This window comes from Solanum lycopersicum, chromosome 7 (genome assembly GCF_036512215.1).
Source record: "Solanum lycopersicum chromosome 7, SLM_r2.1".
NCBI lineage: Eukaryota > Viridiplantae > Streptophyta > Magnoliopsida > Solanales > Solanaceae > Solanum > Solanum lycopersicum.
The window spans coordinates 12,800,260-12,872,348 of record NC_090806.1 but is presented as its reverse complement, the minus strand read 5'-3'; the positions used below and the strand labels follow the sequence as shown (position 1 = coordinate 12,872,348).

General features: G+C 36.4%; 2 protein-coding genes across 50 annotated transcripts; both read left to right on the top strand.

Annotated features, from left to right (window-relative positions):
- Positions 1–2,883: 2,883 nt before the first annotated feature.
- LOC101264137 (uncharacterized) lies at positions 2,884–3,749 on the top strand. Its single transcript, XM_004243042.1, has 2 exons — positions 2,884–3,037; positions 3,547–3,749. The coding sequence occupies exons 1-2, from the start codon at positions 2,884–2,886 to the stop codon at positions 3,747–3,749; spliced, it is 357 nt and encodes a 118-aa protein (XP_004243090.1).
- Positions 3,750–42,241: 38,492 nt separating this feature from the next.
- On the top strand, positions 42,242–68,808 carry LOC101246153 (uncharacterized). 49 transcript variants are annotated; one of them, XR_011210605.1, is made up of 8 exons: positions 44,144–44,273; positions 47,469–47,584; positions 47,676–47,743; positions 48,407–48,490; positions 48,812–48,891; positions 49,829–49,914; positions 50,978–51,097; positions 51,214–68,808. XR_011210605.1 is itself a non-coding variant. In XM_069286746.1 (6 exons), exons 1-5 carry the CDS (start codon positions 44,175–44,177, stop codon positions 49,891–49,893), a joined length of 432 nt encoding a protein of 143 aa, XP_069142847.1. In that variant the 5' UTR covers positions 44,144–44,174; the 3' UTR covers positions 49,894–49,909; positions 50,978–68,808. The 49 variants fall into 49 exon arrangements, 3 of the variants coding, with proteins under 3 accessions (XP_069142847.1, XP_069142846.1, XP_069142845.1); XR_011210619.1 differs by lacking the exon at positions 48,812–48,891 and adding an exon at positions 45,260–46,640 and having other exon boundaries at positions 42,242–44,273; positions 46,728–47,742; positions 49,829–51,118; positions 53,085–53,333; positions 53,467–68,808; XR_011210603.1 differs by lacking the exon at positions 48,812–48,891 and having other exon boundaries at positions 50,978–51,118.
- The last annotated feature ends 3,281 nt before the right edge of the window (positions 68,809–72,089 follow it).

Genomic DNA, 72,089 nt, shown 5'->3' with positions numbered 1-72,089 from the left:
TATAGATCATAGCATCTCAAAGTGTCTTGGTTTTTGTTACGACCTCTAATCCCTCGTTAATATGGGTTAGATTCGATTCGAGTTTACTCCTCGTGACTGATACTGCAATGAGAAGAAGAATGACTGAGATGTAGTCATTATTTTTTTAAAGCTTTGTTGTCTTACGATTTCCTTGTAATCGCAATGAATGAATGAAAATATTTGCTTTATTACTTGAACTACGTTGGGCGTGATTTCTCCTTGTGAGATACGTAGGCAGCCTTCCAATGCTCGGCTTCTATCTTCTAAAAATTTCATTCTCCCCCTTCATATAACAAGAAGATACGAAGACCTGATCAACAGACGTCAAAAGAGAAGCTGAAAAAAGACTTTGCTCAACATGATTTAGCCATTCTTAGATAGTGTCAAACTAAAACAAGCAAACTCCTGCTTGTTAAAAATTTCTTTCCGGCCTTACTCTTGGGTTGAAGATATCCTTAAACAAAGCAACTTGTGTGTTTTTCTGCTCTCTGTGATATTATGCATTTTGTATTCTGAATCCAAACTGACAAATCTACCTTTGAGTTATTTTCCTCCTCAGGTACTTTGAGACTGATCTGTGTCGATTAAGCTAGAAGATCATCCCTATTTCACCATATCCAAAGGTCCGACAGATGCCTTTCCTAGACAAGATTCAGATAAAAGAAAAACAACAACGGGAGATAACAATGAAAAAGTAAGTCTCACTGACATTGTGGTGGCTCAAGCCACCATAGCGGACCTGAACGAATTGATTTTGCAACTGATGCAACAGATTGAGGAGAGAAGGGTGGAGATGCAAAGGATACAGGATCTACCTCCACCAAGTTTTGCTGCTAACGCTGCTGATGGGAGACCCCCTCTCTACTTCCCTGCTGCAAACATGGATCCAACTAAGAATCTGCCATCTACACCTGCCCAAAATTTTTTTATTACAGACTTGACTAGACAAAATCCCCAATGTGCTTCCACATCCTATCAAACTCCACATCCTCCTCAAAACAACCACTCCCAAATATCACCCCATACTCAAAATACCCAACATCAAACCGCTTTACCACCGCAAAACTAAAGCCAAAATCAAAACCAAAATATTTTTAATCCCCAAACACCCCACCACCACTTAAATCAAAATACCGATCCTCAAACTTATCCACAGAATTATCAAACCGCTCAAAATTCCCGGAGTCCCTCTGTAGCTCCACCCTTACCTAAAAGGACCACTTTCCAAATTCATGTCCCTACCGAGCATGATGTGCACAGTTCTGAGATGGACCATTATGAGGAATATGAAAGGGATTGGAGAGAAAAGGAAGAGTCAAAGGTGGACAAAAAAGAGATCAAGAAGGCTATGAAAGAGCTCTAATGCGTCCCTGATACCGCCAGTCTCAACTATGAGGATTTATGCATTCATCAAAATCTGAAACTTCTAGAAAGGTTCAAGATCCCGAAGTTTGATACTTTCAGATAAGTGGCAAACACTGTGGCTCATCTGAGAGCCTACTGTGATCAACTTGTTGGAGTTGGTAGAGATGAAGATTTGTTGATGCGGCTCTTCAGCTGAAGTTTGTGCGGGGAGGCTCTGGAATGGTTCACCTCCCACGAAACCATGCAATGGACAAGCTGGAATGCCTTGGCCAATGATTTTATTGATCAGTTTGCTTACAACGTGAAAATTATTCCCGATCAGTACTCTTTGGAAAAGATGAAGCATAAATCCACTAAGAGCTATAGAGAGTTTGCCTACACGTGGAGAAAGGAAGCAGCCAGGGTAAGGCCGCCTATGTCTGAGAAAGAAATAGTGGAAGCGTTTGTGCTGGTGTAAGAGCCCAAATATTATGATAGGATATGTTGCTCATTGGAGAAAAATTTGCTGAGGTAGTCAAGATTTGTGAGACTATCGAAGATGGTTTGAAAACAGGTAAAATAGCCTGTGTTGCCGCATCGCTTGGATTTGAAGAAAAAGAGAGAAGAAATTGATGTTGTCTCTTGTGAGGGGAAAAAGACTCCAAAAGATCATTGTCTTCCTAAGGTCATCCTTGAACTTCCCATAACTCCTATCAAGCTTGCTAAAGTCATCCAAATAGTCCCCCTGCAGTCTACCAAAATACTACCTTCACTTACGAATATGCCCCTTCTCCAAATTACCAATGTCCATCCCCGATTTATCAAAATCCTCCTCCATTTTACCAAATTTCATCCCCCCATTACAAAAATGTTGCTCCCAACTGTGACAATGTGCAGTCGAGCTACAGAGCACCCCCTCCTGTCCATCAATTCCAAGATCCAATATACCAAAATACCCTCAAGAACTTCCAAGCTCCATCACCAAATTACCAAACAAATCCATATCCCAAAATCCAAGATCCCCATCCAAATACCAGAAGTTATCAACAGGTATCCCCTCCACAACAAGGCATTATGATCCACCTCGACCCGGTTTCTAGAGAAGCCTCCCAGGAACTTTACTGCGCTCACTGAAATTTGAACAAAGTTGTACGAGCGGATGGTTGCAGTTGGATATATCCACCGGTGGGGCCGAATTCGGTTGATACTAGTTCAAAATTTTATAGGACCTATGAAAGGTGTGTGTATCACTCCAACTGTGTTGGACATGATACCGAAGACTGCTTCAACGTCAAGCACAAGATTCAAGATCTGATTGAATAAGAGGTGGTCTCTCATCAAGCAGCTACGCCTAATGTCAACACTAACCCTTTGCATAATCATGGACACGTCAATATCAACATGATAGAGACGGACGATGATTGGTGTGTTACTAAGGTGATAACTCTAATTGTGCATGACGAGTTAGAAAAGGTTGTTGACTCATTGAGCGTCAGAGAGAAAAAATAGTTCGTGATCATGACACCCGCAAAGGATGTTGCCTTGGTGCCATCAGAGACTCTTGTCAGACCAAAATTTGTGATTGAAATTACTGCCGCACAGGGTATGACACGATATGGGAGGTGTTATACTCCCGAAAATCTAGCTCTTGTAGAACAGAAGAAGGACCAGGGTAAAAGGCCAATAAGCGAGGGCGAAGCGTAGGAATTCTGGAGAAAGATGCAGCTAAAAGATTATTCTATTGTTAAATATTTGGAGAAGACTCTAGCCCAGATTTCCGTATGGACCCTGCTAATGAGATCTCAATTGCATAGGCAGGCCTTGATTAAGGATCTTGATGATACTTATGTGCCCGTCGTCAAAAGCAGAGATAATGTGTCTGCTATGATTAATCAAGTTATCCGAGGGCATCAGATTAGCTTCTGCGATGATGAGTTTCCTTCTTGAGGGAGGTCACACAACAAGGCATTGCACATCACTGTTGTATGTCACGAGAAGGTCATAAATTGCATCTTGGTGGATAACGCAACTGGTCTGAACATTTGCCCATTATTGACACTAAGGCAGTTAAGGTTTGACTTGGGGAAGCTGGAACAAAACCAAGTCAATGTAAGAGCTTTGACAAAGTGCAGAGTTATACGTTGGGAGTGGAGAATCTGATCATTAAAATTGGTCCTGCAGAATTCAGTGCACAGTTCCAAGTCTTGGACATTGACACAAGCTTTAACCTTCTTCTGGGAAGGCCTTTCATCCATATGGCTGGAGCTGCGCCTTCTACTCTTCACCAAATGTTGATGCTTGCTTGGAAGGACGAAGAATTAGTTATTCACGGCGATAGAAGTCATTCCGGCAGACAGACGCCTATTATTGATGAAGTTTTGTGAGGTATTGATTTCTACACGGTTGAACTGGTATGCCACTGGTGAGGATTTGTCCCCACATACTCTCATGCCTACCATGTACAAGATAATAGCCATTGTGATGCTGCAGAATGGTTTGAAGCCAAGTTTTGGATTGGGAAGAAATTCCCATGGGATTGTTGAGCCTATTCCAGTCCCCGTCAAAGGAGCTAGATATGGTTTGGGGTGCATCCGCACAGATAATGATATGAATATGAAGAAGAACAGTAATCAAGCATCGGTTAAGTCAATCCCTTATCTATATCAATCATTTCTAGTCTGGGAGTATGCCGAGCATGACGACCTTGGGAAAGGAATTTGTGGCCTTTTGAAGGAGATTGATGTTGTTATTGAGGAAGAGGTCGAGATAGCTGGTATCCATGATGTTGCGCCTGGAGACATGTTGTAGAACTGGACCTCCATGTCGATTATGATTCCCCAAACTCCTTGGTAGAAGGGCATCATTTATGCATATTTAAATTTGTGGTAGACCGGAAAAGGCACGAGACCCATCATTTTTCATTTTCCTTAATTGCTTGAATTTTAAAATTCCCCCATGATGTTTGGAAAAGGCAACATGGATTTTTTTCCATAGCCAAACTTTGCATTATTTCCCAATTTGAATGAAATCCTCTTTATTGAAAATTTGTTTATTTACTCATCTGCTATACTTTGCTTTTATAACTTTGTCTATTTAAATTTTTAGTAATATAAGTTTTAAACTTGCCAATGTCATGTCATGTCACGAGCTAAACGAACAAAATGAAGCAGGTGATGAGCAGGTCGATGAATACGAAGAGGAAAATAAGGCACCGAAATATGTTGCTGAAGAGTTTCTGCAGTTTGAAAATCAGAATAAGTCAAATTTAGAGGAAACTTAAATTGTAAATTTGGGAGACCAAGAGTGTGTTAAGGAGGTCAAAATCAGCGTTCACTTAAATGAAGATCAAAGAAAGGGCCTGATTCATTTAATCACCGAGTACATTGATGTGTTCGTCTAGGAGGTCAGCAACATGCTAGGGCTGAGTACCTATGTTGTGTCTCACAAATTACCGATTAATCCAGGGTTCAATCCGATGAAATAGAAGGCTCAGAAGTTCAAGCCTGATTTGAGTTTAGAGATTAAAGAAGAGATTACCAAGAATATTGAGTCCAGATTGGTGGAAGTGACGCAATACCCGACTTGGTTGGTCAATGTTGTTCCGGTTGCCAAAAAAGATGGGAAGATCAGAATTTGTGTCGACTACTGAGATCTCAACAAAGCCATCCCAAAGGATAATTTTGTATTTCCAAACATTCATATTCTGATTGATAATTATGCTAAGCATGAAATGCAATCATTTGTGGATTGTTACGCAGGTTATCATTCTAATGGACGAGGAAGATGCAGAAAATACAGCTTTTATTACACCTTGGGGTGTATATCATTACAGGGTGATGTCATTTGGTCTCAAGAATGTTGGTGCTACCTATATGAGGGCTATGATGACTATATTTCACGATATGATTCATAAGGAGATTGAGGTGTATGTGGATGGCATCATAATCAAGTCCCACAAGAGTTCAGACCACGTGACACACTTGAAGACATTTTTAACCATTTTCGGCGTTAAAAATTGAAGTTGATTCCCGTTAAATGTGATTTTGGAGTGCCGACCAGCAAGTTACTGGGATTTATAGTCTGCAGAAGAGGTATTGAGCTTGATCCTTCCAAGATTAAGTCAATTCAAGAGTTACCTCCGTGAAAGGCTAAGAAGGAGGTGATGAGTTTCTTAGGGAGGTTGAACTACATCTGTCAATTCATAGATCAATCAAGTGTGGTGTGCGATCCTATATTCAAGGTGTTGAAGAACTCGACAAAGTGGACTTAAGAGTGCCAGACTGCTTTTGATGCAATCAAGAACTATTTTTCCAATCCACCGGTATTTGTTCCTTTGCGAGAAGGGAGTCCATTGTTGCTGTATTTATCATTCTCAGATAGTGCATTCGGATGTGTTCTTAGTCAGCATGAAGAGACAGGAAATAAAGAAATGGTTAACTATTACATAAGCAAGAACTTTACTCCATACGAGTTTGGTTGCACTTTGTTGGAGAGAACATGTTGTGCTTTGACTTGGCTTGCCAGAAGTTGAGACAATATTTGTCTTCTTAATACTACGTACATCATTTCTAGGATGGACCCGCTAAAGTATATCTTCCAGAGAGTGATGCAGACCGGAAAGTTAGGTAAATGGCAAATGTTGTTGAGTGAATCTGATATTGTGTATGTGACTCAAAAGGCGATAAAGGCACAGGCCTTGGCTGATCATCGTGCAAAAAATCCTATTGACGAAGAGTATGAACCGCTCAAAACTTATTTTCACAATGAGGAAGTATCGTTTGTGGGAGAAGATATTTCTAAGATATATTCTGGCTGGAGATTATTCTTTGATGGAGCAACAAATCACCAAGGAAATGGCGTCGGAGTGGTTTTAGTTTTAGAATCCGATCAACACTATCTTATGGCAGCTAAACTCTAATTTAATTACACGAACAACATGGACGAATATGAAGCTTATATCCTCGATTTGAAAATGGCCATTTACATGAATGTCCATGAGCTGTTGGTTATTGGAGACTCAGATTTTTTGATTCATCAGATTCAAGGAGAGTGGGTAGTAGGAGTAATAATAATAATAATAATAATAATAATAATAACAATAAGAAGAAGAAGAAGAAGAACAACAACAACGATGATAATAATAATAATAATAATAATAATAATAACAACAACAACAACAACAACAACAATAATAGTAGTAGTAGTAGTACGAGTAGTAGTAGCAGTAATAATAATAATAATAATAATAATAATAATAATAGTTACAACAATAAGAATGATGACGATGACGATAATGATGATGCTGATGATGATGATGATAATGATGATGATGATGACGATGATGACGATGATGACGATGATGACGATGATGACGATGACGATGATGATGACGACGACGACGATGATGTTGATGATGACGACGATGATGATGACGATGATGATGATGATGACGATGATGATGATGATGATGACGACGATGATGACGATAATGACGATGACGATGATGACGATGACGATGATGACGATAATGACGATGATGACGATGACGACGATGACGATGATGACGACGACGACGACGATGATAATGATGATGATGATGATGATGATAATGATGATGATGACGATGATGATGACGATGATGATGATGATGATGATGATGATGACGACGATGATGAATACGATGATGATGATGATGATGATGATGATGATAAAATAATATTTATAATAATATACCTCTTAATCTTGATTTGTTAAATAAATGGACTATCTCTAAAGTGGATAGAACACTTATTTATGGTTTTGGTTGGTTTGATAAACTTTCTTCAAAACAATTGATGAAAACTATTGAGTAGTCTTTGACTCTTAACTCTGATGAACAAGTTTTCGTTTATTAAATAAAGAAGATGTTGATTTATTTAAAACTAAATATAATTGGATGCATATAGTAATGGTTCAAATTGCTTTTAAACCTTTGACTCTTAAAGGATTACCTGAAACATTTTTAGCTGCTTTAAGAAATGCTAGAAATTTAAATTTTAGACAATCTTTGATGGGTTCAATTGAATCTACTGTAGCATATGGCCCAGTATATTTTAATACTCGGCCTAATCTACAATTGTCTTTAGCTTATGCTAATATATTTGATGCTTTAACATTAAATGTTAAGACTAATGGCTAATAATTATTCTCCTGGATCTGAACTTATATGTTTATCTTACAGAATATATTATAAGTTATTGTCTATGTTAAATCCTAAATGTAAATTATTTGATAAATCTAATGAAACTATCTTGGTTGAAACTAATTTTATAAAATCTAAAATCACCACTAGAAGGTCCATTAAATGGGAAGAAATTAATTTTCCAGATAAATGGATTTTAAATTCGGCTTTTTCTCAAAGGCAGGTAGCTGATGAAGCTACTTATAGTGAATATTCTCATATTACTCAAAATCCTGACGGAAAAATTTGTATTGAGTTTAATGAGAAACTTCCTGTTTATAATAGGAGATCATTTTCTGGTTATAGAGCTTTGCCGGATATACAACATATTTCCCCTATTAATCCTGATATTTCTACTTATGGATCAACTAGAAGTAAACCTTTATCTTTGCACACTTTAAGTGATACTATGAGTGATAGAATAGTGGAAAGGGTAAGAATTGACCCTAACACTAATATTGTGCAGGCAGCATAAAGGTTGTCTGAATTAGAACTAACTCCATCTGAGATGGACTTTAACGTTAATAAGATGACGGATCTAAACAGTATTTGAATTATGATGAGTCACCAAATTGATTTTAGTCCAGGATCCCTGGCAAGAAGACATATTCAAGATGAATTTCAAAATAAAAAATGGAACAAGTTTAGAACTTGTTTTTTTAGACTTATAGCCAAGATGATTTAAATAATATAACGCAAGATTTTTATGAAACTTGTGCTTTACATAATAAATTATTTATTTTGTCCCCTGGTTTATAACAACTTATTTACCATTGTACATCAAAGTTATTGAAAGAACTTTCAAAGAAAGTGATGGTTCTATTACTAAGGCCATCTATCCCCCCACAATATCTCTTTATATTGCCTAATAATACCGGGTTAACTTTTTCAGCTTTTCAAAAATTTATCCAAACGGATGTTGCCTATATCACTATTAATGAAATTAATAATTTAATTGCTCAAAATAATTATTTGAGTCTATATGTTAAAGTCATAGGAGAACATATTAGTTCTCTAGACAAAAAATTAGATGAATTAATTATTTTGGTAAGAGAATTTCAAAGGAGTCCTCAAGAAAATATTGCTTCTACTTCTAAAACTCCTTTAAATGTTGTACCAACGCATATTCAGCGTCCCATTGATTCTACTGATTTTAAAGTAAAAACTTTCAGTGATTTAGAAAGTCTTATTGATAAGAAACTTTCCTGTTTAAGTACTAAACCCATTGATTTTACAAATGATATTTTAGACATTAATAAAATTGAAGGACAATTTCCTGAAAATAATAATTTACAAACCTCTGAGATTAATTCGAGAAGGTTTAAATTTGGTTATCACAATCAACAAAAGATTGTTAGTAAAGGTGGCTATGCTACTATCCCTTCTACGATGACTTATTACTACCCTCGTCCAACTCCTCAAGATGTCTTAATAGAGGAAGGAGATAGGAATCAAACTAACAAGCCATACAGTGGAAATGAGGTTTATGAATGGAATCTGGATGCTTTGACAGATCGACAAGTTTCCATTATGATACATTAGATGTTGATGTATTTGTCTATTTGCAGGCATACTAATAATAATTCTGACCATGCTACCTGTAAGATGATTATTGCAGGATTTACAGGTCAACTTCGAGGATGGTGGGATAATTTTCTATTTCCCGAAGAAAGGTATGTCACTACAAATGCATATAAAGAAGAGATAAAAAGAGAAATAGTCACTGGTGAAGATGGAAAACCAGCAGAATATATAACTAGTCAAAAGACTGAGGATGCAGTTTATACCCTAGTCCCCACAATTTTGGAACATTTTAATGGAAGATTTTCCAACCAGAATGAAACTATTAGAACTCTGCTAAATGGTCTTAAGTGTATATACTTAGGAGAATTCATATGGTATAAAGATACCTTCCTAAGCAGGGTCATGGATTTATCTGAAAGTAAAATAAGTTATTGGAAAGCCAGATTCATAGATGGCCTTCCTCCCTTATTCGTGGAAAGAGTCGAGAAAAATCTAAGAGGGGATCATACAGAGATTTCTTATGGTACTTTAACTTATGGAAAATTAATAGGGACTTGTACTCAGGAAGGATTAAATCTGTGTAATGAGCTTAAGCTAACTCAACAAATTAAGAGAAATCAAATGTCAGAAAGATCTCAATTGGGAGACTTTTGTGCACAATTTGGGATTGAAGGACCTTCTAATCCCAATCAAAAGATTTTTTCCGAAGCAGATTAAAAGAGAAGATATAAAAAGTGTCATCGTTCAAAACGATAAAAGGAAAAGAAGAAAGCTAAGAAAGCTTCTAGGAAGGCAACAAGATTTTCCAGAAATTTCTCTCAAAGAGATTTAAAGAATATCAAATGTTACAAATGTGGAAAATTTGGTCATCTTGCTTCAAACTGCAAGGCAGAAAAGCTTAAAGCTTTGGAATTGGATGATTCAACAGAAGAAAAAATTTATGAGCTATTATACGAATCAGATTCGGGTTCTTCTCGTTATAGTTCAGATTCTTCTAATAGTGATAATGATAAATCTGATGCTACTAATATGTGTGTCAATTGTACAGGTGATACTTGTGTCTGCGGAAAAGATGAATTTTACAAAATACAGTGTTAAATAGAAGAATCAAATTTAGATAAATTACAGTCTCAATTTAAAGACTTCAATCTTCATATGATACCTTCTGATAATGTCATTGAAATTTTAAAAGATGTTTCTAATGAAAATCTTAGAATTTTTTTTTGAAAATGGCTTCTTCTCAAACCTCTTCTTCAAAATCTTTTGAAAAACTAAAGAAGAGTGAAACTTTAAATCATAACCCTAGCCCTTATTCTTTGCAGGAAGTCTTTTCTCGTCTTGAAATGAAAGGGCAAGATATTGTTAAAACCAGAGATACTTCTCTTGATAATTTGAAACATGAAGTTGAAAATTTTAAAAAAGAGATTAAATCTTTAAAACAAAAACAAATGATTAATAATCATAGAATTTCTCAGTTAGAAAATGAAAAAGATATTTCTTCGACTCATCTTAGTGACAAAGGTAAGGCAGTTGTAGACGAAGAGATAGATGACTCTCTTAGTTCTAAACCTAATAGTTTTCTTGGAATGATGCAGATTGTTACTGCGCATCGTTGGTATATTAATAGTACCATCCTAGTTAATAATGATTTTAAAGTAACTAGTATTGCTATGGTTGATAGTGGTGCGGATGTTAGTTGCATTCAGGAAGGATTAATTCCTTCAAGGTTTTTTGAAAAAACAACTCATATTGTTAAATCTTTATCTAATCATGCTTTAGACATAAAGTATAAGTTGTCTAATACTTGTATTTGAATATCTTTTTCTAAAGGGAGTACCTTTAGAATGGTAATTAGAGATTTATCATCAAAGATAATTTCTAGCGGAAAATTTGAACTTTTTGTTACTTAACATTCATATAAGATATTCTACTTAAACTCATAAAAACGTTCACAATCAACCATCTAATATTAAGATCATCAAATGAAAGAAACAGTTCATAACTACATTAAACATATTTTTGCCAAAACACACCAATACAAAGACTGAAATGAAAGTGGAAATGAAACACTAGGGGAATATGCTTCACTAGTTGAAGCCTACATCTAATATAGAAAATAACAGTAGACATCCTCGAAATCATGAGGTCCTACCAAATCCGGATAAAAGCTTCACATCGGGATTGCTGCAACGTTGTACTATAAGCTTTAATGTCCACATGTGTCTGCACCTAAAAGTAGATATTATATGGGGTTAGTACACACTTGTACTAAGTATGGGTATATTCAAGCACACACCATGAACATGCATGAGTAAGAATAGATCTTTCCTAACAACATGATTTATGGAAAGTTAGGTCAGTGGACTTGCCAGATTTGGATTAGGGAAGTCAGTGGACTTACCAGTTTCGAATTAGGAAAGTCAGTGGACTTGCCAAATTTGGATCTTAGGGAAGTCATGACATGAGAGTAACATGCATCATCATATGTATCATATTGCATACAACACATAACACATTACATATAGCACATAACATATTGCATATAACACTTAACATATTTTATATCATTCGATCATATGCTACGAGACCTTGGAATCATGGACTTGGCATTAAGACTTCCCAAAATGAGGGCTCAACATAAGGGACCTCGACTAGGGAGCCTTCTTTAGCAAACACATAGTCTGCTTCATTCACTGATACGTACTTCATTTCATTATTTCATAAGCTAGTATAAACACTAGCCATACCTATGATGTAGTTTAATACTTTCATCGGGTTTGCTGTGCAACGATCAAGAATAACCTAGTGTCATTACTTGAGTCTAGCTCACCTCTTGATTATCCTATCCTGATACCTTTGGTGTTCATATCATTATGTGCATCATTTGAGGCTGTCCTCATTCATTCATTTGGGAACTTTAATTTTAACCGACATAGAGTATCTGAGCATCATGAAATCTAGTGTCTGCCCCACACCCAAAAAAGGTTGAATCACTGGACAATGTGACCCAAAACATGCTAGCATACATAGGGAAATCGAACCCTGCTAGATCCTTATATTGGAAGTATATGTTCAAAGACTATCGGTGCTCAGTATAAAGTTCCATTACATTCAACTCATACGTCATGGAAGCTGGATTCTAGTATGAGGACATCATAGCTCAATAGATGATTTCTCATCTCATCATTAGTATTAAGTATACATTATTCTCAATACTTTCGTAGAGTGTTCATAGAGACTAGTCTCTTGTTTAGCTTTACACTCTAATAGGTGAGTACGTTTTGGTAACATTTACTTAGGCTCATTTGAGATGGATCTCGTCTTTCACATTAGCCTCTTATCATGTTGTCACCACATTCATTAGCTTTAGCATACTTTCTCTTCATAATTACTCGCCCCCTTTTTTTACGTGAATGTTCATTTCATCATATGTCAATGCACTTGGCTATTTAGTGTGTTTCACACTCTTACTTGACCCTTCTAGGGTTTCATCATTTCGTTACATACATCTTAGGTTTACTTACTTTACACGTATGCTAGACTTATGAGTCTATACATACAAGCCATGAGGCTTCAATCATAGTTTGTTTAAGTGATCATATCTTCCTAAGATTATGTGGTACAAGACTTACGCATCTTGTAAGTATGCCAAGATCTCGATTTTGATCATTACTTCACGTATGACTTATGTATCAATACGGAATTTGGGTAAGGGAACCCGATTTCGAGTCCCTTGGACAATACTTACGTTTTTATTTATTTTGGTTTGATCCACACGGCTTGGGGACCCAAGATCGAGCCCCAACGCCTTCATTTCATTTTACCCTTGATTTCACTCTTTATTTTTCATTCATTGGGACTAAGAGGATGTGGGATCGAACCCCCACAACCTCATTTCCTTTTATTTTCTTTTATTTTAATTCTCTCCTTCTTGGCCGAGAGGGTGTGGGATCGAACCCCCACAACCCCACTTTAATTTTCTCCTTAAATTCATTTTATTCTCCCTAGAGATCATGGGTTTGATTCTCACACGCCTCAACCCTTTTATTTTTCTTTTTGCAGCCTATTTTCTCACCTCTTTTACGTTAAATGTGTATACGTTTGGAGTAGTTTTTGGTGAGTTCTTTAGGTTAATTTTCAAGATTACTTTCGATAAAAAGTTTTCATTCAAATCAGCATTTTTACATCACTTATTAACATCACGATTTAAACAAGTTTGTGCACATAAAATATAACCATAAACATGTCATTTTCATGCTTCAATCCTTTTCCAAAAGTCACGGCTACACATTGCACACACGTAAACACATATTTTCGTAAAATATAGGTTATCGGTCATACGATTCCAAACACACATTCATGAACATATTCATCACGAAAACACATTACATGTCTAATATCTACAAGCAAAAATACCAACCTACAACCATCGATAGGAGCTAGTGACAGGGACATGCAACGGGGAAACAATCCTAGTTTTCGAATTAGAATTGAATGATTCCTAGGGGTCTCTTGGGAAAGGGATCAAGAGTAAGAAAACCCATACCTTTTATGTCGCTCATACTTTGAACTTTCTGACAAAAACCTTCTCCAAAAATCACGTCCAATTCCCTGCAACTTCAACACCAATTCGACGGAGAAACTTCCCCTTTTTCCTAACGCTTTTGCTTATGTTTTGATTATATTTTTTTGTGTGAGTTCTTCAAGTATGAAGAACTTTAGTAATTTTTTTGCTTTATTACTCTTGTTTGGCAGAGAAAGCGTGAAACAAAAGTCGAGACACGTGAGAGAGATGAGCATGAGAGAGTAGTTTTAGTTTTGGAATTAGTCAAACTAGAAATCCTTATTAATTTAATAAAAATCTGATTTAATTATCTTAGTGAAATGACCATAAAGCCCTTAAAGAAATCAGATTACGAACCTCAAATTAAATATATTTAATGAAAGCTTCCATTGGGGTTCGAACCCGAGTGGAGTGACCACCGCGAACGGGTCATTTCGGGTTGACCCCACTCAAACCGTCCACTTAGTTAAATTAATTAATAAATTAATAAATTCCTTAGGTTAATTACGATATTACCCTTGTCCTGCAAAAGACCATATTACCCCTAGACCTTCAAAACCTAGGATTTTCCCTTTTTAAATCCGATAAAGACTCATCCGAGTAAATCTTCGAATTTGAGAGCCCTACACGGCTGGACCCAACATTTTCTAGCTCAACTAACTCCCAAGTTAGATGGATTGGTTGTAGCAAGGGTTCAGAGGTCTGGTTTTACGCGCATCAATTCGTGTCAACCCGTTCTAATCGTAGGCATTCTAGACACATTAAGCATTACTTAACATATCCATTTTTAGGGTTGATACAGTCTATTCTTGGTAATGTTGCTCAATTGAAGTATGAATGATGAATTTACGAATGCATGATTATGCTATGAACTTGGTGGATGTGAGATGATGATAGGTGTATTGGTATGAGGGATTGGAGGTTATTCTTGCGTACATCTCTTACTATGTTATGATGTAATGTTTTCACACAATGATTGGGTTGTGATGAATGAACTTTATCATCTTAGAACCTAGGAGCTATGAATATGTTATATGAGGGGCTAAACTCCTAAGACCTATATTATGAATTAATGTTAAGGAAGAGTTAAAGATACTTTAAAAAGAAAATTTAGCTTAGCAGTGAGTGAATTTGAAAATGAGAGGTGTCTCTTCCCAAAAAGAAGATAGGTTCACCAAATGTTCTCATGAGGGTGGAAACTACAATGCAAATTAGCATAAAGAGGGTTTCAATCAATTACCTCCTAGTTCATTAAGTATGTGCCCTATAGGAACCTTAGCTAGTAGATCCACGTAGATGATATTATCATGTATATGTCCTACCTAGGCAAGTAGGATGACCTTATTTTGGTGTGAGGGGTTGACATTGGATTCCATGTTTATATCACATGGTCTTATGTCAGTTGTGGCGAAGCTTCCCGAAAGTAAAATGTATGAATGAATGTAAGAAGATGAACACTAACTAAGATTACTTAAGAGGTAATATTTTGTGTAGGTGAAGGTATGGGACTATACCTATACATTGCACAAGTGGACCTTGAGGGGAGCCCTAGGGTGGGTTTTTTATGTATATATGTTATGAATGAAATGAATAATGTTGATTTTATAAAATGTTGGTCTTATATGATTATTGTTTAAATATATATTATGTTGGTCTAATTTTCTATATATGATGTTCACCACACTTGTTATGATGTTATATGATATAAAGTCAATTCTTATGGTCTCTCTACTAGTTGATTTGGTTTATGTAGGGTTATGGGCCATCACATACACATTGCACTAGTTGTCTTCAATGGGGATTGTGAGTAGGGTCTCACGATGCATTGATGAAATGGATTCAAAAGTATTAAATGTTGAATATTGCTTTTTATGATGTTACTCTTGAACCTCAATATGACTATGGCTTATTGTTGTTATGTTATGGACTTGTATATTTTCTTAGGATGAGAGTGAAATCTATTAAAGTTAACTTGACATACTTATAAAAAAAATGTCCCTTTATGCATATTTTCAAATGATTTACTTGCATATGTTCCATACTTAGTACATGTGGTTTGTACTAACCCATATCTCTTCTATTTTCTACACAAAGTGTAGGTTTGGGTATTCCACTACTTTCTTGAAGAACTTGGATTGATAACCCCAAGTTTGTGAGTCCTTAAGCCCAAGGATGATGATGAATAACTCTAGTTTCATTTCAAAGACTTTATTGCAATTTCTATTATGGGAGATATTGTAATGATGTAAGGTCTATGTCCCAAATCTTGTACTTTTATGTTTAAATTGTTGTGTGAGACACTTATAGACTCTATTTTAATATATGTGAAGTGAAGTTGAACTTGAAATAAATGTTTTAATTTTCTGTATGATGCAATGATGTATGTTAAGGGCTTGTCGAAGACCTCTTTGATGACGAAGATGTCGGTTACGTCTAGGGGGTACTCCCCGGTCGTCACACAGCCTTCTAAGATAGGATATGAGTCCGACCAGCAGAAAAGCAATGTAAGCTGTTAGTCCTTTCAATAAAAGCAAAGGGACCTGATCGATCATCTTCTAGTGCACCTGCACCCTAAACAATGGTGAGTATAATGGCCAGAATTCGCAAAACTTTAGAGTTAGACCTTCCCAATCTTAGGGTAGTGTGTCACAAGAAGCTTATTTGTCTCCTTCATATTCTACGTGTGGTAGGACATCTGGGTAAGTGTCATGATGGCTATTGAGGTTGTTTTAGTGTGGATCTAGGAATTAAGTATATTCCCTATAGGAACCTTAGCTAGTGGATCCACTTAGATACTATTATCATATATATGTCCTATCTAGGAAAGTAGGATGACCTCCTTTCGGTGTAAGGTTTTCACATTGGATTCCATGTTTATATCACATGGTCTTATGTGGTTTGTGGCAAAGTTTCCCGAAAGTAAAATGAATTAATGAATGTAAGAAGATGAACACTAACTAAGATTACTTAAGAGGTACTACTTTGTGTAGGTAAAGGTATGGGACTTTACCTATACATTGCACAAGTGGACCTTGAGGGGAGCCCTAGGGTGGGTTCTTTATGTACATATGTTATGAATAAAATGAATAATGTTGATTCTATAAAATGTTGGTCTTATATGATTACAGTTTAATTTTATATCTATGATGTTGGTCTAATTTTCTATATATGATGTTCACCACACTTGTTATGATGTTATATTATATAAAGTCAATTCTGATGGTCTGTCTACTAGTTGACTTGGTTTATGTAGGGTTATGGACCATCACATTCACATTGCACTAGTTGGCTTGCATGGGGATTGTGAGTAGGGTCTCATGATGTATTGATGAAATGGATTCTAAAGTATGAAATGTTGAATATTGCTTTATTGTGATGTTACTCTTGAACGTGAATATGACTATGGACTATTGTTGTTATGTTATGGACTTGTATATGTTCTTATGATACGAGTTAAAGCTATTGAAGTTAACTTGACATACTTATAAACAAAATGTCCCTTTGTGCATATTTTCAAATGATTTACTTGCATATGTTTTCATACTTAGTACATGTGGTTTGTACTTACCCATATCTCTTCTATTTTCTTCACAAAGTGTAGGTTCGAATATTCCACTACTTTTTTGAAGAACTTGGATTGATAACCCCAAGTTTGTGAGTCCTTAAGCCCAAGGATGATGATGAATAACTCTAGTTTCATTTCAAAGACTTTATTGCAATTTCTATTATGGGAGATATTGTAATTATGTAAGGGCTATGTCCCAAGTCTTGTGCTCTTATGTTTAAATTGTTGTGTGAGATACTTATAGACTCTATTTTAATATATGTGAAGTGAAGTTGAACTTGAAATAAAAGTTTTAATTTTCTGTATGATGCAATGATGTATGTTAAGGGCTTGTCTAAGACCTCTTCGAGGACGAAGACGTCAGTTACGTGTAGGAGGTACTCCCCGGTCGTGACATGATATACCGTGGTTTCACAGTATTATTAATACTTTTTCCTTAAGTTTTTTGTGTCCAAAATCCTTTTTGTGCTAATTTTTATATAAGTTTCTCTTTATTTGCAGGAAATCTGTCTAAAAGATGAATGCAGAGGTTTTTGAGCATGAAATACAGAAAAGTAACACCTACGGAGCTTGTGACGGTTCGTCGTTCCCATGACGGTCCGTAGGTGGCATTATATCGCAGCTGTTGAAGGAAGATGGGGAAGTCTGACCAAGTTTGGGGTTACGGAGTGCGTGACGGACTGTCGTAGCCATGACGGTCTGTCCTGCTGGTTCATCATGAAGTTTAGAGAAGTAGTCCTAGTACCCAAATTCCAAGAGTTCAAGCATTTTGGAGCGGAGACCCCAGATGTACCGTTGTGCCTATGACGATCCGTCATACCTGCCGTCGAGGGTAATGAAGAGAGCAGCAGAAGAAATTGCACAAGTATGGGACGAGGAGTCCATGACTGTTCGTCGTGACCACTTCGAACCGTCGCGAGGTCCGTCGACAGATATCCAGCAAATAGAATCCTTATTTAATTAGGTTTTTATTTTTTATAAATAGTTCGAAAAATATCATTTTTGAGGTTAGACTCGGGATTATTTGGTTAGACTCTTGATTATTTTTAAACTCTTTATTAGACTTCTGGTGATTACTATTCAACTTTTGAAGAATCTTTAATCTTCAATTTATTTTAGCAATTGATTGTTGGTGATTTTGGTTGATTAATCAAGTGAACTTCTGGATTTTACTCTTTCTCATTGAAGTAAGTGCATGAATTCTTATATCATATATTTGAATATTGTGATTATGAATATGGGTAACTAAACTCCATAACTACGGTTGTGGGAACCATGGGCGAATAATGAGGTAAAACCTAACTAAAATAACAATTCTAGAATAGTGTCTTGCATGTGTTGATAATTCTTTCGCTTAGAAGTCTTTTTATTGGATGACCAACGTTAGAACTCGCCTTAATGCTACTTGTCGGACCAAGGATGTAGATAATAGGAAAAGAATTATCAACATAGATTTAGTGTATACTATCTAATAGGCTAGTATTGATTTGTACGAGGTAATAACTTAGTCGAATATCGAATATGATGTTTAATATGAGGTAAAGGTAAGGGTTAGAATAGCAACACATGTAGCCAGAGAAAGGTGCGGAGTTAAATTTTCTAGATGCCGGACCAAGGATTTAGAAATCATAACTTATCACTTTGCATGAAAGATACTAGGAAAGAATTGTTATAGTTAGAATTATGAAGTTATGAACCTGTGAGGAATATGTAAACCCTAGTTACCTTTATTAATTAATTAAACTCCAACATTTGAAGCCGTTAGTTGTCTCTTTTAATTTCGCTAGTTATTTTCATTCATTTAGAAATAAAAAAAAACCCTTTTATTATTTTTGCTTTCCAAAGAAGTAATTGACTGAACAATAGTAATAATAGATTGAAGTTAAGTCCAAACTAGTTTCCTCGTGGGAACGATCTCAACCTCACTAGTTGGGTTATTTACTTGACACGGCCGCTTTACTTCTTATTTGAGAAGTAAGTTTGAGCGTATCAAATTTTGGCGCCTTTGCCGGGGAAAGTAGTTTTTAGATTAACTTAAACTTATTACTATAGTTGAGTTGATATTTTCTTGATTTTACTTTGTTTTATTGTTTTTGATTCTTGCAGATGCATCTTCCTTGTATGCCAAATACGTAGAGAGGAAGAGAACCCTTGTTTCCCTACGATCACGAATTAGAGCGTACACTACGCAACATGAATCGAAACTTGGGAATCAATGATGATGATCCAAACTAGAACATCCCAGCTCCGGTTGATGTTCATGGTCAATTGTTACCCGATGCTATGGGTGAACTCCAACATAGGGGACAAAATCCCGCTTCACGGCCCCAAGAATACTACAGAGGCTGTGACAATATAGCAGACTCCGATGGGGCCACTTGTCTTTCCCCCTCTACCACCAGGACACACCTTTGTGGTAACTAGTAGCCTGATGCAAATGCAGTGTGTAAAAGTTGTGCAGGGAGGCCTGACTTGAACTTGGATGTAATAGGGCTAAGAGTGTTTCCTCTCTCACTGACGGGAGAGGCTGCTATATGGTTTACTGAGCTCCCTTACAACTCAATTTTCACTTGGAACCAACTAAGGGACGTTTTCTTAGTACGCTACTACCCGGTCTCCAAGAAACTAAACCACAAAGACAGAGTGAACAACTTTGTGGAACTACCAAGAGAGTCAGTTAGTAGTTCTTGGGATAGATTCACCTCGTTTTTTAGAAGCGTACCAATCACCGCATAGATGATGAGTCATTGAAGGAATACTTCTATCGGGGACAGGATGATAATTATAAAGCGGTGTTGGACACTATAGCAGGTGGATCTTATGGGGAGTGTCCTTATGCTGAGATTGCTGAAAAATTAGAGAAAATCTCCCAAAATAATAAAGCTTGGAGTACAAGGAAGTAAGATACCGGGAGAAATACATTCGCAGTGTAGTCCACTCACTACCCAATCACAGATGTGATTCGTAAAGAAATGGCTCATATGAGAACTGAGCTTGGGCTGGTAAATATCACTGGGGTGCAGAAAAGATAAATGCAGTTAACTAATTGTCTAAACCACCACCACCTAATGATTAATGCTATTATGCGGAGGATTCCTATGCAGTAAATGAGCAGACGGGGGGTTTCCGACCAAGTGCTCAAGGCTCTAATTAGAAGAATTGGCACCAAGGTCAAGTGAACCAAGGTCAGAACTATGGTAACTATAACCGTGAGGGTCATTATGTCCGAGATGGAAACTACACCCACGATAACAACTTCAACAGGGGTAACTACGGTAGCAGAAATTATAGGATTGGGCCTTATGTCCCTCCTCAAAATTGTGATGTTACTCCGAGGGATAGTGGAGATAGTATGGTGCGAGTTGAGGATATGTTGCACAAAATGATGAGGAGGTTCGATGCTAGTGATGAGCACATTAAAGAGTTAAGGAGTGATTTAGCGGGTATTGGGCAAAAAGTCGATACACAGGCAATATCGATTAAGCAGATCTAGTTGCAAATGGCCCAATTATTTGCGACTGTGAACACACGGCAACTGGGCACTCTTCCTAGCAATCACTAGTCGGGGTGGTAAGCAAACCATTGACCCACCTATGCCGTATAATGAGAAAAAAGGTGAGAAAGGATAATGATAAGGTGGTAGAGGGTAGTGGTAAAGCAGAAGATAACACTGGAAAAGATGCAGAAGTCCCTATAAAGGTAATTCCCATGCCTAGACCACCACCCCCTTTCCTTAGAGATTAGTGAAAAAGACCGATAGTATATATCGGTGTTTTATAACAATGCTGAAGCATCTTTCTATCAATTTCCCTTTGGTAGAAGCTCTAGAACAAATGCCCAGTTATGCCAAGTTTATGAAAGATCTGGTTACAAAGAAAAGATTGGTCACTTTCGAGGATGATGATCGAATGTAGCATTGTAGTGCTATTGCTACAAGATCTCTCATACAAAAGAAAGAAGATCCAGGTGCGTTCACTATTCCTTTTACAGTCGGGTCATTACAGTTTGCGAAAGCATTATGTGATCTGGGGGCAAGCATAAATATCATGCCCCTCTCGATTTACAAGAAGTTGGGTTTAGGTGACCCAAAGCCCACTGCGATGCGGCTACTGATGGCTGATCGAACAGTGAAAAGTCCTATACGGATACTCCACGATGTGCTAGTAAAAGTGGAGTCGTTCATATTTTCCGGCAGATTTTGTTATTCTTGATTGTGAAGTCGATTTTGAAGTGCCTATTATTCTTGGGAGGCCATTCCTTGCTACGGGTAGAGCCTTAGTTGATATGGAAAAGGAGCAGATGAAATTCTGGTTGATCAATGCAGAAGCGACCTTCAACATTTGTAGGTCCATGAGGCAGAGTGGTGATCTCAATCGGTATCTGTTATATCCCACAAAGAAAAGATGAAGAAGGATAATGACCTAAAAAGTGAGAAATGAGAGTTTATGGTTGGGGATTTGGTGTTGTTAGACAGTTCAAGGTTGCATTGGCTTCCGGCAAGCTCAATTCCAGACGGACTGTCCCTTACTTGATTACCCAAGTATTCCCTCATGGAGCAGTTGAGTTAAAAACCGAGGGAGTGTGGTTTAAGCTGAATAGAGAACGCATTAAACTCTATTTTTGGCATACTACATCGGTGAATTAAGTGATAGAGGCATACCATCTTGATGAAGGCTGAGTAATCAAGTTTCCTCAGTCGTGCCGCGACGTTAAATCAGGCGCTTGTTGGGAGGCAACCCAATACTTATAGTTTTTCTTTCTAGTAATGGTAGCATTTTCTACTAATGGGTTTTAAATTTTCAGGCACAGCACCAGGAAATTCTGTAGAAAATCACTCTGCAGCAGTCACTGATGAATACATCGACCGACCGTTGTGCCTGTGACGGACCGTCGCATGAATCCATCGTGCCAAGTACATCTTTCTGTTATTTTCAAACTAGGGCACACGCGACAGAACCAACGACGTACCGTCACAACTGAGACGGACCGTTGTCGGGGAATTGTGGCGTCATTAATGAACCGTACCCGACCCTACCCGACTAGGTTTTTTTAAAAAAATCAACATTTAAAAACCCCACCCCTTCATTTCACCCCATTCCTTCACTCTTTCTCCCATTTCCCTCCCTTTTCAACTTCCAAAGATCCTAACCCCTCTCTCTTACGACCATCATTTTCCCCAAATTCTCCAAATTCCTAAAAAATTCATCATCTACTAGTCGGAGCTGCTGTTGTGGATCTCTACTTGATCACCAAGTACCTTTCTCTCTTGTTTTTCTCAAATTCTCAGGTATGTGTCTCTAATTTCTACTCATTTATATTGCATTTTTGTTTATCAATTAGTATTAGCCTAGTTCTTCTTGATAGGTTCATTCTTTAATAAAATTCTGTCTGACCTAGGTTAAAAATCCTCGAAATTGCCGTGTTAAAACTCTAGAAATATGTGCTTTAGCATTGCTAGTTTACTAGGTATTTGGGTTAGACAAATGTAGGTGAAAACACTACCAATTCGATTTGGGTCATAGGGGATGAATGGGGCATCCCCAGTTCTGTCACTGAGTTACAGAATGAGACCTCGATGAAGGACTGTCGTACCCACGAAGGATCGTCATTGGGTCCGTTCCAACAGCCCTAACACCCCTTTGTCCAATTTTCTCCAATTGTCCACCAACGGCCACATGCGACGAACCGTCGTTCCCACGATGGTCCATTCTGTAAAACCGTTCTGGTTGTCAGAGACCCTGTTCCTAAGGGTCTCTCTCTACTTTTCTAAGTGTTCTCAAACGGACAACTATGACGGACTGTCATATCCACGACGGTTCGTCCTGCATAACCGTTATGATGGTTAGAGACCCCTCTCTTAAGGGTCTCTATACTTTTTCTAAGTTTCCTCTTACAGACAACTATGAAGGACCGTCATACCCTCGACGGTCCATCCTGCATGACCGTTATGATGGTCAGAGACCCCTCTCCTAAGGGTCTCCATATTTTTTTCAAGAGTCCTCTCATGGACACCTACGACGGACCGTCGTTCCTGTGACGGTCCGTTCTGCATATACCGTCATACTTGTCAGAGACTCTCTTTCATGGTTCCCCATATAAACAAAGTCTAAGTAAGACACGACGGAGCCTGTGACGGTCCATCATACTCACGACGAGCCGTCACCTGGCCCGTTGTGTTTCACTGTTACTATAGAAATGTCATTACATCTTAACTCTTTTATTTATTTTGTGTGGTTTTGCTAGTCTTGTCTGCTCCTTTTAGTACTTATATTGATTTTTTACATGTACTATCTATTATGGCACCAAAACCAAATCGAGTCTACGCACGCGGGCGATCAAAGTCTGTCACCCCGTCTGCCCGCCTGGTCATTGGCTCTGATGATGAGCGTGACCTCGAGTACATGCCCCCAGGCACTTCCACTCCATCCTGAGCTGCACGTGCTGCCAGTGCCACACCCAAAAAGTTGGCGTCCAGCGTAGTCACTACCTCCCAGTCTGATGAGGAGCACACACTGACCAGCACAAAGGGAGCCATCAGGTTGATATCTCCCTGCCTTCTATCCGTCGGTATCTATACGGCAAAAATGTTGATGCCAATCGGACCCCTCTCACCGTCGAGTTTGACTACCAATGGCAGATTATCAAAGATGGCCAATTCCTGTGTGAGTCATTGCTGAGAGAGACCACAAAGAGGTGAATGGCCCTGCATTTGTCCATTGATGGAGAGGGTGCTGACAGGGTGACCGAGCCAAAGGGAGCCATCAAGAAGGCCAACGTGACTTTTACGACGAAGTTTTTGTAGTTGATTGTCCGCCACTGCCTTTCCCCCATTGATAATATATATCACATGGGATCTATCAGTACTGATGGCGGCGATGATATCCGGATTTGAGGTGGATTTTGCTTGGCTTCTACAGGCAGTCATACACGAGAGGGCTTTTAAGGTCACAAATACCTACCCTTTACCGTGCATGATATTTTCTCTATGCAAGTTCGCAGGTGTACCTATATGGCACGTTGATCAGCTCAAGACCCCGCTGGGCACTGTTGAGATCGGCCTAATCAAGGATGAGGCCAATGAGTTGGCTCCACGCAGAGAGCCCCATCCATAGTTTCCTCCACTTGGTGACAATCTGGCTAATATGGTAGCACAGGCCCGCATGGCTACGCAGGCGGCTTCCACTGACACTACCCCGGTCGAGTCTATCCCGGGTAATAGCACTACCCCGAGCTCCTCTCGTTCAGTCCCTTTCCCCGCTCTGGTACCGCTTGCTAGGGTCCAGAAATTAGAGGCGCAAATGGCTACACTTCTGCATCACATCCAACCTTGGATGCAGAAGTCTATTGCTAAGGTAGAAGAGCGCTTGGAGCGGAGAATGGTCCAGCGCACAGAGCGAAAGATCGCTAAGGTTCACCAGTGCTTGGACGCTTTTGAGTTGCAGGTGTTAGCCCGACCATTCCCTCAGGTGGATGTGTCGATCCTTCAGGCTACGGTTGACAGTATTTGCACAGACATTGACTTGATCTTAGAGGCTAGGTTCCTGAGTCTCAAGCCTCTTATGTAGAGCCTGCTGAAGACACAGTGATGGCGGCCCTATTCGCCACTTCAGAGATTCTACCACCTCCCCCTTGAGAGCATGCCAAGAGGCGTAGGGGTAGAGCACAGAAGAAGGAGCGCCATGAGATGGAGGCTGCGAGAAGAGCCCCGCTTGCTGATGAGGAGGCGCGTCAGATGAGAGCAGTAGAGTTAGCTGCTATAGAATCTAGCTCCAGAAATGTGGAGATAGCGGGAGGAACTGCTCATAGTGTTGTTGATGCTGAGGACACTACTAAGGGTGTCCAGATTACAGAGGTAGTGGGTTCCGGGGAACCAGACCCACCAGCTTGCTGATCGTCAGCGCTTTGCGCCCCAGGTTTGCTTCACCTACCACTCTTGTATTTAAATTTTTTTATGCATTGGGGACAATTGCATGTCTTTTTTGGGGGGTGGGGTAAATGGAAAGTGAGTGCTAGAGTGAAGTCTGAGTAGACCATTTCACTATCCTCTTTTGGGATTTTCTTGCTTGTGTTCTTTTTCCCCAAGAGACTAATTACTTTTTCTGTTGAACCTACATGTCTATATCTTGTGTACATAGTTTAATTCTGAAGCATGATGGCTAAAATGATATCCTGAGAAAATGGAAAATAATGCATGACTAGGCATAGTAATTGATAAATGCATGGCTCTAAGCATGACATAGAGGTACAAGACTGCGTGACAATCTAAAATTCGAACTAGGTGTCTGATAATTTGGTAGAGTAATGAGATGTCAAGTGAGTGTGAGGAAGATTTGGATAGTCCACTATTTGTACTGAGCTAGAACTTGTCTGGTTAGTCCTGCTAAAAGTAAGTTGTAATAGACAATTAGGAGAGGATAATAGGCCCTTATTCAATATAGACCATTTTTAGCCTAAGTAAAAGAAAACCCAATGAAATTTATACTTCTTCGATCCAAATGATTTGAGCTTAAACTAGACTTTTCTTTTTCACCCTAACTGATCTTTTCTGAGGATAATGTGTTCGCCCTGGTCCCTCCTTGGACATGTGCACCTCAGCTTATGCCAAAAGCATAAGTTGAGGGTGGCTAATGCAGTAAACAACCCTTTTTATGGCTCTGACCCAACTTTGGGTGTTGTGTATTTTGACTCATGGCAAAGCCATGAGTTGAGGGTGGCTATTATGAGGAATACTCTAGAAAGTGGGGTTAAAAGAACAAAGAGAGAGAAAGAACAAAAGTAAAGTGACTCAAGAATTAGTTGAAAGAAAAGTAAAGAAAAAATATATACAAGAAATACAAGCAAAAAATATGAAGAAAAAAGGGAAAATAGCAAGGTGAAAGAATATGAGAAACTGGGCAAAATAAAATGATAGAAAATGGTATGTTTAGCCGATATGTCAAGGAGGGCAAAAAGTCACTAAAGTATACCTAAATATACCGTACCTGTCCCTTAGCCTATGTTACAGGCTAAAAAAGTCCTATCGTGATCCTAAGAGTTGTATATCGAACTTAAAGCAGTGAAAATAAGGGCAAGCTTATGGCAATATGTATGAATGAGTGTGAATTTGTTCTAAGAGTGAGTGTTGAAAAGTAATCCTTGTACTCAAACTGAAATCATTGTGTGAAAATGAGGATTTTGTTTTGAAGTGAGGACACTAGTTGTAGTACCGGAAATATTAGCACCTCGGTGATAAACTAAAGAGGATAGGTGTTAGTGCATGGTGAGTCTGTGTCATGGTCTGATTCGACATAATTCAAGCCTAATAGTGATAGCATGCATAAATATGATGAAATTGATCGGGATTTATAGCCAAATGATTGCGAAGGACAAAACATGGATACTATTGTACAAAGATTTTGTATTGAGTCATAGTGCGTCGCTTCAGGAAAAACAACGAATTTAAGTTGAGGGTGTTGATATACCGTGGTTTCACAGTATTATTAATACTTTTTCCTTAAGATTAGTGTGTCCAAAAGCCTTTTTGTTCTAATTTTTATATAAGTTTCTCTTTATTTGTAGGAAATCTTTCAAAAAGATGAATGCGGAGGTTTTTGAGCAAGAAATACAGAAAAGTACCACCTACGAAGCTTGTGACGATTTGTCGTGCCCGTGATGGTCCGTAGGTGGCATCGTAGTGCAGCTGCTGAAGAAAGATGAGGATGTCTGACCAAGTGTGGGGTTACGCAGTGCATGACGGACCATCGTAGCCATGACGGTCCATCCTGCTGGTTCGTCATGAAGTTCAGAGAAGTAGTCCAGTACCCAAATTCCAAGAGTTCAAGTGTTTTGGAACGGAGACCCCCGACGTACCGTTGTGCCGATGACGATCCACCATACCTGTCGTCGAGGGTAATAAAGAGAGCAGAAGAAGAAATTGCACAAGTATGGGATGACGGAGTCCATGATGATCCGTCGTGACCATGATGATCCGTCGCGAGGTCCGTCGACCCAGCCGCGTTTTAACAGATTTCCAGCAAATAGAGTCCTTAACTAGGGTTGTGGGAACCATAGGCAAATAATGAGATAAACCCTAACTAATATAACAATTCTACAATAGTGTCTTGCATGTATTGATAATTCTTTCGCTTAGAAGTCTTTTTAACGGATGGCCGACGTTAAAACTCGCCTTGATGCTACTTGCCGGACCAAGGAGGTAGATAATAGGAAAACAATTATCAACATAGATTTAGTGTATACTATCTAATAGGCTAGTATTGATTGGTACGAGGTAATAACTTAGTCAAATATCGAATATGATGCTTAATATGAGGTAAAGGTAAGGGTTAGTATAGCAAGACACGTAGCCGGACCAAGGTGCGGAGTGAAATTTTTTAGATGTCGGACCAAGGATTTAGAAATACATAACTTATCACTTTGCATGCAAGATACTAGGAAAGAATTGTTATAGTTAGAATTATCAAGTTATGAACCTGTGGGGAACACGTAAACCCTAGTTACCTTCATTAATTGATTAAACTCTGACATTTGAAGCCATTAGTTGTCTCTTTTAATTTCGCTAGTTATTTTCATTTATTTAGAAATAAAAAAAACCTTTTATTATTTATGCTTTCCAATGAAGTGATTCACTGAACAATAGTAATAATAGATTGAAGTTAAGTCTAAACTATTTTCCTCGTGGGAACGATCCCAACTTCACTAGTTGGGTTATTTACTTGACACGACCGCTTTACTTCTTATTTGAGAAGTAAGTTTGTGCGTATCATGACACAACCTTCTAAGATAGGATATGAGTCCGGCCAGTAGAAAAGCAATGTAAATTGTTACTCCTTTCAGCAAAAGCAAAAGGGACCTGCTCCATCATCTTCTAGTGCACTTGCACCCAAAAAAATGGTGAGTATAATGGCCTGAATTCACAGAACTTCACAGATAGACCTTCCCAATCTCAGGGTAGTGTGTCACAAGAAGCTTATTTGGCTCCTTCATGTTCTACGTGTGGTAGGATTATCCGGGTAAGTGTCATAATGGCTAGTGAGGTTATTTTAAGTGTGGAAAAGAGGGACACTTCATGAAATAGTGCCCTAAGAATTTGCAAGGTACTGGAAATCAGGGTAATAGATCCCACTCTTTATCAGTTGCTCCATTAGACAAGGTTGCACCTAGAGGATCTACTTTCGGTACTGGCGTAGGAACAAACCATTTTTACGTGTTCACTAGTTGCCAAGAGTAAGATAATTCTCCAGACATTGTCACTCGTATGATCAAAGTCTTTACATTTGATGTTTATGCTTCGTTGCACCTATAAGCAAGTTTATCTTTTGTAACCCCTCATATTGCAAATAAATTTGATGTTCTTCCTAAAAAACTCTGTGAACCCTTCTGTGTTTCTACACAAGTTGGGGAGTCTATTCTAGTTGAGTGAGTATATCATCATTGTGTCATTTCCATCAATTACATGGACACCATAGATGATTCAATTAAGTTAGACGTGGAAGATATTGAAGTCGTTCTAGGTATGGACTGGCTTCATGTCTGTTATGCCTCTATTGATTGTATAACTCGAGTTGTCAAGTTTTAGTTTCCAAGTGTGCTAGTCTTAAAGTGGATAAAATGTTCAGCAGTGCCTAAGTGTCGTTTTATTTTGTACCTTAAGGCAAGAAAGTTAGTCTCCAAGGGGTTTATTTATCACTTAGTCCAAGTTAATAACTCTAGTGCTAAGATACATCCTATTCGGTCAATTTCAACAATAAAAAAGTTTCCAAACATCTTTTAAGATGATCTACCTGGAGTACCTCCTATGAGAGAGATAGAATTTGGTATAGATGTTATTCTAGATACTCGTCCTATCTCTATTTCTCTATATAGTATCACACCGACAGAGTTGAAAGAGCTTAAAGAGCAGTTGAAAAATCTCTTAGATAAAGGTTTCATTCGACCAAGTGTCGTACCTTGGGGCACTCTGGTCTTATTTTACAGAAAGAAAGATGGTTTCCTTAGAATGTGTATAGATTACAATAAATTGAACAAGGTTACCATAAAGATAAAATATCCTCTCCAAGGATTGATGATCTTTTCGATCTACTTCAGGGTGCTACTTATTTTTTTAACATATACCTCAGACCAGGCTACCATCAGTTAAGAGTAAGGGGATGTGATATTACAAAGAAACCTTTAGAACTTGTTATGGTCATTGTGAGCTTATTCTTATGTCCTTTGCTTTGACCATTGTGTCTGCATCATTTATGAATCTTATGAATAGAGTATTCAATCCATAATTAGATATGTTTCTTATCATCTTCATTAATGACATACTTATCTATTCGATGAATGAAGAAGATCATGCTAGTCATCTCAAAATATTTCTCAAAATATAGGTGATAAATGGAGTTGAATCTTCATTAGTGTTATAAGTAAAAGAAAAGTTTGATCAAGACCAAATTTTTCTTGAATTGAAGGTTAATGTTCATAAGCAAAAAATTATTGCTTTTAAACCAGGGGGAGATGACACTTTTAGATATCAAAGAAGATTGTGTACTAATAGTGGATGGACTCCAAGAGAGTATTACGAAGTAAGCTCATATCTCAAGATGTTCCATTAATACGGGTTCCACAAAGATGTATCGTGATATGAGAGAAGTCTGTTGGTGGAGTAGTATGAAAAAAGGCATTGCTGGATTTTTTTCTCTAAGTGCCCGAATTGCCAACAAGTCAAAGTAGAGAATCAAAGGCCTGATGGTTTGTCTCATAATATAGAACATCCGAAATGGATTTTGGGAGATGATTAATATGGATTTCATCACAGGTTTACCAAGGTCCTGGAGGAAACATGATTCTATTTAGGTGATTGTCGACAGAATGACAAAATCGGTTAACTTTGTGCTGGCAAAGACTATGCTAAGTTATATATTCTAAAGGTTGTAATACTTCATGGGGTTCCTGTCTCCATTATTTGGGATAGATATGCATAATTTACTGCACAATTTTGGATGTCATTCCAAAAGGCTTGGTTTCAAAGGTAAACTTAAGTACTACCTTTCATCCTCAGACAGATGGGCAAGAAGAGGACACTGGAGGCATCTGGCCCGTTGCGGCGGGATAGTGTCTCAGAATTTTCCCAAACTTTTGATTTTCCCTAAATAATGATGGCCTGGGTCGTTACAAGATATTTATCATTGTATACCTAGCTCACTATTATTGGTTAGATTTTTCTCCATCTTGACAGGTTCAACTTTAGCCTTAATAGAATTTTCCTTCAACTTGATAAGTTCAATTTTAACTGTAATTTATTTGAGGGCAACAAAGATTTTTGTTTGAAATTTTTAATCAAAGTGGAAAATTTGTGTGCAGATGTAAGTTTAATAAAAATCTATATCTAAGGACTACAGGCATGGAGAATTCTAGGATGAGAATTTGTGAGATACATGTTTTAACTTATCACTTGCTTGAACTTCTTATTCTTTGTAAATTTAGTGAGGTTATTTCTCTCTATATGTTGTATCCTTTTGTATATGGTGGATTTATTATCTCCCTCCTTTTTATTAGGTTGACTGACCGAACTACGCTAGATATTTCTTTTTTTTTGGTTAAATTTCTCATTTATCTTCTTACTTACAGTCCTTTGATGTTCATTTCTTTTTTGACATCTATAGGATATTTGATTATTTTGATCCAACACTTATTCATGTTCCCCTTACAAATTCAACGGATTAAATTTAGTGACTTCGGTGATATAAAAATTTGCTAATACAATGGAGGTTATACTTGAATAGGGGGTGCAATTATTTTAAAAAAGTTATAACATCCTAATTATTTTTGGGTATTTTATAATTTATAAGAAAAATTAGATTTAAAAAATCACTGTAATAATATTGGTTTTTCTTCGATATCGTTACTTTTGGCTAACTTTCATTTTCTAAATTTTATATCATTTCAAAATAGATCATTATTAAAGCATTTCTTTCATGAATGTTTTCATTAAGAATCACTTCAATTATTCACTAGGAAGTCAACAATTTAATATCTTGTTGTCATACTATTTGATCTAAAACTTTTAAAAGGAGTCTTTGCATAAATTTGTTGTATAGATTTGTGGAATATGTATTTTAGTATCTAATAATTTTAATGAAAATTAATTAAAGGCTAAATAAAAAGTAAAACCCCAAAGTCATCCAGTTATCATCGGCCTAGGACCTCTTAGGGAATTTTATACAAATCCCATTGTGTTCACTGCTAATAAGGTTTGAGTGTGCGCAGTCAAGCTACTAGTAGGATACCCTTTACTTCTATTATATTGAGCTTGAATACGTAAGTCCATGTTGATTTGAATAAATTGGGGATGGGAACCTTGTTGTTCTTTTTTTTTCCTACATTATTTAAGATGTTTCGGCTTGACTAACCATAATTTCAGGTGTACATGCTTTTTAAGGATTGTATATGTTTCACATTGTTGTGGCTTGATCTGTTGTTACTTGTTATATATTTGAGCATGTTCTGACTTGGAGTATCATTAGACTAGTTTTGCCTTGGACTCCTAATTCCTTGCTTCTTCTACGATGTCAATTTAGATAGCTAGATCCTTGTAGACTCGAGTAGACAAATTGAGTCTATATTATGAGCCTTAGTCAAGGTGTTTTCAAAGATTTATGGATCGTTTATCTGTTCTCTCTTATTTCTGCTGCTACGGTGCATTATCATCCGTCTTGTGCTATTGCGGCATCAAAGAATTAGAATTTCTTAGTGTGGAGCCTTATGATAAACTTTTTGTAAGTGGACGTCGTTCGAGGGTTGCCTGATATTGATATTTGAGATACGCGTTGGAGTCGACACGCCCCCCAGGTCAGTATTATTAATTAGATAACTTACACATATGTGAGTGGACCGGCTTGCTAGGCGACCTTGATGTATAAGAATCTAATCAGAGTTGACAAACCCCCATGTCACTCTTGCTAGATTGGCGACTTATGTCCCTGGGAATGAACAAGCCAGTTGGGAGGCATAGAACTAATGACACTCTTGTTGGCTTGGTTGGGAGCTGATTGGATTGTTAAATATTTGAGTTTACTTGGCCTGGGAGCTCGACTTTTGGTTCATGGTACTTAGTTTAGTTTTTGGTATCAATTAATATCAAAAATATTATTTTCTTCATGAATTGATCATACAATAGGTTTATAAAATTTCAATTATATCGTTTCAGTTTCATTGTCAATTTATTTACATAATTATATATTATTACATCATGTTATAAAAGTACAATTAACATATTTATGTGTTTTCAAAAAATTCAAAACTAACATGATTTTTTTAAGTACTTTCTATTATTTTTGTCCACTTCCCCTTCATCCGATGAGTGGATATGGTTGTATAGTATGAAAAGGTTATCAAAATACTTAAATAATAAAATTTTTTTATGCATTGCTTGATTTTTTTTTTGTATCATAAATGATCGATTTCCGTCGTGTATCTAAGGGTAAAGTTGAGTTGAACGAATAATTTAATTATGAAAACCAAAATTACTACATCTATCACGACCTAAACCGTCGTGATTGGCATCCATTCTAACCCTTCATTGAGAGAACCATTGCTAAAACCCAAACAAACAATTTTTATGAAAACTAAGGCATTTAAAGATGCGTAATCAGGTTTAAATGACAATAAAAATGGTGTCCCCATAAACTCTAAGGTTTTAACAAAAAAGTAACCAAACTAATGCGAAGAATAACCACTAGAACCTGAAAGTCATTATACCAAAACTCTACCAATGACAAGTCTAAGAACAATGGGTACAACCCAAAAACTAAACAACACCTTAAACATAAGTCCGAGTCAAAACAGAGTGTACTTAAACAAGAAATATTTGTGACAGCCTAAATGAACGGGCTCACTCTTGAATCTATTCGGGATCAATAGTCACTTACCTGAGGTTTATCAATAGCCTCCTAAAGATGCCCTATACTTAACAAAGAAAGAGCAAGTGCAATATCAGTACACAACTACAATATAATTGTAGGATCACGCGGCTATCCCATTAGGTTCAACATAAAAAGTTATTACAAGAATATAACAACATACATACACCGAATATACACAAGACAATATCATTTATGAACAACGAACAATTTCACAATTATCAAGATATACAATTATGTCAAATCAATAGCTCTTTCATAGAACCCAAGCCCAAATCGTTAGATTAATGGAACGTGGTACCCAATTCAATATTTATGTCAGAACATGGAAAACGATCCCAAGTTTATGGAAGAACGTGGCAACTGATCCAAGTTAGTGTGTTAGATCGCAACACCCAATCCATTGGACAAGCCACAATCACAATCACAATCACAAGAATATTTACAAAATCATACATTCATCATTATCTCTCACATATACAAAAATTGTGATAAATAATGTGAAATTCATATGCATACACATTATAATGAAGCAAGAACACAAATATACCAAACAATTATGATATCACAATCATCATGAACCTCAAATCCAAATTTGAATCGTAGCATTTGAATTTTCCCTTTCTAGATTTTTTTCACTTCACTTGCTCTAGGTCTACAAATAATAATTTATATGGAAGGATCAACAATCAAAGGCCTAATTATCTGGATTATAACGAACCCAATAACTTTAACATCTCGCAAATTAAAATAACTAGGAAGGAGTTAATAATTTGAAATAGTCATTTTTGGAAAGAATGAAAATCTAGATATTTTGTTAAGTTAGAATAAGTTGAGGTTTGGTCAACTTCAAACGACCACAAATCCCAGATTAGGATGAGTTAGGTGTACTTCAAGATATTACAGGAAAGCCCTTGGAATAATGTCACGACCCAAAATGGGTCGCAAGTGGCACCCACACTTATCCTACTATGTGGGCGAACCAACCAATCTAAACCCCAACATTTCAAACATAATAAATAGAAAAACAATGCGGAAGACTTAAAACTCATTAACAAAATCAATAATCAACTTCTAAAAACTCAAGACTTATTATTATCCCCAAAATCTGGAAGTCATCATCACAAGAACATCTATCCTCGAATTACTAAGTCTAAGAGTATCTAAGAAACTAAACATAAATAACAGCTAGTCTATGCCAGAACTTCAAGGCATCCAGACATGAAGAAAAAGATCCAGTCCAAGCTAGAAGCTTTAGCTCACCCTGAAATCTGGTGTGACGAAGACTGGCTAGAGTTGCGATTGAGTTGAAGACGACGGCACGTTTGCTGCACTCCACAAATAACAAGAGAAAAACATACAAGTAGGTGTCAGTACAAAACACAGGTACTAAGTAGATATCATCGGCCAACTCAAAATAGAAAACAGTATATATCAGATAATATCATAAAATCAACTACAATACTCAACATGCGGCATTTAAAATTACCATAACCCTTGGTCACAACACCAAGCACATCAATGAGGACTCACGCCTCCCCATCATACTCATTTGGGAATTACGTTCATTATATTTGAGTATATTAAGATAATTCAAGATTCATTCTCTTTATTCCTCTTGTGTCGGAACGTGACACTCCGATCCCATAATACTACGTGTCGGTTCGTGACACCCGATCCCCTAATACTACGTGTCGGTTCGTGACACCCGATCCCCCTAATACTACGTGCCGGTTCGTGACACTCGATCCCCCTATTACTACGTGTCAGTTCGTGACACCCGATCCCCCTAATACTACGTGTCGGTTCATGACACCCGATCCCCTAACCTCATTCTTTTAGTTCATCAAGCCTTCTTTTATACCAAGGCATCATCATTAACAAGAGATTTTCAAGATTTAGGATTCAATAGCTTCATCATGCTTATTTCATCACAATTATATCATCACATCCATGCAAGCATACAATTAAGCATATAGAAGGGTTTACAACACTACCCAATACATATCATTCGCTATTAAGAGTTTACTACGAATAGCATAAAAATCATAACCTACCTCCACCGAAGAATTGTGATCAAGCAAGCTAATCCTCAAAATCTTTGCTTTCTTCTTCGTTCCTCTCTCTCACAATCGTTTCTCCCTCTTCTCTCTATTCTTTCTATTTTTCTTATTCCAACCCTTTTTCTTTTACCCTAATTAGCATATAATTAAGTATAAAAGATGACAAAAGTAACCCACTAATTAATTTAAGGTTATCTCCTTTAACCCTCAAGAAATTGGATTATTAATATTCAACCACTAACTTTATAATTATAAGCAGGAATAGTCCAAAACGCCCCCTTAAAATATTAAATAGATTTCCGACCCAGTCAGGGTTACGCAGACTGTGACGGCCCGTCGTGCCTGCGACGGTCCGTCCTACTGCTTCCATCACAAGATTCAGAAACTCGATTTATTAATGAGTTTGTGACGGCCCGTCATGCCTATGACGGTCCGTCCTGCCACTTCGTCACGAAGTTCAGAGAGTCGATTTCAGTACCCAAATTTCAGAATTCTAAGTGTTTTGGAACGAGACCCCCTCGACGGTCCGTCGTGCCCATGACAGTCCGTCGTGGGATCCGTCGTCTCAGCCAGTTTTTCCAGAAATAAAATCTGCTGCTCAAAACGACTAAATAGGTCATTACAATAGATACCAATTTACCCATCATTTGTCATCGAACGATCACAAGAAAAGAAACAAGGGCGAAAAGGAGTACCTGAATCTGTAAACAGGTGTGGGTATCTTTCTTGCATATCAGCCTGCTTCTCCCAAGTGGATTCTTCAACAGGTCGATTCTTCCATTGAACCTTGATGGATGCAATCTCTCTTGACCTCAACTTGCGGACTTCTCTATCTAGAATGGCAACAGGCTCCTCCTCATAAGTCAAATTCTCATCAAGCAGAATTGAATCCCATCGAATAATGTAGTTTTCATCCCCATGGTATCTTTTCAACATAGACACACGAAATACCGGATGCACTCCGGACAGTCCTGGAGGCAAGGCTAATTCATAAGCTACCTCCCCCACGCGCTTCAGAACTTCAAATGGACCAATATACCTTGGGCTTAGCTTACCTCGCTTACCAAACCGCATCACCCCTTTCATGGGTGACACCTTCAGCAAGACTTGCTCACCCTCCATAAACTCCATGTCTCTAACCTTTCGATCCGCATATTCTTTCTGCCTGCTTTGAGCCGCTAAAAGCTTTTCTTGAATGCATTTTACTTTATCTAACGATTCCCTAAGAGGATCAGTACCCCAAGGTCTAACCTCAAATGCATCAAACCACCCAATGGGAGACCTACATCTTCTCCCATACAATGCCTCGAATGGGGCCATATCAATACTTGAGTGATAGCTATTGTTGTATGAGAACTCTGCTAAGGGTAAGAAGTTATCCCAATGACCACCAAATTCTATCACACATGCACGAAGCATATCCTCCAATACTTGAATCGTTTGCTCAGACTGACCATCGGTCTGAGGATGGAATGCAGTACTAAGGTCAAACCTAGTACCCATTTCCGCATGCAATGTTTTCCAAAACTTAGAAGTAACATGCGTACCTCTATCCGATATGATGGAGAGTGGAACCCCATGCAATCGAACAATTTCTGAGATGTAAAGTTTGGCTAACTTCTCTACATTGTAAGTCACCTTAACCGGAATGAAGTGAGCGGACTTAGTTAACCTATCAACGATTACCCAAATGGAGTTATACTTACCCATTGTCTTTGGAAGACCAACCATGAAGTCCATTGCAATTCTCTCCCACTTCCATTCCGGAATGGGCATTCTCTGAAGTGTCCCTCCGGGCCTCTGGTGTTCATATTTTACTTGCTGACAATTTGAACATTTGGCAATAAAATCAACAATGTCACGCTTCATTCTACTCCACCAAAAGTGTTGCTTTAGGTTGCGGTACATCTTGGTTGTACCAGGATATATAGAATACCTTGAACTATGAGCCTCTATAAAAATAGTGTGAATCAAATCATCGATGCGGGGTACACATACCCTTCCCTTAATTCTCAAAACACCTTCCTCGTCGATTTTTGCTTCTTTGGCCTCTCCTCGCAACACCTTATCTCGAATCCGAATCAGCTTCTCACCATTAAAATGCTTTCCCTTGATCTTGTCAAGAAAGGAAGATCTCGCCTCCACACAGGCCAAAAATCCTCCCTTCTCATTTATTTCTAGCCTCATTAAGTCATTAGCCAGAATCTGTACCTCTCTAGCCAATGGGCGTCTTGAAACTTGCAAGTGGGCTAGACTTCTCATGCTCCCTGCCTTTCTACTTAAAGCATCTGCCACAACATTAGCTTTTCCCGGATGATACAAGATATTGATGTCATAATCCTTCAGTAGTTCCATCCACCTTCTCTGTCTTAGAGTCAAATCTTTCTGAGTAAAGACATACTGTAGGCTACGATGATCCGTGTAGACTTCACACTTAACTCCATATAGATAGTGCCTCCATTGCTTTAATGCAAACACTACCGCAGCTAACTCCAAATCATGGGTCGGATAATTACGTTCGTGCACCTTTAATTGCCTCGAAGCATAAGCAATTACATTCTTCTCTTGCATTAGTACTGCACCCAAACCCGAATAGGATGCATCACAATAGACAATGAAATTCTTACCTTCCACTAGCAGGGTAAGGATTGGTGCGGTAGTCAACAAAGTCTTGAGCTTCTGAAAGCTTTCTTCACACTCGTCCGACCATACAAATGGAACATCCTGTTTAGTCAAGCTTGTCAATTGGGAAGCAATAGAAGAGAACCCCTTGACAAATCGACGGTAGTAGCTAGCTAAACCAACAAAGCTCCTTACTTCTGACACATTAGTAGGTCTTACCCAATTCCTCACTGTTTCAATCTTAGATGGATCCACCATCACTCCATCCTTAGAAACTACGTGCCCTAAGAAGGACACTGAATCTAGCCAAAACTCACACTTAGAGAATTTGGCATAAATCTTTCTCTCCCTCAACATTTTCAACACAATTCTCAAGTTCTCCTCATGTTCTTTCTTGCTCTTTGAGTATACCAGTATATCATCAATGAATACAATGACAAAGAGATCCAGATATGGCTTAAAAATCCCATTCATCAAGCTCATGAAAGCAGCAGGGGCATTCGTAAGCCCAAAAGACATTACTAAGAACTCATAATGCCCATACCTAGTCAGAAAAGCAGTCTTGGGCACATCTGCTGCCCGTATTTTCAATTGATGATAACCAGATCTCAAGTCGATTTTTAAGAAGGTACAAGCGCCTTGTAACTGATCGAACAAATCATCAATGTGAAGAAGAGGATACTTGTTCTTAACCGTTACCTTATTCAGTTGTCTGTAATCTATGCACATCCGAAAGCTCCCATCCTTCTTCTTTACAAACAAAACAGGAGCACCCCAAGGGGATGCACTTGGTCTAATATAGCCTTTGCTCAACAACTCTTGAAGTTGGGCCTTTAACTCCCTTAACTCAGCCGGAGCCATTCTATAAGGGGGTATAGAAATGGGGTGAGTACCCGGTTCAAGATCGATGCAGAAGTCACTATCTCTATCCGGCGGCATACCAGGAAGGTCTGCAGGAAACACATCTAAAAACTCGCGGACTATCAAAACCGACTCAATTGAAGGTACTTGGGTAGTATCATCCCTGAGGTATGCCAAGAAAGCTAAACAACTTTTACTATTCATTCTCTTAGCACGAAGAAAGGAGACGATACGAACCGTATTGGAAGTGTAGTCACCCTCCCACACTAACGGATCTGTCCCAGGCTTGGCTAACGTCACAGTTTTAGCATTACAATCCAAGATTGCAAAATTTGGAGAAAGCCAAGTCATACCCAGAATTACATCAAAGTCAACCATTTCTAAGATAACCAAGTCTACATGAGTATTTCTCCCCACAAAAGTCACAAGACAAGACCTATACACCTTTTCAACTATCACAGACTCACCCACCGGAGTAGAAACACGAATAGGCATGTCAAGCAATTCACAATGTAAATTAAGACCATTAGAAAATGAGGAAGATACATAAGAAAATGTGGATCCAGGATCAAACAATACAAAAGTCATGAAATCACAAACCAAAAGATTACCTGTGATGACAGCATCAGATGCCTCCGCTTCGGATCTCCCAGGGAAAGCATAACAATGGGCCCTATCACCTGTCTGCCCGTTGCCCCTACCATGTTGCGCTGCAGTAGTTCCAGTTTGCCTGTTACCCCGGCCATTTTGGTGACTACCATCACCTCGGACACCACGTCCTCCCGAATAATGGCCTCTTCCATGACCACCTCTACCTCTGATTATTGGGGGTCTGTAACTCGGTTTTGGACAATTCCTCCTAATATGTCCAGTCTCTCCACATCCATAACATTCTCTGGATTCAAGCATAGGTCCCTGTGAGAATGACGAAGTCTGGGGATAACCACCAAACTCAGAGAAATGTTGGCCGGTCTGCGGTGGACCCCCAACTACAGTCTGTAGTGAAGACTGGATAGGTCGGGCTGGGTAACCTCCTGAACCCTGCCCTCTGGAGTAAGAACCATTAAACTCACCTCCCTTACGAAACTTTTTAGATGTTGATGCCAAGGTGAAGTCATCTGGCTTCACTCCCTCCACCTTTATCACAAAGTCTACCACTTCCTGAAAGGATTTCACTGTAGCCGCTACCTGTAAGGCTGAAATCTGCAAATCTGACCTCAAGCCCTTCACAAAACGGTGAATCCGCTCTTGTGGACTGAAACAAAGTTGGGTGGCATACCTTGATAATGCGTGAAACTTAGCCTCATACGCAGTAACCGACATCCTACCTTGCTCTATGCTCAAGAACTCATCTCTCCTCCTATCCCTCAAAGTATGGGGTATATACTTCTCCATAAACAAGCTAGAGAATGATACCCAAGTCATAGGTGGTGCTTGTGTGGGTTGGCACTCCACATCTGACCGCCACCACATTTTGGCATTTCCCTGAAACTGATAGGTTACAAACTCAACGCCAAATCGTTCCACTATGCCCATTTTATGTAGTAACTCATGACAATCAACCAGAAAATTGTAGGCATCCTCAGATTCAGCACCCTTGAAGACTGGAGGTTTCAATTGCAAGAACTTACTGAAAAGTTCATGCTGATCGCTTGTCATTATAGGCCCTGTAGTCAAACGAGGAAACATGCCTATTTCCAATGAGGCATCCATGGGGGGAGCCTCAGCAGCGGCCTGTCGTACATCCGGAACCTAAGGTGCTGGTGCGGAAAACACTGGAGGTGTCTGGCCTTGATCAGTTAACCCGCTAAGATAAGCAAGAACCTGATTAATCATCTCTGGGGTAGGTTGGGGTGGTAATTCCTCATTCTACACTTGCTCACTTTCCCCTTCCTCACCCTCTCTTACTACTTCCTCAGTCGGTGGGGGAGTCACCACCCTAGTACTAGACGGGCTAGGTGTTTGTCCTCTTCCTCTAGAGGATGTCCTCCCACGACCTCTACCACGACCTCTTCCCACTGCTCCTCTTCGAGCTACAGTCTCAGTGGCTGGCTCAGACGCCTCTTGTCTTGCCGGTGCTGGTGTTGCGTGGTTGTTGCTCTAGTTCTAACCATCTGCGAAATAGAGTGAAGATGGTCAGATACTAATTTGTATTACCTAGATACCAATTGGATCCAAGTAATAGCACGAAAGAAAGAAACAATGGAATTTTCCTAAAGTCTTTTAGCCTCTCAAAGAAAAGTAAAGGCGTCCCCCTACCGTTCCTCAAGACTCTACTAGACTCTTTCTTGTGTGATGAGACCAATGAACCTAATGCTCTGATACCAAGTTTGTCACGACCAAAAACAGGTTGCGAGTGGCACCCACACTTATCCTACTATGTGAGCGAACCAACCAATCTAAACCCCAACATTTCAAACATAATAAATAGAAAAACAATGCGGAAGACTTAAAACTCATTAACAAAATCAATAATCATCTTCTAAAAACTCAATACTTATTATTATCCCCAAAATCTGGAAGTCATCATCACAAGAACATCTATCCTCGAATTACTAAGTCTAAGAGTATCTAAGAAACTAAACATAAATAACAGCTAGTCTATGCCAGAACTTCAAGGCATCCAGACATGAAAAAGAAGATCCAGTCCAAGCTAGAAGCTTTAGCTCACCCTGAAATCTGGTGTGACGAAGACTGGCTAGAGTTGCGATTGAGTTGAAGACGACGGCACGTTTGCTGCACTCCACAAATAACAAGAGAAAAACATACAAGTAGGGGTCAGTACAAAACACAGGTACTGAGTAGATATCATCGGCCAACTCAAAATAGAAAACAGTATATATCAGATAATATCATAAAATCAACTACAATACTCAACATGCGGCATTTACAATTACCATAACCCTTGGTCACAACACTAAGCACATCAATGAGGACTCACACCTCCCCATCATACTCATTTGGGAATTAGGTTCATTAGATTTGAGTATATTAAGATAATTCAAGATTCATTCTCTTTATTCCTCTTGTGTCGGAACGTGACACTCCGATCCCATAATACTACGTGTCGATTCATGACACCCGATCCCCTAATACTATGTGTCGGTTCGTGACACCCGATCCCCCTAATACTACGTGTCGGTTCGTGACACCCGATCCCCCTATTACTATGTGTCGGTTCGTGACACCCGATCCCCCTAATACTATGTGTCGGTTCGTGACACCCGATCCCCTAACCTCATTCTTTTAGTTCATCAAGCCTTCTTTTATACCAAGTCATCATCATTAACAAGAGGTTTTCAAGATTTAGGATTCAATAGTTTCATCATGCTTATTTTATCACAATTATATCATCACATCCATGCAAGCATACAATTAAGCATATAGAAGGGTTTACAACACTACCCAATACATATCATTCGCTATTAAGAGTTTACTACGAATAGCATAAAAACCATAACCTACCTCCACCGAAGAATTGTGATCAAGCAAGCTAATCCTCAAAATCTTTGCTTTCTTCTTCGTTCCTCTCTCTCACGATCATTTCTCCCTCTTCTCTCTATTCTTTCTATTTTTCTTATTCCAACCCTTTTTCTTTTACCCTAATTAGCATATAATTAAGTATAAAAGATGACAAAAGTAACCCACTAATTAATTTAAGGTTATCTCCTTTAACCCTCAAGAAATTGGATTATTAATATTCAACCACTAACTTTATAATTATAAGCAGGAATAGTCCAAAATGCCCCCTTAAAATATTAAACAGAAATCCGACCCAGTCAGGGTTACGCAGAGTGTGACGGCCCGTTGTTCCTGCGACGGTCCGTCCTGCTGCTTCCGTCACAAGGTGCAGAGACTCGATTTATTAAAGAGTCTGTGACGGTCCGTCCTGCCACTTCGTCACGAAGTTCAGAGAGTCGATTTCAGTACCCAAATTTCAGAATTCTAAGTGTTTTGGAACGAGACCCCCTCGACGGTCCGTCGTACCCATGACGGTCCGTCGTGGGATCCGTCGTCTCAACCAGTTTTTCCAGAAATAAAATCTGCTGCTCAAAATGACTAAACAGGTCGTTACAAATAATCATTCAAATACCGCCGAGTTTGCATGATTTTGAGTTTGTATAAGTAAGATATGTCCTTTGAAAATTGGGTTATTTGAATAAGGAAAGTCTAATCAAGATTTTGGAAGGGTATTTCAGTCTTTTCCTTATCAATTATCTTAATTATTTTTTGAGAGTTTGATTGGGGTAAATCCAGATTTTAGTCAGTTTAGAAAAATTGAAATTCACACTAAGGCTTTGAGAAAAGAGGAGAAAAGAGAAGAAAGTTCAAGAATCGTCAAGAGCACTAGAGTTTAGCTTGTGGATTTCATCAAGCTTAATCACAAGTTAGATCATAAAGTGTTGGGTTTGTTTACCCACGCGCTAATCATTATACAATTCAGCTAAGTATTTAAATTTGAAAGTAAGTCCTTTGAGTTCTTGATGAAATCCATTTGAATTATTGTGGGTTGTGTTGTTAAGTTTTTGGTGCTTGATTCATGATTTTAGTTGAGATTGAGTATAGTTTGATACATTTTATATGGTTGAGTCGATTCTAAATGTTTGGGGAAAGAACCATTGGAGTTAAGGGGATTTAGAGTTGAAAAACGAGTAAGAAAAGTCGTCAAACACCTGGGGAAGGGGTGGTACATTGCGCTATCAAGAATGTTGCGGGGTTTGTCCCAACATTTATCTTAGTATTATAGAGTCTTAATAGATAGATAGTCAGTAAGATAATCAGTTTTGAGTCTCTCTTTATTTTGCATTTCAAATGTTTTATTTTGAGACTAAAGTGCCACTTTGTCCAAGACAATTTATTTTAAGTTATCTTGTGAGGATGATTCTTATTTATTAATGAGTTAAGTCTTCTGTTGAGTTAAGCAAGACATACTAAGGGTTTTCTCAAGGATAGCAATGATCATTAGGTATCGACCATGTCAAGGGTGTAGGCTAGGGGCGTGACACTGGTGACTGCAAGCGCGCCATGCCTTGCTCTGCCCAGGTGACGCCTGATGAATTTTCATGTTGTTTTCCTGACCTTAAATCTTTCTAATTCGATTCTTTTACTCAAATTCGCCGTATATTTATATAATCATTTCGTATGTACAAGGATCTAACCCAAGGAACTTAAGAAATATCACTTTCTACCTCAAGTAATTCATAAACTTAACTCATGTTCAAGAATGAAAGAAATTCAAGAACAACATTCAAGAACATTCAAAATTCAATCTTTTATGATGAATTCAGGATGAATTAAACATGTTTGGAACCTGGATTAACAAACCCAACTTTATGGAAGACTCACATACCTTTTTACCCTCGATGAAATACTCAAATGAATTCAACGATCTTCCGAATCTTTCCCTATTTCTTCTTCTTTTCTCTTCTCTTTCTCCTTTCTCTAAGCCTAGCGTGAATTCTCTTGGTCCAAACACATATGTTCTTCAATGATCCAAGTAATGAGGTTTCCTATTGTGGTGGGTTCTTTTATAGCTGTGGACACCTGGATAGGCACTCTGTCAATTCCAGATCTTCTGATAGTGACAGTTACGTAATATACTTTCATTTACTTTTGATCCTATCTACTTACTTATCTTCTGTGCTTCCATTTTTTTTTCATTATCACGCTAATTTGTTTTGGTTGGATAGATGTGTAGCCATATGGTGATACTGTTATGGACATTCAGATTTGGAAATTTCAAAGCTTGGTTGTTACCTACATGTGATCCTCTGTCAGCTTTAGTCTTCGGTGCTTGCACTGCAATTTGGATATCCGGGCTTTGACGTAGGGGTTTTTTAGTCTTGTCTATGGCATATTTAGTTTACATGGGTGGTTTTGGCGTTCATCGGACCTGCACTTAAACTGTTCCTTTCGTTCAATTCTTGCATCTATTGAACTTCAGAGCAGTGTATTTTTCATTTCATTAAGTGACCGTGTTTTATGTGTTTCTGTTGAGGTTTCTTTAGTAAAGTCTTTCATGAGTATTGTGATTTTTTATTCAGTTCTCTTTCCTTATGGATGCCTTTTCTCTGGTAAAACTATTGTTGTATTGATGCTTTTTTGACTAAGATAATATTTTCTTACAAGTGTGTATTGTGTTCTGCTGCCATGAGGATTTTAATCCAGACATTTGTTCTTTAATGATCCAACTGAAGATTTCACTCCTCATTATGGTTATATTTTCTTGATAAGTACTCGGTTTGTGGATTTATCTGTCCATAAAGTGCTGCTCTACTTCTGATCCACTTGCTAGATATATTCTTTGCTGCTATTTGTTGTTGGATGGGTGCGTAGACTATATGGTGAAAATATTAGGGGTTAGGATTTGGAGATTTCAAAGGTTGACATGCCGTATAGTATCGCTGTACCCTCTTAGTCTTTTTGGTTCTTGCACTACAGTATGGATGTATTGGTCAGGCTTCAACAAAGAAGGGTTTTAAATCTTGCCTAAATCTCATATCTAGTGATTTCTTAGTTGGTGTTGGTTTCGTCAATTTTGGTTTTTATTGCACCTTTTTTTTGTGCTTGCAGCCATTGGGTCTTACATAGCAGCGAATTATTTGCTTCATGGAGCAGCTTAGTTTGTCCGAATGTGTTGAGGTTGCCTTAGTTCAGGCTTTTATGACTACTCGGATTTTCATCTTGAGATAGTTTTTGTTTTTTGGCTAGTATGTGTCATATTCTACTGTCATTTTTGTTTTTTGTCCAGATGCTTCTTTTCTTTAATTATCCAACTGCGAGACTCCAAATGGTTGATGGTTCTGGTCTTATGGACACCTGACAAGATCTCTTGGATCTATTGAAAGCTCATAAACGGGTGGTGTTTTTGCTTTTCATTTTCTCTGCTTTCTTTTTCTTGTAAAACGTCAGCTTGATTTTGTTTGTGGGATGGATGTATGGTGTAAGTTGAGGGGATTAGACTTGTTGAAGAATTTCGAAGGTTGGTGTATGGTGTGCATTCCGTGCACCCTGTTTTTGGCTATATTGGTGCATGCACCAAAATCTTCATACTATCAGAGGCTTTGATAGAACGGTTCTCAATCTTGTCTCGCATTACTAGTGGATTCTAGGTAGTTAGGCTTCACCAGCTTTGCACTTAAACTATTCCATTCTTTCTATGCTTGCAGCCGTTGGGTCTTTTCGAGTTGTATATTCTTCTTTTCATGGAGCGGCCTTGTCTGTCGATTTATGTTGAGGTTTCTTTTGTCAATTTGTGTTGAGGATTTTTTTTGTCAATGCTTTAATAATTATTGAGATCTTTAATTCCGTTTCCTTCCGTAATCAGAATGGTTCCCTTTTCTCTTTGTCAACATTGCTTCACTATCTGTTGCATATTTTGTTGCTATTTTTTTAAAGTAATCCAGATGCTTATGCTTGTTGGTGATAAAACTGATGAGATGTTCATGGTTATGGACAGTTGATGAATGTATTCAGAATCAGTCTTGGATTTTTTGATAGCCCTGTAACACTTTTACTTTCATGTTGTAGCTGCTTCCCTTCTTTGCTTTCATTTAGCCTACTAGTTGATTTAGTTTGGTTGGATGAATGTTTGTAGGTTACATAGTGGTGATATGTTGATAGTCGGAGGATAAGATTAAATTTTGTAGTTTGGTTTTGATGTGCATCCCTGTGAATCCTGTTTCATGCCATTCTGGTGCTTGAACTGTTATCTGGATGGTAGGATATAACAGACACTTTGAGAAATAGGCGCTTTGCAATGTTATATTGTTTGGCATCTCTAGTGGTCTTGCTGCGTGGTATGAGTTTCCTATGATTTTCCATGTTTTGCACTGACATGTTATGTTATTTTTGTGCATGTGATCTGTGGGTTTTATTTACAGAATGAACATAAGTTCAGTTTGACCCTTTCCTCTTTGTCAAAACTACTGTTGTGTGGAAGTCCTCAACAATGGTAATATTTCCCATCAGTATGTGTTTTACTCTGCTTTCCAGTTGTTGTGTCACCCCATCTTGATTTCATTTGTTGGATGGATGGCAGTTAACAGGATAAGATGAGGGAAGTTCCAAAGGTTGAATGCCCAGAGTCCATTCCTGTGCATCCTGTTTTTTTTCCTATTTCCATGCTTGCACTGCAATCTGAATATACCAGGCTTGTTTGAGGGGGTTTCCAATTTTTTTTCTTTGCATTTTTGTGATTCTACTGTAATATGAAAATGACCAGGCTTTGAGAGGGTTTTTCAATCTTTTCTGGCGTTTTACAGTGGGTTTCGTAACTCCTCCCTTTGTTCCTTTGCTTGCAGCCATTGGGTCTCACAAAGCAGAGGATTTTTATTCTCATGGAGTGCCCTTATTTGTACATATGTGTTGTTGAGGTTTCTTTTAAGTCTTTTATGAGTATGATAGTTTTCAATTTAAGTTTTTTTTCTCTAATGACTGCTTTGTCTTTTCAAAACTACTGCTGTGTGAAGTTTCTCAATTAGGACATTATTTTTCACCAGTGTATTGTGTTCTGCTGCCATTAAGTTCTTAGTCCGACGCATGTGTCTTATATGATCCAATTGATGAGGTATCTTATGGTGATGATGAAGTCTCTTATGGCTATGGACAACTGATAAGTACTCGGCCAATTGTGGATCTTTCAGTCGTGGCGTAAAATACTTTGTTTCTTTTGTTCTTCTAGCTATTTATCTTCTCTGCTTCCATTTTTTCTTTTATCACACTAGTTTTTTTGGTTTGATGGATGTGTAGACCATATTGTGATACTGTTATGCATGTTCAGGTTTGGAAATTTCAAAGCTTGGTTAACCAACATGCTATCCTCGACCACGTTTTGGAATTTTTGTGCTTGCACTGCAATCTTGATATTATCTGGGCTTTGACAGAAGGGGGTATTCGGTCTCGTCTATGGCATATCTAGTCATCGTTTTGGGTGGTCCGGGGTTTGTAATAATTGCACTTTACTATTGCTTTCTTTCTGTTCTTGCAGCCATTGGCTAGTGAATTGTCTTTTCATGAAGCGGCCGTGTTTGTCCATTTGTGTTGAGGTTTCTTTAGTTAAGTCTTTTATGAGTACTGAGATATTTGATTCCAGTTTTCTTCCAGTATGGCTCCTCTTTCTCTTGCAAAACTATTGTTGTATGAAAGACTCAGTTTCTCAACTAAGATAATATTTTTCACAGTGTATGTTGTGTTCTGCTACCATGAGGTTTCTCGTGTAAGTACTTGGTCAATTCTGGATATTACTTCAGCGCCATAAAGTGCTCCTCCATTTCTGGTCATCTATCTACATATGTTCTGTCCTGCCCTTTTCTTTTAGTTGTCACAACTTCTTATTTTTGATGGATGGATGTGTAGACTATAAAGGACATAGTTGACAATTTGAAGTTATACATTATCCCTTTCCTGCAATAGATCTGGTGGGGAAAAAGGTTCCTAGATTTTTATCGTTCGTTATTTCGTATGTGACGATAGGTCAAACTATATTGTGGCATTATTAGAGGTTAACAGTTTGGAGATTTCAAAGGTTAATGTCCAGTATGGTATCTTTGTACCCTCTTTGTATTTTTGGTTCTTGCACTGTAATCTGGATGTATAGGTCAAGGTTTCAACAAGAAAGAGGGTTTTAATATTGTCTATATGACATCTCTTAGTGATTTCTTAGGTGGTAAGGGTTTTGTCAGTTTTGGACTGATTGTACCCTTCTTTTTGTTCTTGCAGCCATTGGGTCTTACAGAGCAGTAACTCTTTTGATCGAGAGGCTTTCTTTGTCCAGTTTATGTCGAGGTTTCATGGTTCAGGCTTGTATGATTACTGAGATTTGCAACTATTCTTTTTTTCAACTAGTGTGTGTCGTATTCTATCGTCATTTTTGTCTTTCTGTTTAGATGCCTATTTTCTTCATTTATCTAAGCTGACGAGATACATGATGGTTGATTGTTATGGTCTTGTGGACACATAAGAAGTACCCAATTTTGGATCTTTTGTTTGCTATTGGTGTTTGGTTGATCAGGTCTGGGTAATAATGATAGGAGAATGTGTATGGATACGTTTGTAGTGCATTTATTTATTTTGTTCCCAATTTCTTGGTGTAATTTTGATTGATTTCCATTGTTTTTATTATAGAAATTGGAAGCTGGTAAGGTCTATTCTGGATGCAGTTTTGGGAAACCGAGTATTGCTTCCTGGTTTTGGAAAATTCTGAGGTTTTTGTTGTGACAAATCATGTGTTGTTTACATTGTTTGTCACCCTATTTACTACGCTAAAACCTAGCAATTTCCTTCTATTGAATCAGAATATGAGTAGAAGTGGGAATTTGGATCTTGAGATGAAGGAGTCCCATCGTCTCCTTGCCATAACACATAGAGAGGAGCTGTCAGTTTTGATATGATTTCTTGACTTCCATTTTTAATGCTAATATTGATGTCTATCATGTTTATCCTCGCTCAACTTATTTGGTTTGGTCATCACTGGATGTCATTCTTAGTTAAGAATACATGGATTTGCATCTAGGTGCAAGTGGTTCTACAGTAGTAGATGTCTTGCTTTGTAATTCGTCCTTGGAAAGATGCAGCAGTGCCCAGGTTTTTGACTAGTAGTCTCTCGAAGTTTTTTCATAACTGCTTATGGAAGTTCTCAACTATGATAATTCTCTTCCTTTGTGTGTATGACACGTTCGGCTGCCAGTTTTACTTCATGGTTCAGATGCGCATGTCCTTTGTTAATCCTTCTATATCTTGTGGTGTTATGGGCACTGTATAAGTAGTCAAAGTCAATTCTGGATCTCTGATAGTGCTGAAAGTGCTCCTCTACCTTTTGTTTCCTAGCTACTTGTTTTCTCTGTGCGTCTGTTTTCCCTTGGTTATCACACCTGCTTGATCTTGTTTGTTGGTGAATATATGTGTAGGACCACATGGTGATATTAATAGAGGATTAGTTTTGGGAACTTTCGATTCTTGTATCCAATATGCATTCCTGTGCACCTTTTTCTTTGTCTTTTTTGTGCTTGCACTCCAAGATAGATATTGTCAGGCTTCGACTAATGGGCTTTTTCAGTATATGTTGCATCTCTAGTGATATCTTAGGTGATAAGGGTTTTGTCAACTTTGCACTGAACTTTTCCCTTCTTTCTGTGCTTGCAGTTGGGTCTAACCGAGCAATGAATTATCCTTTTCATGGAGGGGCTTTGTTTAGACATTTGTGTTGAGGTTCTTCTACTTCAGGTTTTGTGAGTACTGTGATTCACATTTCAATTTTCTTCCCTAATAGGAGTGGTCCCTCTTCTCTTTGTCAACAATTGTTGTTATATGGAAGTCCCTAGTAAAATTAGTTTTTCTTGCACTAGCGTGTATTGTATTCTTCTGTCATTTTTAGTTTGTAGATCAAATGTTTGAGTTCTTCGGTAATCCAATTGATGAGATTCCGAGATCCCTGGTTGGTTGATGGGTATATGGTCTTATTGACACCTAATAAGTAATCAAAACTCAATCCTATATCTCTTGACACTCCATCAAGTGGGTCTGTTCTCTCATCCTTGTTTGTTGTATCACCCCAGCTTGATTTTGTTTGTTTGATAGATGACAGTGGAGATTAGATTTGGAAAATTTCATAGGTTGATGCCCATGTCCATTCTTGTGCAAGCTGTTTCTCTGTCATTTATGTGCTGGCACTACAATCTGAATATTGTTAGGTGAGATAGAGGAGTTTCTTAATCTTGATTCTTTGCCAGTTTTGTGGTTGCACCACAATGTGGATATTATCAGGCTACGAGAGGGTTTTTTCAATCTTGTCTTGCATTTTCTAGTGGTTATCGTAAGCTTTGCAAGAAATTCTTCCCTTCATTCCTTTGGTTGCAGCCATTGGATCTTACAGAGCAGTGGATTCTTCTTTCATGGAGTGATATTGTTTGTCCATATGAGTTGAGGCCTTTCTTGTTCAGTCTTTTATGAGTATTGGTCATTCTTAATTCAGTTTTCTTCCCTATGGCTCCTCTTATCTTTGTCAAAACTACTATTGTATGGGAGTTTCTCAGTCAGGATATTATTTTGGACCATTGTGTTCTGCTGCCATTAAGTACTTAGTTCAGAAGCATATGCTCATCCATGATCCATGTTGTGAGGTGTCCTATGGTGATGAGGTCTTCTGTGTGGGCACCCGAATAAGTACTCGGCCAATCCTAGATCTTTTATCAGGGATGTAAATAACTTCTTTACTTTGTTCTTCTAGCTACTTATTATCTCTTTTTTTTCCATTTTTTTACATTATCATGATAGTTTGTTTTGGTTGGATAGATGTGTAGCCATATGGGGGTGTTACTGTTATGGACATTCAGACTTGGAAATTTCAAAGCCTGGTTATAATCAACATGTGATCCTCTGTCAACTTTTGGTCTTTGGAAATTTCAAAGCCTGGTTAGATCTTTTATCAGTAATGTAAATAACTTCTTTACTTTTGTTCTTCTAGCTACTTATTATCTCTTTTTTTCCATTTTTTTACATTATCATGATAGTTTGTTTTGGTTGGATAGATGTGTAGCCATATGGGGGTGTTACTGTTATGGACATTCAGACTTGGAAATTATCAACATGTGATCCTCTGTCAACTTTTGGTCTTTGGTGCTTGCGCTACTGAAATAAGGGTGTTTTTAGTCTTTGTCTATGGCATATTTAGTTAATACATGGGTGGTTTTGGGGTTTGTCAGATTTGCACTTTACTGTTCCTTTCTTTCAGTTCTTGCAGCCATTGAACCACAGGGTAGTGAATTATTATTTTCATGAAGAAGCCATGTTTATCCATTGTTTTGAGGTTTCCTTAGTAAGAGTCTTTTATGAGTATTGAGATTTTTGATTCAGTTTTCTTTCCTTATGGGTCCCTTTTCTCTGTCAAAACTATTGTCGTATGGATGTTCTTTTGACTAAGATATTATTTTCTTAAAAGTGTGTATAATGTTTAGCTGCCATGGAGATTTTAATCCAGACACTTTGTTCTTCAATGATCCAACTGATGAGTTCCCTCCTCATTATGGTTATAGTCACTTGATAAGTACTTGGCTTGTGGATCTATCTTTTAATAAAGTGCTGCTCTACTTCTAGTCTTCCAGCTACATATATTTTTTGCTGCCAATTTTTTGTTGGATGGATGTGTAGACTATACTGTGACAATATTAGAGGTTAAGATTGGGAGATTTATAACTTTAATGTTATCAAAAAACGATTGGGATATTTGTAAGGTTGATATCCAGTATTGTATCTATGTGCCCTCTTGGTCTTTTTGGTTCTTGCACTACAATTTGGATAATCTGGATATATCGTAGGGGCTTCAATGAAGAAGGGTTCTTTAATCTTGTCTATGTGGCATCTCTAGTGATTTCTTTGGTGGTGTGGGTTTTCGTCAACTTTGAAGTTGATTGTAACCTTGTTTTTGTGTTTGCAACCATTGGGTCTTAAAGAGCACTGAATTAAAAGCCACTTCTCCATTCATGTCGAGGTTGCCTTAGTTAAGGATTTTATAAGTACTGGGATTACAACTAAAATAGTTGATGGTTAATGGTTATGGTCTTATGGACACCTGATAACTACTCACTGCCTAAGTTGTGCGGATTCTTCACTTCGATGCCCTCACCCATGCTGATTCCAAGAAAAACTACTTTTGGCGAATCCGACATGCACCCGTTGACATTTTTGAAGAGTGTGAGCAACATAGCTCACTGCTCACTTTCTCTGGTTCCTTATTCTTGTATTACGCCAACTTGATTTTGTTTGTTGGGTGGATATATGGTGAAAGTTGAGGGGATTAGGCTTGGAGGATTTGGAAGGTTGGTGTACAGTTTTGCATAGTCTGCACCCTATTTCTTGGCCATGTTAGTGCACATAGTACAATATAGATACTGTCGGAGTCTTCAGAAGAAGGCGGTTCTATATCTCTTCTGGTATTTCTTGTGAATCCTTGGTGGTAAAGGCTTCACCAGTTTTGCACTTAACTGTTCCAATTTTTCTGTGCTTGCAACCGTTGGGTGCAGAGCCGTAGATTCTTCTTTTCATGTGGTGGCCTTGTCTGTCAATTGTGTTGAAGTTTTTGGTTGTTGCTTTAATGATGATTGAGATCTTCAATTTAGTTTTCTTCCACCATCAGAATGCTTACCTTTTCTCTTTGTCAATACTGCTTCACTAGTGTGTATTTTGTTGCCGTTTTTTTTGTAATCTAGATGCTTATGTTTTTTGGTGATTTTAACTGATGAGAACTCCATGGTTTGTGGGCGCTTGATAAGTGTATTCAAGCTCAGTCTTGGATTTTTGATTGCTCTATAACGCGCTCTACTTTCGTGTTCTCGCTGCTTAACTTCTCTGCTTTCATTTAGCTTACCAATTTATTTAGTTCTGGTTGAATGAATGTTTGTAGGCCACATGGTGGTGATATGATAGAAAGAGGATAAGATTTGTAAATTTTGTGGTTTGGTTTCGATGTACATCCCTGGGGACCCTATTTCTTTCCATCTGGTGCTTGCACTGCAATCTGGATGATTGGGAATCACCAGGCTTTAAGCAATGGGAACTTTGTTATTAAAGGATTCAGTGAGTGAAGAAAAAATCGGATCTTTAAAGCTGAATATGTTGCATTGTTTGGCATCTCTAGTGATCTCTCGGCAAAGTATGATTTTCAATCCCATGTTTTATACTTGTTTCGTTTTTTTTGTGCATGTAACCATTGGTTCTTTCAAAGAATGAACTTTTGTTCAGCTTTTCCTTAATCAGCGGGTCTGTTTTCTCTGTCTCTTTGTCAGAACTACTGTTGTGTGGAAGTTGCAAACAATGGTAATATTTTCAACTAGTGTGCGTTGCAACCTGCTTCCCGTTTGTTGTACCCCAGCTTGATTTTGTTTGGATGGATGGCAGTTAAGAGGATTAGATTGGGAAGTTCTGAAGGTTGTTGTCCAATGTTCATTGCCCACCCGATTTCTTTGCCATTTCTTTTTTTTTATGAAGATTTCTTTGGCATTTCCATGCTTGCACTTCATTCTGATATTATCAGGCTTCGACAGATGAGGTCTTTTATGGTTATAGACACCTAATAAGTACTCTGTCAATATTGGATCTTATTTTGACAGCGCCATTAAGTGCTCCTGTACTTCTGGTTTCTAGCTATGTATGTTTTTTCCTGCCATTTTCTTTTGGTTGTCGCAACTTCTTATTTTTGTTGGATGGCTGTGTAGACTATATGGTGGCAGTGTAGAGGTTACAGATTTGGAAATTCCAAAGGTTGATGTCCAGTATGTTATCTCTATACCCTGTTGGTCTTTGTGGTTCTTGCACTGCAATCTAATATGTACCCTCTTGGTATTTTTTGTTCTTGTACTGCAATCTCAAGTTATTGGTCAGGGCTTCAACTATGAATGGATTTTTTTTAATCTCGTCTATATGGCATCGCTAGTGATTTCTTACGATGTATTGGTTCTGTCAGTTTGGACTTGATTGTACCCTTTTTTTGTGCTTGCATCCATTGGGTCTTATAGAGCAGTAGAATATTCTTTTGATGGAGCGTCTTTGTTTGTCCGATTTATGTCGAGGTTTTTATGGTTCAGGATCTTATGAGGACTAAGATTTTCAACTAAACAATTTTTCTTTTGTCAAATTCTTATGGTTGTTTTTATTTTTCAGTTCAGATACTTATTTTCTTCAATTATCCAATTGATGAATTTTCTGGTAGTTATGGTCTTGTGGACACCCAACAAGTACTCAATCTTGGATCTTTCTCAAGCCTTGTAAAATGGTCTTCTCTTTTGTTGTTCTCGTTGATCGTTTCTCATATTCTCTGCTTTCTTTTACTTGTATTACGCAATCTTGAATTTGTTTGTTGGATGGATGTATGGTGACAGTTGAGGGGATTAATCGGGAAGGTTTTGATGGTTGGTGTACTGCATTCCTCTGCAGCATGTTTCTTGTCCATGTTGTGCTTGCACTATAATCTGTATATTATCATGAGGCTTCGGAAAGCGGTAGTTCTCAATCTTGTCTTGGTATTTCTCGTAAATTCTAGGCAGCGTGCTTCACCAGCTTTGCACTTAACTGTTCCATTCTTTCAGTGCTTGCAGTCACTGGGTCTTACAGAGCCGTGGATTCTTCTTTTCATGCAGCGGCCTTATCCGTCAATTTATGTTAAGAGTTTTCTTGGTTGATGCTTTTAATAATTATTGAGATCTTCAATTTAGTTTCTTTCGTAATAAGAATTGTTCCTTCTCTATTTCTCAGCCTTACTTCACTAGTATTTGCTTTGTTGCCATATTTTTTCTTTCAAGTAATACAGACGCGACTGATGAGATTTTGATGGTTATGGACATTTGATAAATGTGTTCAAATTTGGATCTTTTGATGGCCATATAATGCAGTCTTCTACTTTCGTGATCTCGCTACTTACAATCTCTGTGTTCGTTTAACCTACCAGTTGATTTAGTTTAGATTGATGAATGAATGTTTGCCACATGGTGATATGATGGTGAAGAGGATTCACTTTCGTGATATCACCATGCTCCAAGAAGAGGGCAATTTGAAATGTTACATTGTTTGGCATCTCCCCTGCGTGGTATGGGTTTCCCATGTTTTGCACTCGCCTGTTTCTTTCTTCTTGTGCATGTAACTGTTGGATCTTCCTGAGAATGAACTAAATTCAGTTTTCTTCTTAATAAGTGAGTCCCTTTTGTCTTTTCAAAGCTACTGTTGTGGAAGCTCTCAACATTCAGCAATGATAATATTTTCCACTAGTGCGTATGTGTTTTGTAGTCTGAAGTTGTGAAGTTTCTAGTCTTGATGCTAATTTTCTTGGATGATTGAACTAATGAGATCCCTGATTGGTATGGACACCTGAGAGGTACCATTTTAAATTTTCATATGGACCTAAGTTCTTCTACATTGGTTCGTTCTTGCTACTTGTCTTCTTTGCTCCTGTTTTTCCACTTGATTTTGTTTGTTCGGATGCATATGTGTAGACCACATGGTGACAATGAGGGGATCAGATTTGGTAGTCTCGAAGTTCTGTTTCAGTGTGTATCCTTGTGCACCCTACTTCTTTGCCATTTTGGTACTTGCACTGCAATTTGGATATCATCAGGCACCGAGGGAAGGGAGTTTTGCAATCATTCCTGGAATCTCTTGTGACCTCTTCTAATGTGGCGTGGGTTTCACGGCTTTGCACTCGACTGTTCCCTTCTTTTTTTGCTAGTTGTCGTTGGGTCTTTCTAGATCAGTGAAGTCTTACTTTCATGGAGCAACCTTGTTTGTCAATTGGCGTTGAGGTTTCCTTAGACAGGCGTTATTAGTATCTATCTTTTCGGTTCAGTTTTCTTCTTGGTTCATAGAGATTCCTTATCTCGTTGTAAGAAATGTTGTTATACAGAAGTTCTCAAGTACGACAATTCTTTCCACAAGTGTATTTTCAGCTTTTGGTCCAGATTCTTATGTTTGTTGTGATTCAACTGATGAGGTTTCTTATGGGTGTGACCTTGTGTACATTTGGTAAGTAAGTTCTCGGTAAATTATGAATCTTTCCATAACCTTGTGATATGCTCATCTACTTTCGGTGTCTTGCTTCTTACCTTCTTTGTTTTCATTTCTTTTTACTTATCACTCCACTTTCTGTTTTCAGTTGGAAGGATGTATATACTACATAGCAAGCAGTATTGGAGGATAGTAGGATATACACCATACATAGTGAACAGTATGGGGGATTAGAATTTCAGTTTGTGAAGGCAAGTGTTTAGTTAACTGGTCATTTAGGTGGTTGCATGGAAATCTAGATATTGTTAGTGCTTCGATAAAAAGGGGGTATCTAAATATTGTCTACGTCTTTCGTAGTGACTTCCATAGTGGTTTGGGTTTTGCGAGTTTGCACTGTTCCTTCTTTCTGTGTTTGCAGTTGTGGTCTTGAAGAACTAAAATTCTTCTTTCCGTGGGGCTACTTTTGTTTGTGATTTATGTTGAGGTTCCATTTGGTTCAAGCTCCTGCGAGTGCCGAATTTTCAGTTCAGTTCTCTTCTCTTATTCGTATGAATTTATTTTTTACCCTCTTCGAAATGGTACTATTCTTGTAGTGAGTTTATCTTTGTATGTCAGTGGTGGTTACCGCACATGGTCATATCATTCAATTTCTGGTTCTATTATTGGATGCACTATGTGTAGTCATAATCACTATTTTCAGTCTCATTGTGTTGGGTAATGAAGTCTTTTTTTTTTCAAAGTTACCTATTTAAAAAAATTACACAAACTGAAGCCTCTTTTATTTTTGGAAGTCTCTCCCCTATTATTTTTTTAACATGCCTATTATGTTTCAGATATTTAGTCATTTGAGGAGTTTCTTCAAACGGTCAGCTGCTATGTAAAACTTTAACGTAAAAAGAGAGATCTTTCACACTTTTTTTCTCCATGAAACATTGCCATTTGAACAGTCTTTGCATCAAAGAGCTAGCGGCAATTTATTGGAACTAGAGCAGTCAAGTAAAAAACTTAGCTCATCTTTTGTGAAAAAGGTCATATACTCAATACATAGGTAACTATTTTTTTCTGTGTAAAAGATCTTCTCATGAAATATACCATTGTCAATCCATCACATATTAAATAACCGTGCAAGTTGGGAATTTTTTTTTAACAAATCTTGTTCTTCTAAATAGTCTGCCAAGTTAGGGTTTGCACTAATTTTCTTAATATGGTTGAAATTACCACTGATTATAAAGGTAACCTTTGATCTGTTTTTCTGTGTTATATATCATTGGTGTATGTTGAGTGAAATGTCACTTCAGATGGTATGTTTTGTAAAATATCCAAGAAAAAAAATGAAAAGAAGTTTTTAAAAAAATGTTACTTACCTGATAGTCTGTTCAGCAAATAGACACTCCACATATTAGTCACTGATGGTTTCATCACTTTGTTCCCCTCATGTTCTACTACCATCGATAGTTCATTTTTTATTTTAGAAATTGTTCCTTGCTCCTTGGGTTTCTTGTGTTGGTGATTGAGTAGGAACCTTGCACAAGTAAATGGGATCTTCTATGAAGACCGCTTCAGATCGAGTTGTGACGGTCACGAAAAACTGATGTTGTCTTTGCCTTCATTCATAGAGGATAACTCTTCATTCACATGTTGCACTTTACTTTTGGCTGTTATACGTTGGACATCGTATGATATAGAGCACTGTGCTTTAATTTCTTGGTTGTATCATTAGGGAACAACATTTTGGTGAAGAGGGTTCCAACTATGATTTCTGTTGCAGGTTCCTAGGAATTCTTTTGGAATTCTTTTGTGAGTCTGGTTTCGGTTAAAACCTATCTTTTTTCTTCCTCTTACCCTAATGGCGGTAGAGATGGCAGCTTCTTTCTGATGGTTAGAGGTGTTTGATGGTGGTTGCATGTGTGAAATAATTTATTCATGTCTTGTGATTTTGATTATATCTCTATACTTTTTTGAATCTGGTAACATGTGTGTATATATATATATACTAGTTCTGAAGTCGTGTCTTGCACGTTTGACCTCCATTACTGTTATAATTTATATAGACCCAATTCTTGTTGATATAAAATTGCTGAACATTTTGGAAGTATTGCAGTATGTGTTTTCGTGCATATAAAATAAACTCTTTTTAGTGTTTACTTTCTGTCCGGAACATGAATATCAACATTTTTTTTGGAGGGGGGATATGAGCAACTTGTAAGACTAGAACAATATTTTTACCAATTAGAATTATCATTTAAAATTCTAAGCCCCAAGGCTTAAGTTTCTTGGGATATAATACTCCAACTATCATTAAAATAAAAATGAAGGGAACAAACCAATAAGAAAAATAGTGACTAATAAAAAGATATCACATGAGAACTATTAGATGATGTGTTTTCTCCAACAATCATGAAAATAAAAAATGAACGAAGGTACAAAGCTATAAAAAAAAATAGTGACCAATAAAAAAAATGTTACATAAGGATGATGAAACACAAAGTGCCGTGGAATTTATATTTTTTATCCAATTTATCAAGGGAGAAACTAAGTACATGAAAGGTTGTGAATGAATGTGTTTAATGATAGAAGCTTAAAGGTTTAACAATCAAATTCATTAAGAAATGGAAAATGATAATTTGTAACACTAATCATGTATTTGGTCAAGTTTAATTGTCATTACTCATTTAATTTTAAAAATTAGTAGATATTTTGATTTAAAAAATTAGTGAAAGGCATTTTCGTAATTTAACTTTGAACTTGAAATCTTCCCATTTTTTTTATATAATATAATGTGTGTGTGTGAGATATGAATTAGATCTGCACCATGAAAGTGCTATCTACAATTACAAAAACCCAACCATGCTTAGGACTTATCATGGAGGACAATTTGGAAAGAGAGGAACTACAGAATCTTTGAAGACAAAAGCAATCATGTGCAGAAAATAAAGATGAATTGTATTCTTTTGTTCCTTTTTTAATGTATAGAAAAATATGTAGAGGAGACTGAATCAAAAAAAAAAAAATTATTATTATTATTGTTGGCTGAATATCAGCCATATGTATAAAGTGAGAGTCTTTTTATTTTTGTCGTCTTGCGTCGGCTGAAAAAAGCCAAATGTACAAAAGTCGTAAAATAAATAGTTTGTCGGCCAATCATGTAAAAAGTTTGTCGGCCAATTATGTAAAGTAAATAGTATGACGGTGTAATTTATGTGTATAAATAGAGGAGCTTTCCTCATAAATAAAACACACCTTCATCCTTACATCTCTCTTCTTTCTGAATACTCTCTCTTTACGCTTCCACCCCCAAATTGGTATCAAAGCTAGTTAATTAAATAATTATGGAGAACAAACCAAATATGTCGGAAGATCTACAAAAAGAGGTATACCATTTTATATTCATGAGTAGCTAAATTAATTTATTCCTGAAAATCTCTTGTTAATTATAATTTTTTATCATGTTTGAATAATGTTATAATAACCATCTTTAGAAAGTTTGCTACAGAAATATTCTTCGAATAAGTATGCCCAGACTATGCCATCCTAAGGTTGAAACCGGTAGGCAGAGAAGGCCGTTTAGGGGAGTAAACAAAGTTGAGGCGCTGTTAGAGTAACTAATCAAAGAAGAAAGCTGTAGTAGTGACCAGATGAGATGATTATTAAATTATTATTTTTGCATAATAAACAAGTATAATTTATTAAGAGGTTGGAAGGAATAAAATTTTAGTGAAAAATGAAAATAATAAAAATGGAAACCTACCTATTAAACGATGATGTTGATTATAAGATATTATTATTCTATATACTAAAAAATTTGAATACTGATATAAAAAGAGAAATTTATAATAAATTATTAACATATGAGATAATAGAAATAACAACTCAAGGTTGGACTAAGTTAACCATACAAAGTATACAAGATGAACTTTATTATGACATATACGATTTATATGATGATTTAGATATTGGAGGTTAAATATGACTGAACATTGGCTAAGGCGATATGGTAGAAATTACAGGTTAAAAAGGGTAAGATATCCAGATAAATTAAGTAAGCTTTTTAAAATATTATATAAAAGGTTATGATAAATAAAAATAAAAATACTAAAATAAAAAGAACTAAAATAGATAAAAAGGTAAGAAAAATATGAAAAAAATTAAGATCTTTATATATAGAATATGAACTATCACAACTAGTCAAAATAGATAATGATAGAAAAGATCAATTGATAAACATAATTTCAAAAACAGAATATAAATATGTCTGCTATTTGAAAAAACAGTATGAACAGAGAAATCTATAAACAACAATTAATAGAAGAAATAATGGAAAAAATGGCTGAAAAAGAACAAGAATTACAACATAGAAAAAGAAGATTAGAAGAAAACATATTAGCAGGAGTATGTAATAAATCATTACTAGCACAAAGAAAAGATATATCCATGTTAAAATTAGAATTAGATTGTCTTGAATATGAGTTACAGCATAATATAATACATAGATTTTAATGAATAAAGAAGAATTTGCAGTAGACGAAAAAACATACGAAAATCAAGGCGGAATGATAATAAAAATAATATTTTCAAATCTAGGAAGAAGATATAAAAAAATTGGAAATAATTTATACTTAATGTTAGAAAAAGAAACGGCAAAATTAGAAGATAGTTTAACAGCTATGATAAGAATAACAAAAGAAAACGAAGAAATAGACAAATCAAGAGAAATTGAAAAAATAAAAATACAAGCAAAACAAGAAGTACAACAATTAGAAGAAATAAAAAATACAAGAATAAGTGAATTAGAAAAAGAACTAGCTAGGTTAAAATTATTATATGAAAATAAGCAAAAACAAAAGGAAAAAGATAAAGAGCTTGAATTAACTAATGAAATAAAAGAAATAGAACAAAAATTAAATGAAGATATTGAGGTAAATGAAGTAAATGAAATAGATGAAAATGAAAATGACCAAAAATCAGAAATAAGTGACATAAGTGAAACATATACAGAAATCTTAGAACAGACAAATAAACTAAAAAAATTAGAAATAAACACAGGAGATATGAATAGACCTAGTACGTCAAGAGTCAAAACCCCAGATAATAGTCCCAGAAATAGCCCTAGAAGTAGTCCTAGGTGGACACCACCAACTTATTATACAGAAAGTTATCAACAATCAGATAGAAATAATGCAATATGGAACAGTAGATTAAATAAAAATTGGATACCGAAACCAATAAGTGAACAATATAATTTCTTAGATTTAGATTGCGTCACAGACATAAATAAAGCAATATTACTATGGACAGGAAATATATCTAAGCAGTTAATAGATAACAAAATAGAAACAACAAAAACGCCAAGATATATAGAAAGAACATTCATAGGAACGGCAAAATTATGGATAGAAAATCTACCCCCAGAAAGTTTAGAAGTACTTAGAAATGATAAGAAAATGGATGGATCCCCATCAGCAACAAATATAGATATACTAGACAAATATGAATCAGCAATAAGAAATGAATTTGGAGGTATGACCACGGATATAAGAGAACAAAATAGGGAAAAAATAATAAATAGACAACTTATGACAAAATTAGCTATATGTAAAATGTGTTATATAGAAGAATATACTTGTGCATTCAAAGAATACTATTACAAATCTAAATACAATTTAGACGAAGCAAAAGAAACAAGAAAACAATATTTTACAAAATTACCAGAACCGTTTAGCACAAAAATAATAAAGGATTGGAATAATGAAGGAATGGTAGATACTTTAGGAGCTAGAATAAAATTTCTATCTCAATGGTTTACACAATTATGCGAAAACCAAAAAGAAAAATTAAAAATGGAAAAAGTACTAAATAAAAATTTATCATGTTGTAAAAATAAAATGGCACCACAGTTTGGGTGTACAAATAAGAAACAAAAATCTAGAAGATATAAAAATTATAGAAAAAAGAAAACTAAGTATAAATATAAACAACCAAGACGAAGATATTATGTAAAAAACTATAAAATAAAAAGACCATATAGACCAAAAAGAAAGATATCCCAATGTACATGTTATAATTGTGGAAAGATAGGACACATAGCTAAAGACTGTAAATTACCCAAAAATTCAAAAAGAAAACAAATTGCAGAAATAGTTATAGGTAATGACGAATATATGCAAATAGAATACATAGACTATGAATTAAGTAAAAACGATAGTATATATGAAGTATCAGATATAGAAACTGAAAATGGAGAAGAAAAACTAGATAATGAAATAGAAGAAGAGGAAGAAATATAATGTCTGAAAACGAAATAATATCTAAAGAGAATTATGAAGATGAAGAATCATCACACCAAAAAATCATATTTGATAATACACTTTTTGAACAAATAAAAGGAAAAGAATTAGATTTAAGTGTTGAAAAAATACTTGACATACCTATACTAAAAAACTTTTTTAAAAGACAGAAAGAAGAATATTATGTGGTTAGTCAAAAAGAACATATCATAGACGGAAAATATACAAGTGGAAAAGCATATATACCTATAATAAACAAACGAATAATAAATAAAGAAATACAAAACATAAAAAATAAAGAAGCGATAAAATATGTACATTTAGGAGGAACGGAAATACTAATAAAAGCTTGTTTCAGAGAAGGAATAGATACGCCCATTGAAATATATTTAGCAGATGATAGAATAAAATATCCTATAGAAAAAAGCGTAATAAGTGCAGTTAAAGGAAATTTAATATACCAGAAATTTAAATTTATAATAAGTGCTAATTATACAGTAGCATTAACAGATACAAATATAGATAAATCATTAGTATTATATTGGAAAATGTCAGGAATAGAATTAGCACCAGGAAGTAAGGTATTCACAGCAAGATGTAAAAATCTTTATATATTAACAACAAAACATAAAATAACAGCAAAAAATAAAATTGATAAAATAAAAATAGAAAATCCTTTTGAAAGAATAATTACGGTAATAGATAATAATGACTATAGTTATAAAGAAATGGATACAGAAGAAGAATTGGAGATAGTAAAAGAAAGATTAAGTACCTCAAGTACACCAAATATAAACTCATTAAATATGATGACTAGAGCTTCCTCATCAAGAATGAGTTCATCTAAAAGAAAATATGAAATATCACAAGATTTAGGAGAAATAACAATATATCATTATTTTATAACAGGAATAATGGACCAAAGAAAATATAAAATCTTGATAAACACAGGACAAGAAGAAAATCATATAACAAGAGAACTAGTATTAGAAGAAGAAATTATGAAAACAGGACACATATGCCCTGGATTACCTAGTGAAATAATAAATACAAATGAAGAGACAACAGAAAAAGAAATAATTATAGGAGGAATTCCATTGAAAATACAATTTAAGATATATGAAGGAAATCATAATATCACATTAGGAATAAAATGGTTAGAAAAAGTTAAACCATACAGCATAGAAAATGAACAATTAACAATAACTTGCCAAAATAAAAAAATAATTATAAAAAGAACCAAAAATGATTAATGAAAATATTCATACTTGCAAAAATTATTGTAGAAGGATATCACAACAGATATTATACACCTATGATAGATACGGGAGCAGAAGCGAATATATGTAAATATAATTGCTTACCAGAAGATAAATGGGAAAAATTAAAAACACCTATGGTAGTAACATGATTTAACAATGAAGGAAGTATGATCAAATATAAAGCAAAAAATATAAAAATACAAATATGGGATAAGATACTAACAATAGAAGAAATGTATAATTTTGAATTTACCACAAAAGATATGTTATTAGGAATGCCATTTTTAGATAAATTTTACCCTCGCATAATAACAAAAACACACTGGTGGCTTACTACGCCATGTGGCTATAAAATAGGAGCAAAAAGAGTAAAAAATAAACAACGAAAATCTATAGAATGGATTAGAGGTAGTGAAAAAATAAACCAGGAAATGGAAAATATAAGTGAAAAACAAATATCACAACTAGAAATCATTATATTTGCAATAGACAAAGTTAAAATAATCAATGAACAGCTAGAACAACTATATAATGAAGACCCATTACAAGGATGGGAAAAACATAAAACAAAAATAAAGATTGAACTAATAGATGAAAATAGTATAATAACACAAAAACCATTAAAATATAACTTTGATGATTTACAAGAATTTAAAGTACATATAAATGAATTACTAGAAAAAAATTACATACAAGAAAGTAATAGTAAACATACAAGCCCAGCATTTATAGTAATAAAACACAGTGAACAAAAAAGAGGTAAAAGTAGAATGGTTATAGATTACAGAAATCTAAATGCTAAAACTAAAACATATAACTACCCAATACCTAATAAAATACTTAAAATAAGACAAATACAAGGATATAATTATTTTAGTAAATTTGACTGTAAATCAAGATTTTACCACCTAAAACTAGAAGAAGAATCTAAACAATTAACAGCATTCACAGTGCCACAAGGATTTTATGAATGGAATGTATTACCGTTTGGATATAAAAATGCACCAGGTAGATACCAACATTTTATGGATAACTATTTTAACCAATTAGAAAATTGTATCATATATATAGATGATATATTATTATACTCCAAAACACAAGATGAACATATAAAATTATTAGAAAAATTTATACACATAATTAAACACTCAGGTATAAGTTTAAGTAAAAGTAAAGCAGAAATTATGAAACCACAGATAGAATTTCTAGGGATACAAATAGATAAAAATGGAATAAAAATGCAAACTCACATAGTACAAAAAATTATCACTATTGATGAAAATATAGATACAAAAAAGAAATTACAATCATTTTTAGGATTAGTAAATCAAGTAAGAGAATATATACCAAAATTAGCAGAACATTTAAAACCATTATACAAAAAACTCAAAAAAGATATTGAATATCATTTTGACAATAAAGATAAAGAGCACATAAAAAATATTAAAAAATTATGCAAAAAATTACCAAAATTATATTTTCCTGATGAAAATAGAACTTTCACATATATAATTGAAACAGATTCAAGTGACCACAGTTACGGAGGAGTGTTAAAATATAAATATGACAAAGAAAAGGTAGAACACCATTGCAGGTATTGCTCAGGATCATATACTGAGGCACAAGCAAAATGGGAAATAAATAGAAAGGAATTATTTGCATTATATAAATGTTTGTTAGCATTTGAGCCATATATAGTTTACAATAAATTTATTGTAAGAACAGATAACACACAAGTAAAATGGTGGATAACAAAAAAGCTAGATGATTCAGTTACAACAAAAGAAATAAGGAGATTAGTATTGAATATATTAAATTTTACATTTACAATTGAAATTATAAAAACTAATGAAAATCTTGTTGCAGATTACCTATCAAGAAAAAGGAACACAAACTGAACCAGATACAACAGAAGAAATACTCAAAGCTATTACTACACTTTCTACGAAAGTAGATAGTATGAATAAAGAATTACAAAATTTGAAAACTAATAGTCAACAGCATGACTATAAATATGCGGAGCTATGTCGATCGGAAGACACAAAAATTCCAGAGCTACAAGGAGACGATGGGATACTCCAAAAAACCCATAACATTTGTTTAAATGCAGCTACAGCCAGCACATCTACAGCAGGGCAATCTACAAAAAAGGAGGAGACTAAAATAAAATACACAAATACAAACTTGAATAAGTTATTCTCAAAACCATATACTCCTCAAGGTACCCAGAAAGATATATTCATACCACCACAGGTAAATACCTACAAAGCCAGCCTAGATTCAGATAAACAAGCATATAACCACATTACCAGAATGTATATAGAAAACATATACAAAGTACAGGCTTTTCTAAACAAAAACCCTAAAGCCAAAAATACGAGAAACCCTGAACAAGACTACATAACCCAACATCTACAAGGATACAATAAACTAATTGCACAACCAGGAACGAATCCGAACCTAGTAGCAACTTGCTACAATTACGGACTTATAAGCACAGTATATACTATTACAGGAGACGAAGTAGCTAAAATACCTGAGCTACATAAGGCATTTCTGCAATATAAAAGAATAACAAAAGGAACTTTATTTTATATAAAGTTCTACTCAGCAACAGCAGAGATACTATATGAAGAAATTAAACCTACAATACAAGTTATTAAGATAGGTTTAACTAGAGATATGATAATACCAGAAAAAATAGATACACAAGAAGAGATACAGAGGGTGGATATCCCAGATTTTTATGCAAACAAAAGGACTATTGGGATAACTACTATATTAAATGAGTTATCAAACAACTACCTAAATGAAAATGCAATTTGGAGTTATTACAACAGAGATCAAACAATGATATACTCCAATTGTAAAGACATAAGAGTAGCAGATATGGAAGAAGTACGACAATGGATATTAAGTCTACTGAAGCCAGAACAAACACCTACAACAAGGGCTATTAGAAAAAATTTCATTTCTCAAGACTTGATGACCAGATACTGCAAACTAATTGGACAAAAGTATCCAGACCATCTATGTTCAAAATGCAATGGCGAAGATAACTATGTCTCCGGAGTACAACTGGAATAGACTAAGAAAAAGAAGATAAAAAAAAAATTATTATTATTATTATTGTTGGCTGAATATCAGCCATATGTATAAAGTGAGAGTCTTTTTATTTTTGTCGTCTTGCGTCGGCTGAAAAAAGCCAAATGTACAAAAGTCGTAAAGTAAATAGTTTGTCGGCCAATCATGTAAAAAGTTTGTCGGCCACTTATGTAAAGTAAATAGTATGACGGTGTAATTTATGTATATAAATAGAGGAGCTTTCCTCATAAATAAAACACACCTTCATCCTTACATCTCTCTTCTTTCTGAATACTCTCTCTTTACGCTTCCACCCCCAAATTGTACAAGCTAGGATAAGTTCCCAACACTTTTTTTTGTCTCATTGCACTACCATTATAGTTCCAACACTTAAATAATTCACAGCTTGTTGCTGGCATATACCATCTTAGTCCTTCCAATTTAAAAAAAAGTCGCCACACAATGTAGAAACCAATGGCTATTGTTTTCTCCAGTTGCACCACACATACAACATTAAGAGCATAGATGAAATCCCCTTCTTCTCAAGTTTTCTTGAGTGAGACATGCTTCTCTTTCTACAAACCAAGAAAAAAATAAGACTTTGTAAGGGGCCTTAGTCTTCCAAATGAACTTCCATGACCACTGGTCAAATTGTGCATTTTGTCTAATCTGGTAGTTGTATGCACAAATTTGACAGTGTAGACTCCATCACTTTAAGATTTCTAGCACAACCTATCCTCAGATTCTTTGAAGTCCTGGAAAGATTCCAAGATCTTGAACAAGGCCACGATTCTTTCCAATTCCAGTCATGTAATAATCTTATAAAAGTGATATTCCAGCCATGTACTCCTTTAGCTGATTCAAGGTTAATATCTGGAGAAGTTCTGTTTCATCCCATTACTCTATAAACATCCCTGCTTTGTCATAATGGGGATGTCAAGCAACTCGGGTACTTTTCTTCTGCTAGTTGTCTTGTCTGATCTAGTGGGTTTCAATTTTGTCCCAATTGCAGGTTTCTACCCCATGGTTTGTAGGTGTTGGAAGCTGGTAGTAGGGAGGAGTCAAAGATAATTCTTATGTGGTTTTTATCATTATTATCTGTTCATTTCCTCGGTGACCAGAGATGGTTGATGATTTATTGGGTATTTACAGAATTGGATAGGTCTGTATTTGTTGGAGCAGTTGTACTCTTAAGTTCTGATTTTGCTCTATAATTGTATGGAGAATGAGCAGATCTGTCAGTTTCAGAAAAGAATGTCTTGCAGAATACTTGGCCTCTTGTGCTTGGAAGTTCTTGAGTTTGGAGATTTATTTTGAAGTTTGATGTAGCTGTAAATTCTCAATTTTGTTGGTTTCCTGAGGTATCCAAGAACTTCCTGTTTAGGTTATGCCAATTTCTTTCGGGTTTTGCCTGAGGTAGTATGATGGTTTTGTTGGATGTCAATGATCTTTGATTTTGTTGTAACAAAGTAAACCTCATCTCTGGTACTAGCATCACATCATCTTTTCTTGCAACTTCTCCTATGGAGCACTATAAGTACAAGTTTCTGCGTTTTCCCTTGTAGGTGTTTCTATCTATATTCCATGTTGTTAGGCGATTGGCTCATTCAAAATCACGTAGAGGGTCTCTCTTCCATGTTTTCTGGCTTTCTTTATGTGTAACTGCCCATGAGCTTTAAATGGCGTGCATAGGTGTTATGACTAGTGGAATTTTTGTGTAACGTGAGCAAATTTTTGGTTGCACAATGATATTTTGCTATCCAGCCAATGAACCCACCAAACATGAGAAGGGATGAGATCAAGGAGGTTCTAAGAAGTAGTCAATTATAGTCATACAGTGGTTTGATAATGTTCTATAGTTCGGCTTATGTTTTATAAGCATTCGTTGTATTTGCTGATTTGGATCTCTTACCTGTAAAATAGCACTACAGATGTGAGTGTAGTGTTTGTGAAGTTGAGAAGGTATTAGCATCTTGAAGTAGCGTGGAAGCTTTGGTTTCAGTTAGCTTGGGGTAATTTTCTCTTTTCTAAGCTGCAGTTATCTAAATTTGCCAGTCAAGAGTTATCAGCTCAGAGATCTTGGTTTTGGAATTCGGATCGACCTCTCAGAGGTCGCAGACAAGCCTCATCTTCCATTCATCACATTCATCTAGTTAAATTTACAGAAAATTTAAAAAAATTTATACGTATGAAGTATACATAGACTTCATATAATTATTAACTAGATACATCATATACTAAGTTCAACATAAGATAACAACCTTTTAACAAAAAGAATCAATTTGAAACTAAAGATGAATATATCATAAATAGTTTGCCAAACATGGCCTTATTACAAAGCTTCAAAATGAAGGTGCGAAAGAAACGCTAGGGACGACACCCACTAGCTATGTCTAAAACTTAGGCTAGACTAAATCTGTAGCATCCTCAATCATGAGGACCTACCAAATGGTTTGAAGAAACACTGAAGTCCAAGCCGCTGCAAGTGTCGTCAACCTGTCCTCTGACCTGCACCTATAAAAATAGTAAATAGTAGGGGTTAGTACACCACTTGTACTAAGTATGGGTGTATGCACATATACACACAACGCTATGCATGATCAAAGAAAGCTCTTCTGTATGCACACATACACATAAGGCTATGCATGATCAAAGAAAGCTCTTCTTAAATAACATGTGATTTCTGGATAGCGTAGTGACTAGACTTTCCTAAATCGTTAGATGTGAATTGTGGTATGAATATGATGTATGTTAACGCATTCAATGCACACAACTCATTATATATATGATTACAAAAGATTAGTATCATCTACATAATTTTAGAACAAGAATGATCTAATGTCATTACTTGAATCTGATTTCACCTCCTGATTGTCTTGCACAAAAACCTTTGGTATCATTCAATTCATTATATTTCATACATTGAGGAACTCCAACCTTAACTGACATAGATCATGTGAGTATCATGAAATCCAGTGTCTACCCCACACCGAAAATACGTGGAATCACCGGCCAAAGTTACCCAAAACACGCTAGCGTGCATGGGAATTGAACCCCGCTAGATCCCTATATTGGCAGTATATGTTCGATGACTAGGATATATAAGGAGATCCATACCCGGGCATGCAAGAAAGTATTATCTCATGAGAGTTACGTGAACCTCCGCCTTTCCCGAAAGAAGGCATCACTTCTCATAGCTAGCCTATCGGTGCTCAGTATAAAGTTCCATTTCATTCAACACGTACGTCATGGAAGTTGGCTTCTAGTATGAGTACATCATAGCTCAATAGATGATTTCTCATCTCATCATTAGTATTAAGTATACATCAGTCTCAATACTTTCATTAGAGTGTATATAGAGACTAGTCTATTCATTATCTTTACACTCTCATAGGTGAGTACGTTTTGGTAACATTTACTTAGTCTCATTTGAGATTGGTATCATCTTTTGCATTAGCCTATTATCATGTTTTAACCACATTCATTAACATTAACACATTTTCTTTTCATAATTACTCACCCCTTTACGTGAATGTTCATTTCTTCTTTATCTTCTAGTATTGACTCAAGCATTATGGAGGCTTGCTTCTAGGTTGAAATTTACTTACTCTATTGATGATTGGCCCTCCTTACTTTACATTGATGAAATGTGAATTTTCCATACATATCATCCTTTGTTGTTAATGAGACTGGCTCACACCTTCTAACACCTTCATACGTGACTATTCTTTTAACATAGTAGCTTAGGTATAGGTGAGACTTGTCTCACTTCCTTTAACACCCCATTCTGGTAACTTACTTACTTTAGGACCCTTTAATTATGTTAAAACTCACGTTACTTACTTACTTTAGTGTAGTAGATTCATATCATCGTTTATGGACAATGAGCACTTGATTCAATGAGTTTCATGAGTTCGTATGTCATTCTTTTAGAGAATGTTGGGAGTTGTCCCAATGAGTGGCGTGCCCTTGATTATGGGTTCCTTGAATTAGTTCAGAAGTGCTTATATAATCATTTGATACTCTAACTACACAAGACTATCATATGATTAGTATTGACCTCAACCTTTGAATATTAAACTACATAACCATTTTTATTTGCATGTGTCAGTTCTCCGTATGTTCATATTTAAATTTTATATGTATGAATCATTAGCCAATTTTTTTAATTATTTAACATAATATTATAGTCATTTACATACATCACTTTTAGATAATGTATTGTCAGCCATTTTATTGGCATACAATTAGTATTGGCATAAACACATGGGCATAGATTTCATAACCATATTTGTTGGCATAAGCCAATTTTCATGTGCAACATGCTTAAGTTTTTATACATTATACATTAGCCAATCTTTTACTTATCTAGAGATAACATTATAGCCAATTTTCATTTAAATTTTGAATAATGTTTTTGTTAGCCATTTTATTGACATAAGACAAACATTCTCTCAAATTATGATTTCACGAAGATCCTTTTTAGCTTACCTTATAACATAACTTTAGGCATAACATTTTTTAAAACATCTCGGACATCATCGTATTAGAATTTGATGATATATCATCTTTATAATGTCATATTAATAGCAAGTGCGCACAACAGACCGTAACATCTTCATACAATACATTTTTGGACATATCTTTAACATAGTATCATTTCTTTTAATTCACATAATAACAATTAGCATCAAACGAATCCAATTAATAGATTCATTCAATCATTATTTAATCAAATACACATTAAGATCAGCCAACACCACATACCAAAAACATGATTTCTAACCTATTAGACTTTGAAAACGTAGCAAGGATACTAGGGTAAGGAGTTCGACAAGAATGACGGGAAACAACCCTAGTTTTCAAGATCTTTGAATCATTCGAAAGAATGTTCTCTTGGAGAAAAAAGTACAGGAGAGGAACCCATACTTAAAGTAGAACTTAATCTACGCAGACCACCTTGAACGAACCTTGAAGAAACATCGATGAAACCTTGAAAATCATCTAAGAAATTTTTCTGTTTTTTCTTACGTTTTGTTCAATGGTTTTCTCACGCTTACTTTCTGGTTTCAGTCGTGTATTTATTTGAGTTTGAACGTGGTGTTCAGGTTTAGGAACTAACGTTGATTTATTCAACTTAGGGTTTAATAAGTTAATTAAATAAATTACTTAACTAATTACTAAAAACCCCCTCATAAGTTAACTAAACATAGGAGAACTTAACACTTAGTCAAATCTGGAAATTGGTGTTGACTATGGTTCTGGTCAACATTTTGACTTTATATT

Excerpts from the sequence above, each read along its gene's own strand:
- LOC101246153 (XM_069286744.1), top strand. The coding sequence starts at position 65,568 with ATGAAAATCTTGTTGCAGATTACCTATCAAGAAAAAGGAACACAAACT.
- LOC101264137 (XM_004243042.1), top strand. The coding sequence starts at position 2,884 with ATGACACCCGCAAAGGATGTTGCCTTGGTGCCATCAGAGACTCTTGTC. Across the intron at positions 3,038-3,546 it reads AGAACAGAAGAAGGACCAGG|AATTCAGTGCACAGTTCCAA; the intron begins GTAAAAGGCCAA and ends TTGGTCCTGCAG.